Here is a 60948-nt window from a genome sequence, read left to right on the forward strand (position 1 = left end):
TGGTTATCATTTCTTTTTCTGATTACAGACATTCTCCTGTATGTGGTGGCATCTCATTTGGTTTTAATGCTCTGCAGTTTTAATTGGTGTTTCCTTGGTGACTAAGGAGGTTGAGCATTTTCTCGTATGTTTATTGGACACCAGGGCATACCCTCGTGAAGTGCCCACCCAGACCTTCAGCCACGGTTTTCCTGTTGGGCTCTCTGCCGTCTTCTTGTTGACTTCTAGGGCTCCTTTATGTCTTCTGGATAGGAGTCCTTTGTCAATTATGTGTGTTGCCAACATCTTCTCCCAGTGTGGCTTGCTTTTTCACTCTGTAATGGAATCTTTTGAACATACGTTCTTTATTTTAATATAGTCAGTTCACTTTATCCATTTTCTTCTTCCTCTCTTTTCCTCCTTGTCGTCTTCATCTTCCTTTTTTTTTTTTTTAATGGAGATATTGGGGATTGTACCCAGGACCTTGTGCATGCTAAGCATGCTTTCTACCACTTAGATTAAGTTATTACCTACATCCACCCCATCTTCTTCTTTTTTTCATCTCTTTAGGGAAGACAGAAGGCATCCCCACCATCTTGTAGAGGTCAGTTTGACCATGATGGCCAAGTTCAGTGGCAACTTCCTGTTCCAAGTTTATAACCTTCAATGTTGCTCCCTCACAGGCAAGCCTGGGTGAAAACTGAGTGATTGTGAGGCCAAGGCTACCACCAATATGGTACCAGTGAGTGTCCCATTGTCCACTGGCAGTGAGTTTGTCCCTTCATTCATGCTCAAACAGCTGAACAACCCCATCAGAGACCCTCCTTGGAGGGCTTGACTGAATCAGCCTGGGTCCAGTCCAAAAACCAGAAATCACTCTAGGTATTTGGCATACAGGGAAGTGAGACAGAGAACAGGTTACAAAGATGTGGACAGATGGAAGAGTGAAAGAAAGAAAGAGAGGGCCAGTAAACAGAAAGGAAGAGGGATGGGATCTGATGTAAGCAGCACTAATACCGCAGCCACAGCATTGTTTTTGGAACTGGACTTGACTCCTACAACTGACTCTCTCTAGTTCCTACGTACCTGAAAATTTACTGAAAACTCCTGTGAATTCTTCCCACATTATGAGCATTCTTAATACGTGAACAAACTTGCAGCAGACATGCAGACAACTTTCCCTCTGAAGTTTCCCCGTATGCCAATGGGCTGATCATCCCCCAGCTCTGGCATCCTCCAGGTGACAACAAGAAGCAAAAATCATGCCTCACGATGGGACAGCTGGCATACATCACCTTCAAAAAGAGTTAAAGGTGACTGTCTAATTACAAAGGAGTGGATTTATGGGTAGTAAAAGGAGCCAACTTTGTTCAGCCTGAGCGGTGATGCTGAGTGTAAGGTTTGCTAGCTGTGTGCTACCATTTCCCAGTTTCAGAGTCATGTGCCAGGCACTTAGGTGTCTCAGGGTGACTCTGTGAACTCTTCTGTTTTGTTTTGTTTTGTTTTGTTTTGGGGTGGGGTGGGGGCAGGTAATTAGAGTTATTTTTTTAATAGAGGTACTGGGGATTGAACCCAAGACCTCATGAAAGCTAGGCATGCGCTCTGCCACTGAGCTCTACCCACCCCACCCCCACTTTTGAACAGCTCTTGACAAAGTGAATAGATTCAATGTTATCTCCAGCTCAGTTCACGAGTGTATAAGAGGGTAAAAGAGTGAGAGGAATGCACAATATGTCTAAAAGACATGTGTTAGGAAGCCATTTTCTTAACATGATCTATGGTTTCAGATCACTAAATATTATAAGCAGTGCATATGAGCCCTAGAGCAGGGCTCTGGGTCCTCAGAGCACAAGCACTTATGCCTGCAGGTTACACTCATGTTGCCCCGTGAAATGAAGCTGTAAGGACTCAGTGTGTTAGAGACACTGTGATCTTGGGTCTGGAGCCAGAAATATGGCAAGCATACATGCTTGGAGAAATTCAAATTTTAAAACACATACTTGTCCTTGTTTGCTAAAAAAAAAATTAAGATTAAAATAATTTTAAAGAAGCACTAATACTATAATAGGGAAGAGCAAACCTGACTCCATCTTAGATCTGTTGCTTTGGCTCTAACCCTGTGCTCTCTTTCCTGGGCTGAGTCAGGCTGGTTCTGCACCTTTTGTAAAAGAATGTTGCCTAGAGCCTGAAATAGACAGGAAAGCCCAGTCTCAAGGCTCTGACCTTTAAGGGTGTAACACTCTTCCATTCACAGAGATAAAAAGTTGCAGAACAGAGAATAACATTTGTCTTGTTGGAGGTTCACAGGAACATTGTGACCTGACCCACATGGTCAGCTGCAAGGACAAAGGATTCCAGCACCAAGAAGTCTGCAATGACCAACCACACCTCCTCCCCTTCTGACTTGGGTAGGGTGGTTCTCCAAGATGTTATTCCCCCATCTTCTCAGTCTGTTGGCTCTCCAAATAAAGTTGTTATTCTTCACAACACCTCATCTCCCAATTTCTTGGCCTGTTGTGCAGTGAACAGAACGAGTTTGGACTCAGTAACAATACCTTTGGGCTACAGCCCAGAGCTTGCACCCTCTGCTGCCCTATTGGAGAAGCCAGGGCTGTGGAAGAAAATGATGCTGTTGGCCCTGGATCTGGGAAGGGGCACCTTCTCGCCCAGGGCTGCGATTGCTGATGAAGGACTGTGATTGCCTCTGCTAGGGGTGCTGGGGTCTGGAATCACCCAGTCACTGCTGCTACCACTGTCATCCTGTCTGAGCAGATGCTGCTTCCTCCCGCCCACCCTCTGAGCTCCTCCAGGCCTCCCAGCAGGACCTGACAAGATGCAGCAGGCATGGAGCCTGGGACACACTGTTCCCCTGGGACCCCAGAGCGGACCTCAGGGGGAAGGGGCCAGCACAGCTCACCTGGGTGGGGCACCATCCACATTCTTCCACCTGGAGCTGGGCTCTCCCCTCACGTGGGGTTCGCAGACCACTTTCTGTGTGAGGCTCTGCTGAGCCCATGACATGGCTCTGCCCTGGGGCTGCTGGTTTCTGCATATCTTCTTCACTCAGAGAGAGTTTCCTGAGGGCAGACACTGTGCCTGATTTGGGCCCACACCATAGCCCTGGTGTTTGTTGAATGAATAATTGAATCAGAAATGAAGGCACGAGAAGTCTGCCCTTGCAAAAATTGGGGAGTAGGTTGGGGGGCTTTTCTCTCTGGATATCTCTGTCCATGCTCCCAAGATCCTAGACTCGTGATCACCAGCAGGGCCCTCTCAGCCCCAGCATTCATGTCTGGACTCTGAGCCTGGTGTTTAGGATCGTGAGATTGGTACCATGTTGTCAAGGGCTTGCTCCCAAGCCTTGTGGCAGAGAACACAGCTGGCTATTTATAGCCAGGACTATTTATAGAGAGTTTATGGGAAAATAGTTATGGGTTTGAACAAATTTCGGAAATTTGGGTTTAAGCAGATTAAACATGTTTTTTTACTATCTGAGATAGTCAGTTTCTCAGATTTTTAATATGACAATATGATGCTCCAAGAAGGGCACACATTGAGCTGAATTCCCCAACCTATGTAATCAAAAAGGTCTTCTTTTCAGGAACACCTAGGCAGAATTTGGTAGTTGGTAAAATCTGACTTTAAATATATTTACTTTTTTTTTTATCTTTGAATACAGGGGCAACACGTGCACATAGTATGAAATTCAACAGACACAGACACAATAGTACTCAGCCATGAAAAAGAAGGAAATCTTGCCATTTTCAACAACATGCATGGAACTCAAGGGCATTATGCTAGTGAAATACATCAGACAGAGAGAGATAAATACTGTATGATCTCACTTATGTGTAGAATCTAAAAAAAAAAATCCCAAACAAACCAAATCCTCCCCTACTTACTCTCTCTGAGCCTGAGTTTCCCCATCTGTATCATGACCTGCCACTCAGGCTGGTGGAGTGAACTGAAGCATGTACATGCAGAGCTGGGCTCTGAGCCTCCACTAAGCAAGTCTGGAGGCTTCTATCTGCTGGGGAAGCCAAGATGTGTCATCCAACCAATGAAAATCAGGCTGCAGGAGGCGGCTCCTCTCTCGCTCACCTTCAGGGTCTGTGACCCACAGGAAGAGAGCTCTGTCTCCCTAGTTGCACTGCATTCTGGGGACGTGACCAAGATCTTGCACCTGGAGGAAGCATTCAGCTACTCCTGTGATTAAAACCATCACCCCTGTCCAGAGCACCCATCATTCACCATGGCCCCCAGTGCTTGGTAGGATATGTTATGTGGAAACATGGCCTGGCTCAAGCCCTGGTAGCTTGGGAACATCTCGGAAGTCACATCTCAGAGAGCACATGGAGACCTGCATCCCCCCTTGGGGAGATGCTCAGCTCAGGACCAGACGCTCCAGCCTAGAACGAACTCTCTGCAGCATTATGTGGAGTCTGAAAAACTTGCTAATAAAATACCAACTGGAATCAATTTTTAGCCTAGACTTTCCAGGCACCCAATTTTAGAAAGCCTTGTAGTTCTTTCTGGAAGAGAAGCAAGAAGGTCTTGCCAGGGACTGGTTGGTCCTCTTGCTTTGACAGCCCACTCTGGGTCAGGGAGGCTTGCTGCAAAGCAGATTTTGGAAACCAAGGTGGGGTTCATTGCTGCTGGAGACTAGAAGTATGTGCAAGAATCTTCCTGCAATGATGGGCAATTGTGCTCACAGCATCTTGGGAGAATCCTTATCAGAGAGGCTGGTCCCTCTTTGAACCTGCCAGACCCTGATTGTGCCCCCTCATGGGGAGGAGTTGTCTGCTGCATGAAGCTGGGTACTCCACACTCTGTGTGCCCCTTCCCAGATCAGGCTGCACCCCTCTTGTGAGGGAAAAGGACATGAAACAGCCTGAGAATTCCTGAAACTTAAGGTTGTCTGTTGCCCTGGGGTCCAACCTCCGCCCAAGGGAGCAGTGGGAGACAGGTCACTCCTCTCTCTCAGGATCCTGAGATGGGGCAGATGCAGATGGCCCCCCTGCCATCCAGCCCCAGGCTGCATGAGTGGCCTTGGTCCTGGGAAAGGGATGGATCTGAGGACTGGAGAATCCCACCTTCACCAGAAGGCAGGACAGTGAAGCTGGGATCTCAGAAGTACTGGGCATGCCAGTCATTACTGGAAAAGAAGGAAATGAAGGCCATTGGCTAATGCTGCCTTCTTGGCATCCTCTAAGCTCTGTCTCACTGGATGAATGTGCATGGAAGGAGCCCACTCTGATGTGTCAGACCCATGAGTCCCCGACCCCTGCTGGTTCAGGTTTGGCCAGAATCATGAGCAAAGACCACCAGCATCAAAATGAAGCCCATTGGGTCCAGCCTCCAGACCACAGAACCCCTACATGGGGCCGGAGAGGGTGGAGAAAGCTGGGCTTTGCTGGATTTCACAACCACGTGCTGGTGGGCTGGGGGTGCCGGCCACACACAAGACCTTCCAGCAAGGAGCAGTAGAACAAAGCTGGAAGATGGGTGCACCTTGGGACCAAGTCCTTGTGGGACCAATTTAGGGCCAGGAAACTGCAAACATATTGGGTTGCAGGGCCTGATGGTGCTGTTGGAGAACAAATCACAGCTGGGAGGGAGAGAAAGGAGAGCCTGCCTGCCTGCCAGACCCTGGGACAAGACCGAATACAAGGGCTTGACAGATGACTAGATAAAGAAGATGTAGTGTATATACACACAATGGAATACTACTCAGCCATAAAAAAGAATAAAATAATGCCATTTGCAGCAACATGGATGGACCTGGAGATAGTGATTCTAAGCAAAGTAACCAGAAAGAGAAAAAGAATATGATATCACTTATATGTGGAATCTAAAAGAAAAAGGACACAAATGAATTTATCTACAAAACAGAAAGACTCACAGACATAGAGAACAAACTTATGGTTACCAGGGGGTAAAGGGGGTGGGAAGGGATAAATCAGGAGTTCGAAAATTGCACCACTTGGGGAGTGATGGAAATGTTAACTATCTTGATTATGGTGGTGGTTTCATGGGTGTATACATCTATCAAACTTCATCAAATTATACATCTGAAATATGTGTAGTTTACTATACAGTAATCATACCACAATAAAGGTGTTTAAAAAAAAAGAATTCAGGGGCCCAGCTCAGAGCTGGCAATGCCAGTTCGAGGTGGGAAGAAAGAGGATGTGGGTGTTCCTTGGTTACTTAACATCAGACCCCTCACACGGGAGGACAGGGGCCACACCCAGCCCAGGACTCCCGCCCTAATCTCCTTTCATCCTGGCCGGTGGATCACGGGGCGGAGAGCTGTAATTGCTTTACTTTCTGAGGAGTTTGGCAGATCCCAACACGAATGGGGAAATTTAAGGGATCGCCCTTGACCTGCCAAGATTTGAGGGAGGTGGTTTAGACAGCTGTGGCCATTGTATCATTTATTTCTTGCCACATAATAAACCACCCCAAAACAGCGGCATAAAATAAAAAATGTGAGTTCTCTGGCTGCTGGGTCTGGGAGTGAACCAGGCTCAGCCAGGCAGTTCCCGGGCTTCTGCCAATGGTTGCCTGTGGGAACGCCGAATCTTCCAGTTTTTCTAGATGTTGTAGAAAACCAATTTTCTTAAATATGGAAACATCGCATTTTTAGCTAACTTAAAACCTACAGGGGTAACACAAGAGCAGCCCAGGGGCAGCCAGCCTATCCCTCTGCCTGGCCTCGTGAGGTCAGTTTGGAAGGGCTCAGGGCCAGTAAGGGATTCCAGAAGCTTCTCTATTCAGCACACTGTTTGGTGTTCAGGCCAGTCACAGATGAAGGGTGGAGTGATAAAGGAGTGAGGAGTGTGGAGAGGCACCTGGGCCGCAGCTCAGGGGTTCCCACAGGGCAGAGAATCTTCCTGAACTCTGCTATTTCTCCTCTGAAGACCACTTTTTGCCAACTTCCCCAGCAAAGCACACCTTCCTGAAAGACCATGAGCCCAGCCACACTGGAGGGTAAGTGGCTACTGAACCATAACAGAATTCTGCCTCCCTGGGACAGTTGTCCTTTACCAGAAGCGGAAGACTGTGGAGTCAGAGTCCAAAGCTTTCATGGTAACATCTCGAACTAACAGGTGGGAGTCAAAAAAGGTGTCAGATGATTGTCTTCACCAAGCCTATGAATTTGTGTGTCATCACCATCATCATCATCACTGTTGTCATCATCACCACAACCATCATCACCATCGTTACCCCCACCAGCACCATCATCACCATCATCACAATCACTATTGTCATGATCACCACAACCATCATTGCTTTCATCACCATCGTCATCACTACCATTATCACCACCATTATCGTCACTACAGTCATCACCATCATCACCATTAGCATCCCACCACCATCATCACCACCACCGTCAGTATCATGATAATCACTATTGTCATCATCACCACAAACATCATCACTATCATCACCATCAACATCACTACCATTATCACTACTGTCATCATCACTACAATCATCACCATCACCACCACCATCATCACCATTACCATCCCACCATCATCATCACCACCACCGTTTGTATTACAATCATAATCACTACCATCTCATCAGCAGCAGCAGCTTCATCCTCATCACATCATCGCTACCACCACCATCATCATCACTACCATCATTATCACTACCATCCCACCATCATCATCACCACTACCACCACCATCCCTACCATCATCACCATCATTATCAGCCCACAATAACAACATCCCATCTTAGCTTCAGGTAGAAGGACATTTCTTGCTTCTTCCATACCTATCATCCTCTCTGGCCCTGGACATTCATGTCCCACAGTGGCCTCTGTGGGGCCCACATCAGCCACATGCTAAAAGGCTCCAGAGAGAGACACCAGAGAGCAAGCCAAGCCTGTCCATGCTGGCCCCAAGTCACCGAGAATCTGCTGTGTGCCAGGTTGGGGCTGGGTTCTGCACCTTCCTCCTTTAGCCCCTGGCTGAGTCCCCAAAGCCAACCTTCCTTCCTCCCCTTGTTGGCCTCCATCTGGAGGACTTGGCCCTCTGTATCCACCTTTCTCTGCCTGCTCCACCTGCCTGTCAGCTACTGCATGAGTAGGTGCCCAAAACACTTCTGTTAAACAAGCAAATGTCCATCCATGGATGTAGCTCCCACAAAGCAGGCATCAGGTGGCCATTTGGCCACCAGTCTTCCTTCTGACAGCCCAGTGATGCACCATTCAGTTCCCTTAGTTATGGAATTGGGTTGAGGGGACACCTGACATGGGCAAGGCAAATTTCATGGAAGTGTCTTACCATGACGCTCTTCAGAGGAGGCTCTGTCTTGAGGTCGTGTCACATGACACAGACTGTCAAGTTCAACAGGACTCAGACAGGCCTAGTGTGCTCAAGGCAGAATGGGTTGTTTGGATTATTAAATGCAGTTGTAAGTTTGAAATATATATATATATATTTACTTATACTTTACAAAGCGCTAGGCAGAGCGAAAGTCATGTTTTCTTTCTCAGCAGGGTGGAGAGGGACCCTGAGGCTCTGGAGGGAGTCAGGATGTATGCTCTTGTCCTATTTTCTCAGTGACTCACCCAGTGAGACCCTGGAGCAGCCCTGAGCCTCTGCAGAACATTGATCTGTCAGTTGTGCAATGAGGAGATTGCACGGAAAGCATCCAGTGTTCCTCCAAGATCCAGGGCTGCACCACCATCCTGTTGACATTTCCCAGCAAAGCCTGTAAGGCTGTGGGTTGGTGGCATCTTGAAGACTCAGCAATGCAGACATTTCTGTACAGAATTGCCATGATGGCCACTCCCAAACTGAGCAGGCACCTGCAGGGGCCACCCTGGTACTCCCATAGGTGCCATGACAGTTTCAAGGCTGACCATAAAAGGTCAAAAAGTGGGTGATGACCCAATTCCTGGGAATCCCAGCCCCTTCCCCAAAGTAGTTGAAATAACCCTCCCACTTGTTAGAATATGAAGTTACCAAGCCCATAAAAACTAACAACCCCACACCTCGTGGCCACTCTCCCTTCTGAGTGAGATGGCCTGCACCCTGTCTATGGAGTGTGCATCTCTCTGAGTAAATCTACTTTTACTCAACTATGGCTCACTCTTGAATTCTTTCCTGCATGTAGCCAAGGAACCTCACTTGATGGGGCGTATCCCAAGGACTCGCCTGAGACCTGGGACATGGCCATCCTCTCATGCCCCATTTTTTCTGTATCAGTTTCACCTGGATGCCCTACATGGATGTATTCTTGGACCCCCTGCCACAGGAGCTCCCAGGGATGGTGTGTGTCCGTCCATATTCCAACCCAACAGCATGGCGTCCGGCAGGATCACCCTCAAGCTCAAAGACAGTGAGAAGTCCCCCACGCTGCCAACCACAGGGTGATTCTAGGGTGCTGAAAAGGGTTTGGTATCTTTCCCCATCCCTCTGCACCCACCGACTAGATTCCCACATCGTACTCCTCTGGAGGAAGTCTGGGTTGCTCTCATTGTGTAAAAAAACATCTCCCAAGGAAGGACCATATTCTAAAACAATGGGGTTGCCAACATGCATGTGCCCTGACGGCAGATCTGAGGGAAGAGTCCATCATCCCCGACCTGCATTCCCTCTCCCCTAACCACAGGTGAGGGGCATTTGTCTTTACATGGCCATCACCCAAATCTCCTCCTGCGTCGGCAGGGAATTTCCCCATGGTGGGAGTTGGGTGGGAGGTGACTTCTGAAGCCAAAGCAGCAAGACCATCCTTCCTTACCTGCCCATCCACCCAGCCGGGCTTGTGACCTGAGCTCTGGCACCGGGACGCCCCTGCATGGGGCTTGGGCTCACAGTGAGAGGTGATGTCGCACAGGGACGGCTAGAATCCAGACACGGGCAGGCAATGGGCTGCCCGAGCAGTTCAAGCACTAACAGCATCCTGTCTGGCCAGCTCCAGAGGTGCAGCCACACTCATGTGCCTGCTCCCATGCTCCCTTGGTTCCTGGGTGTTTTCCAAGCTTGGTTCTGCAGCCTTGCTTCCTGGGGTCCTTCTAGTAAAGGCCCTTTCTGCTGAGTCATCCCTTTGGTTCGTGTTGCCTGCCACCAGGCTCTGGTTATTGGTCTGGTGCCCAGGAGGTGGGGTAGGGCTAGTCCCGGAGAAGAGCCAGCATGATCTTAAAAGGCATTTGCCTCCTGTGAGGCCTGTGCAGTCTTCAAGCAATGGATGAGCGCTCCTTCTTCAACAAGTGGGAGTGAAACCCACGGGAGCCCAGGAGGGGTACAGGGTAATCTGGGACTCAAGGGTCTCAAGTCCCAATATCTCCATCCCAGGTGTCGATCCCCAGCCCTTCCCTATTTGGGCCCTGACTTTTGCTGGCCTGCTCAGGAAAGAGAAGAATTACATACCAAAGTCGCCACTGAAACTGCCTGATGCAGACCTAAGGGTTGGTCCAAGGTGGGCAGAAGAGTAAGCAGGATAAGACAGATTCGTTGATATGAGGGCATTCGGCCATTACACAGAACCCAACATCTTGATTTATATGCATGACTGGGACATTGTGCTGTACACCAGAACTTGACACATTATAAATGATTATACTTCAATTAAAAAAAGAAAAAAAAAAAAGAAAAAGAACTCAACATTCTGGAATGTGTCCTAGGATGATTCCTTCTGGGATGGCTCTTGGAAGCTTGAAAAAAGCAGCAAATGGCCTAGTTTTTAAAGAAATCGGCAGTGGAAAAGCAATGCCAGAACTTGCAGGGCAGACGGTGGAGGAAAGATCAAAGGCTCAGAGAGGTAGCCTGCAAGGCTCAGAGACATAGAAAACAAATTCATGGTCACCAAAGGGGATAGGGGAGGGATAAATAAGGAGCTTGGGATTAGGAGATACAAACTACTGTATATAAAGCAGATAAACAACAAAGACCTACTGCATAGCAGGGAGCTATATTCAGTATCTTATAATAATCTGTGATGAAAAAGAATCTGAAAAGAACTTATAAATATATATACATATATATACACATACACAAACATATATAACTAAATCATTTTGCTGTACACCTGAAATTAACACGTCAAATCAACTATACTTCAATAAAAAACAAAAACAAAAACAAAAGAATTGGTCTACTCTAAGAGATTGGAAAACCCAGCATCTGACTATGCTCCTTGGAAGGGCTGGAGGACACTTACCAAGATGATAAGGAATTCACTGGTGAGGGGAGTCCTGGCATCGTTAAGAAGCTCAGTGGTGGCGTCCTCAGCAGGGCAGCCAGGCCTGGTGGTAGGAGATGTTATCACAGAATAGGGCTCCCAAGAGCAGTGGGGGTGAAGTTTTGCCCCCAAGGCTGTGTTGATTCTCCTGCTCTTTGTTCGAATACAATCTGCAGGACCGGGATCTGATTGTATGAACCTTCTGCAGAACAGCCAGCTGGTCTACTATCTTATGATGTCATGTCAACCAGACCCTAGGGGCAGGAAGGGACAGTACCCTTGATGCCATGGCAGGACACATGTTCTCTGGAGGATGGGAGACCAGCCCTACAAAGACTTTGAGGCCTGGCCCACTTGCGGTGTTTTTAGGGACCCAGTAGTCTAGGGCATGATGGGTCACTCCTCCAAATAAAGGGAGAGTTATTGTACCTTAAACTTCCTGCCTCTAAGGAAAAAGCACAATGCTTAGTAGGCCTTCTGGGGCCTTCACACTTCGGAACTGCTCTGACCCATTTATCAGCTAGTGCAGAAAGTTTCTGGTTTGGAGGAGTTTTAAGTGGCTCCCCAATATGGAGGGGCTGTACAGGAGCCAGACAGGGCAGCTTTGATCCTTGGGCTAGACGCACCACAAGCAGTGGTCCAGGTCCTATGTCATCTGCCTTTGCGCACTGACCCCTGTCCCTCACCTCCCACCATGATCTCATGGGGGTTTCCATGAGGAGTCAACTAAGGACAAAAAAGCCCAAGCTTGGTTCATGAACAGATCTGCTCCGTATGTCAAGGGGGACAAGGATGGACAGCATCTGCTCACAGCTCCGAGCCGGGGTGTGAGAATCCTCGTCAGGGACAGAGCATCACGCAGTGCACCTGGCCATCCACTTTGCGCATCCAGAAAAGCGCCCCAAGGTGAGGAGATACACGGATTCGTGCGCTGCAGGGACTTGCTTAGCTGGTCAGTCAGGAGCCTGGAAGGAGTGAACTGGAAGTTCAGGGATGAGGAGACCTGGGGAAGAGGCATGTGACTGGACTGGCCAGGAGTGAGCAGAGTACGAGGGTCTTTGTATTCGCCCCAGTGAGGCATGAACAACCGAGTGGACAGGATGACTTGGCCAGCAGATGTCAGACCTCCTCAGCCCGCACTGCCTGGGTGCCTGAGCAACAGAGGATGGAGATCGGAAGGATGAGCCATTTGGGGGATCGTGCACTGCTGACCCTCAACTTTTTTTATTATTACTTGACTCTCTGCCACTAATAATGCTTCCACCAAAATATTCTCATATGATATTAATATAAGGACACCCCTCTCTTTGTAGCTACAGATATATGTATCTTTTTCAACCTTTCATTCTCTGCTGTTCCGTAATCTTATGTTTTAGAAGTCTCTCATTAAAAAGCAAATAGCTGTACTTTTAAAAACTAGACTGAGAATCTTTGCCTTTTAGCTAGAATATTTAAAATGTCTGTACATATATAGATTAAAAAGCATTTAAAACATATATTTTGATATATGTTTAATTAATATATATATAATTGATATATAAAATGTTGATATATTTGGGTGTGAATTTAGCATAAAAAATGGTTTCTTTTCCTCCCCTTTTTTAAGAATACTTTTTTTTTCATTCATACCCTTGCTCTAATCTTTTAGTGAATACCCTAGAAATTATGCCATGAATTCCTTTTTAAAAACTGAGATATAATTGAAGTATAACATATTAGTTTCAGGGTTGGAACATAATGATTCAATCTACGTGTATATTATCAGATAATCACCACGGTAAGTCTAGTGAACATCCATCATCATCCATAGTTACCAGTTTTTTTCTTGTGATGAGAACTTTTAAGATCTTAGTCTTAGCGATTTTCAAACAGACCACACAGCATTATTAGCTATAGTCACCATGACATCCCCAGGACATCACCCTTCACCTGTGAATTCTTTTTTTTTTTTTTAATGGAGGGACTGGGGATTGAACCCAGGACCTCGTGCATGCTAAGCACATGCTCTACCACTGAGCTACACCCTCCCCCCTCTCCCACCCATGAATTCTTAATCTATAAAAATCTGAATGCAATACCTTTACCTCTCACCCAGAAAGAACAAGGACCTTGGACATTTGAACTCCACGTAACTCCTCTTGACTTGGGTGTTATCCTGCCTAGAACTTTAATTCTGTTCTGATTTTCTCAACCCCACCAGACATTATTCATGCTGATTTGTACAATCCACGGTTGCATTTATTTGTACTTTTGTTGCTCGTCATTCCTTCTCCCACCTGGAGCCTTCAACTGTGATCACTTTCCAACTCCCTTCAATAAGAGCCATCTGGTCATAAAGTCCCTTGGTCCATATTTCACTGTCACTCTCAAAAGGCCTTTCCCCTGAGTAGAAAATATTAGTTTAGGCAGTTGTCCTGTGAAATTCTTCTTCCAAAATAAATTTTCCATAGTAGTCCACCAAGTGAGGAAGAGAGAGAGAGCTCTCCTGATTGAAGCAGGGATGGAAGATCCAGAACCCTCATTACTCAACCTGCTCCCCAACTCAGTCAGCCTAGAGCACCCCCTGGAAATGCTAGAGAACCCCAAGATACAGTTTGCAAATGATACTTAAAAACTTACAAATCAACATAAAGTCACCGTTGCCTAGACCCTAAGGAAGTCCAGTGGGCAGCACTGGTGATGTCCATCCTGCCCTGTTCAGGGAAAAGCCTCCCTGAGTCTGAGGCAGGGGCTCTTCTGGCCTGAAGAGGCCATTGGTACTATGGGGCATAAATGAATTCTTACACCCATGGCAACCACAGAGGACCATGGACAGCTGTGCAGGTCGTACACTATTCAAAGTTTCCTGGCCCAGGAGGCAAGTTGGATCTGAAGTCCGTCCGGTGCACGTTCTACTCTTCTGACTGGTCCCTGGGTTAGATCAGGTCCACCTTTTTTCTAATTCACATGCAGGTTCTACAGTACAGGCCAAGTGTGGGGCGATGACTAGGATGAAGTGCCACAATCAAGCCACCTGCCTTTCTGAGCTCAGTCTCCATGCTCACTGGGCTTCTTGGTGACCCTGTAGACTTACTGTAATTGTGAATCCAGGAAGGGGTGCCCTGGGGGACATGACCTAGAAGGGAACCTCTCCTTGGACAAGTGAATTGGTGTCTGACTTACAGCCCTTATGCGCATGTGGGGTCCACCTCCCTGGACCCAGCAGGATTCCAGGAACTGCGAATTGGCCTTAAGCCCTGAAACCCTTGGAAGGCCCTTGGGAGAGGCACTTAGCTCCCACCCACCCTGGTGTCTATGGGGCCTTCCACTGCTGGCTGGGATCCAGTCTTAACTTTCCATCCCCCCTCCCCCTATATTCCACTGCTCCAGTGACAAAAGCCTGGAACAACAATGACACCCAGCCAACCCAAGAACAGGGCTGTGAGCAGCGTCTAACGCCCTCCTCAGTTCCCGGGGGCCCGTGGGGAGCGGGCAGGCTGCAGTGATGGGAAAACACACATTGTCTGGGGGCGTTGCGGATACAGTACAGATTATTTTTAGCAAATTGTTCCGACTGAGTGAAAAACCTGAAAGATAGTGTTGATAATCATCCTTCTTTTAGCGCCGCAGATGGCGCTGCTATAATTAGACGCTTGTTTCTGGGTGATTCTGCTGTTCCGATGAGAAGACACCTTGCTGGTTGCAGAAACACATCACTGAAGGTTTATTGTTCAGTTTGGGTCTCGATCTTTTCCTCTTTACCCTTCAGGATTAACCACATTTGTGATAAAAAGTAAATTATTCACATGCCTCTCGAGCTAATATTAGCCTGAATGTAAATAAGAGGTTTGGGCTCACTTTTGTCCTCCAATCCCGGTGACAACCAGGAATTATCCCCTGCTGCCTGCCCTCCTCCTCAGAGGTTCTTCCTGGGCCCCCAGCCAAGCCAGACTCTGGTATCTCATTCCATCCTGCACTTCCTTTCATATCCATGTTTGTCATTTGCAACTGTGAATTTATCTGTGACACACTCAGACTCATGTCTGTTCTGTTTGCTGGACCATAAACTCCGCAGCCCCCAGATTCCTTACCTTCAGAAACTTGTGCAGTGATGCATGTTTGTTCTTTTAAGCTGTTCAGGTGGGTGGACATTTGTTACGCAGCAATGAGTAACTAGCTCATATCCCAACTGCATCTCGATCTCCTGGCTCTCTGAGTCAGAGAGGAGCTCCGTTCCCTCACAGCTTCCAGCAGTGTGCCCTCTGTTCTTCTCCCCACTTCTCTGTCCTCACCAGCCCCCCCATCCCCCTCCAGCCCTCTGGCCCTGGCTCAGGAAGAGACACCAACAGGGGCCAGCATAGACCATGATAGAGGGGAGGGCAAAGCCCCATTGACCAGGGTGCCAGGTAACCTGGAGAACCAGGGAATCTCATAGTCCATCAGGGACTGGGCTGAGAAGGAGACTTGACCTTGCTCCCCTCCCCCATGCTAGCTCAGCCTCATTTTCTAACTCTTCTCGATTCCTGAGCTCTTCTTCCATGCACCCTTCCGATCCCACCACAGGGGAGCCATGCTGCCACCTTCTCCAGTCTGCCTGAGGACCATCATTCTCTGAGTCCAGTCGTGAGCTCTTCCCTCCGTCCCAGTGCCACTGACTGGTAGTGTTTGGGAGGCTGTATCTTATCAACAAATCCAGTGGTTTTATCCTTGGACAAGACTTCCCGCAAAGAGAAGGGCTCCCACCCATTGCTCAGGCCCAGGACTTCTGCCCCCAGGGCCCCTACCAGACACAGATCACTTCCATTTGATAAATGCCTATCCCCCAGAGTCTCCTGCACCCTCCTGCTGCTGACCACCCCGACTCCGGTCCCTGCGTCTTGCTCTGTAACACACCAGCTGAGACAGTGGACAAGCATGGGCACTTCCTTCTCCTTTTCTGATTAAGTTTTAATTTTTGCAAAAGTGATCCCCATGTGTAGGGTGCAATTCAAATATTTGAGGCTCATGGTGAAATGAGGCCATCCTCTGCCTCTCCCTCTCTTTTTTCCAAATGACTTTTTTTTTTTAATTTTGGAGGGAGGTGATTAGATTGATTGATTGATTGGTTGGTTGATTGATTGATTTTTTAGTGGAGGCACTGGGGATTGAACCCAGGACCTTCTGCATGCTAAGCACACACTCTGCCACTGAACTATACCCTCCCTCCCTTCCCCCCTTACCCACCACTTGTCTCTCTTATTCCGTTGTCCCACTCTGTAGGGGTTACATAGTTCATTTTTTATATTTTCTTCTGAAAAAATAAGGATATGTGCTTCTTAAATTTTTATTATCTTTTGATATTAGTTTTGACTTTATATTATAATTGTGGAGGATTTGACACTTGTAGTCCACTGTGCTCCCACCTTCCTCCCTCATCCATCATCCTAATGTATCTTTACATCACAACTTTGGGTTCAATTAATAGTCAGTGTTTATCATCAGAAACTGACACAACATTGTAAACTGACTATGCTTCCATAAAAAAGAATGCAAATGTAAAAAATATAGCATTTACATTACCAGGAATATTGAAGAACCGAACAGAATATATCCTTTCTCATAATCCACCCTTCTATGTAATAGGGAAAAACAAATCTGACTCCATATTGGATCTACTTCTTTAACTTTGTATTCTTTTGCTTTTGCTACAAGCTAATCACTAAAGGGATGTTGCCTATAAGCTTAAAATATACATAATGGCCCATCTCTGGGAACCCTGCCTCCCAGGTAATGAGTGTTAAGATAAAATACCTTTGTTTAGCTCACAGGGAACATCCTGACCAGACCCACCTGTGAATGGCTGCAGGAAGGAAGAAATAAACACAGCCCCTCTGAGGCTGATCGGAATGGGAAAGGTTTGACTTTACCCTGTCGCTCTCTGTAGAAACAGTTTTGTTATGTTTTTTTTAATGACTGGCTGATAATTTCATACTAGAGAACATGCCCTAATTGAGTTAATATTATCATGGTTAGTATTTCAGTTGTTCCCACCCTTTTACAATCACAGGCGATGCTTCCATGAGCCTTGTGATAAAGGCCCTTGCACATGTGTGCAAGAACACTTCCAGGACAAAGTCTGACAGTGGGATCCCTAGATTGGAGGACACGTGTGTGTAGTTCTGATTCACGTGCCCTAACTGTCCCTCAAGGACAGTGGTTATCAAAGGTTGGGGCTTGGCCCATCTTGGTTTTTTCTCACTGATTTATAGCAGCCAGTGCCTGCAACATCAGATGAACAGATGATTATCCATAGGCTACTGTCTTCATATTATAGACACAAACACACCTTATTCTTTTAATGACTGTACGACAATTCCATTTTAGGGATATACCTTAATTTTATTCTCAGCTTATCGTTTGCCTTTTTCATTTATGAGGGAGGGGTAATTAGGTTTGTTTGTTTGTTTTAATGGGGGTACTGGGGATTGAACCCAGGACCTCATGCATGCTGAGCATGCACTCTACCACTGAGCTATTACCTCCCCCACCCACCCCCATCCCCTACCCCCGCTTTTTTACTTGAATCAGATGTTTTCTTCCAGGCGGAAATATTTGGCTCTTATCTGGTAGAATCAATCGATTATGTTATTCATGGCCTCCAGTTTTGTAATATCAAGCCTCCAATCCTGAGAGCCCCCTTTAAGGCATGGTGTCCAGTGCATCTCCAAGAAGCGATGTCCCACAGATGGGAAAGTTGCCACATAAAAAGGTGTCTGACAGCAGCTCTGCACACCACGGTCAGCCACGGAGCTCTGCAAGGAACTGCCCCTATACACGGCCCCAACCGCTGGCATCGCAAGCGGACAGTCTCAGACCAGGGGCCTAAGCCAGCTTCAAGCACTCCAGCAGCTGGAGTGGAAGGTGGGAGGCCAGACAGGTGGGTGTCTCATACTCTCCTGCAAGGCTGGACGTGCTGGAGGCCACTCCAGCTCCCTGTCCCCCAGCCTCCTGCTCACCCCCCATTTCTGCTCAGCTTTCTCCATCCGGCCCCACGGTATACCACAAACTAGTGAGCAGCTACTTTGTGCCAGGACCTGCACTGGGGGCTGGGATGATGGTGAGCAGACATCCTCTGCGATGTGGAGGTCGGTGGTCCACGGAGGGCAGGCTCCCGGCTTAGTCCAGAGAAGGAACGCTTGCACTGAGCACTGACCCCAGTGGGAGCTGCCCAGACCCCACGGACAGGGAGACTGAGCCGCACATGCAAGGAGCTGGAGGCAGGAGGGAGCAGGTGAGGCGGGAACAAAGGGCCAGAGCCAGGGCTACTGCCCACCCGGGAGGCACTGCTGAGATCCTACGCCCAGGACAGCCCCAACCATGCATAACCCAGCGGGGAGAAGCACCCGGCCCTGCGCACACCCGGCGAGGCCAGCAGGGGGCGCCCCGCACACCGAGGGGCAGTGCTGGCTCAGGCCTAGAGTCACAGGACCTCCAGGGATGGCCAGGCTCTGGCAGCTGGCGGGCTGAGGCTCCTGTTTTGACTTAACTCAGATACTCAGTTTTCTCATCTATAGAATGGGGGTCATGTCAGGGCACCCCCTGGCATTGGTGAGGAGTGACCCACCGCGAATCCTCGGGTCAGTGAGCCCTACTCAGTGAGTGTAGATGGAGGGCGGTGAGCCGAGTCCAACCATTAGCCAAGCCATGCATCGCAAGCACACACACTCATCCGGAATCGTATTTTCTAGGCATCTTACTAATTTCATCCTCACTGCAGTGCTTTGCAGACTTGTTCGTCTCCATCACAGATTTCAGCATGCCCTGCACCTCTGGGATTTCCCTGGACCACAGGGTCCCCATGCGCCCCTATCCTGGGGGATGCTCTAGGATTTGGGGTCAAAGGTCGAATGCACCTATTAGCCCCCTGAAAAGTGTGTCCCTCACCCCTCTCCCAGAGGTGGTGACAGGCATATACATCAGGTCCTGGACAAATGCTGCTCCCTTGGGATAGTCATAGCTTTCCCTGCGGGAGCGCCCACCTGCATAGTCCTCCTACAGAGGGACCACCCTGTGCACTGGGAGGCGGGCTGGTGCTTACCCTCAGGTGTCCACCACTCCCTCTGCGGCCCCAGCAAAGGGTTTGCATTTAGAAGGTCAGGAAGTGGTCCTTCTTACAGGGCGGCCTTAAATTATTTCAGCTGCACCGAGGTATTTCAAAGTCAGGCCAAATAAACATGTGCATCTAAAAAAGGCAAAACAGGGCCATTTGAAATAGAGAAGAAAGCCTTTCCCATATCCTGAGGGTGTGGCCAGACTCCCCCCCCCAACCCCCCCCCCCCAGGGTTTGCTTTGGTTTTGTGTGTTTGCCAAGACACAGAGCTGCTCTTGCTTCGGGATGAAAGCATTTTCTTTTCAATAAAACGTGAGGCAACCTAAGTTTCCTTCCCTGATTTGCTCTGGGGCCACCCCGGCCCCCTGCAGCTGTCGGGGCCACATCTTTAAAGGGTTTGCTTTTCTTGAGAAGGCAACCATGACCTACGCGATGTTATCAACCAATCAGGCTCAGGGCAGAGAGGAAGGGCGATGTTCCCCAGGCTCCCCCACACAGCATCCCCCACCCATGGTCAGATACCAGACACGCCCCTCTACTTCCCCAGATGCTTTCTTGCTCGCCCCCTCTTCACATCGGCCCAGTGCCCAGGAGATACAACCCCTTTTCCTGAAGAGTCTGGATTGAAACCAGTGTGGGAATCACCTTCTTTTCTTTTCTTCTTGCAATTATGCCTCCAGGCTTAAATCCATCATCTAAATGAAGCCCAAAGGGAGGGGACCATCTGCTACAATTTTCTGTGTGTTGTCCCCGCATTTCCACTCATCCTCAGCTCCTGGATCACGACAGGGACAGCCCATACCTGGCCCCACCTGAACCACATACAGATGCTCTGACACAAGTGGGTCTTCGTGTCTAAGCAGTCCGCCCTGGGACCCTCACTGCAACCCCATCTCAGTGGAGCATTGACACAAACAGAGGCCCCTCTCTTCCTGCTCCTCCATAAGCTCCTGCTCATTCATTCATTCATTCAACAACGTTGACACTGGGCTCAAGATGGCTCATTCAACACATCCTCGGAGCCTCTGAAATAGCAGAATATGTATAACAACAAATACTTAGGAGCCCTGCAAAACTAGAAAAAGTGCCACCAGCAGACCGGAACATGGGGGATTTCCAGAAGAGAGAGAAAGAGCAGATGAGGTCAGATTAGTGGTGAAACCCAATATCACAGAGGAGCCCAAGAGGCGGGACCCCCCCGCCCCTGTCCAGAGGGGAGGCACATTGGCTGTGGGGGAAGGTGCAGGCCATCGGACATGGATGCAGAGAGTGGCTTGAAGGGCCATCCAAGCAGTTGAGCCAGTGCCCCATTTGCTCCCAGGGGACAGCCAGAGTGCTGCTTTAAAACTAGACAGAGAGCTGCAAGGTTCATCCCCAGGAGAGAAGCAGACACCCCATCCCGCAACTGCATCCAAAATGAAAGGCCAGGTGTCCCCAGATCAGAGCTCCAAGAAGGCACTCTCCCTTTGTTCCTCCCTGCCTGTCTCCACGTGCCCGGGCGCAGGGGTGCAGCATGGCTGTGACTGGAGTGGACAGTCCCTGACAGAAGGGAGGTTTACTTGTGCCACAGAGCAAGAGTGATCAGTCAAGACTACAGACAGTTCCCAAGCAGGCTTGGCTCAGGACACCCTGAACATGTTCAGATTGCTCCAGGGCCCCAGAGAACTTTTATTTCTATGGAGAAAACCTATCATAACAGAAGTTAAAACTCAGGAGCATTTTAAATATTTACTCATTTCTTTAAAAATGATCACAGAGCCATCACACATTGACACAAATAACAGAACATTTATGAAAATAGCTATCTTCTAAAAACAGTTTATTCAGTAAGAAGAGTGACATTGTTTTATATTTTTCCAAATCTTGACAACATCTGGCTTAATGGACAGCTGGATTGTCATATCTGCTTCTGATTTCAATCTGTCAGGATGTCACACATCACGTAGACTCTGGGAAACTCTGCTGAACACTCAGGAGAGAAAAATGTCTTTGTATTCCTATTAAATAACTTTGAGTTTGTGGCCTCCAGAAAAAGTCTCAGGAACCCCCCAGGGGTCCACGGACCTCACATCGAGAACCACTGTCCTGACACTCATTTACACATGGGACCAGACAACCAAGAATCCCCATTCATTTGAAGGAAATCAACAGTTTGCTAAAGAAGAACCAGACAGATCCTGAAGAAAACAGGATAACATAGGAATCAGAAGAGGACATTAAAGTAAGTATAATTAATATCCTTTAAGAGGTTCAACAGGATATTAGAACCAGTCAGATGGTGAGTAGACAAAAAGAAAACACAGAAAAATCAGTACTTTTCCTATATATCATGAAGAACTAGATACCATTTGGAGCTGGCAACAAAAATCACAGATAATCAAGGCATAAACTTAATCAAATTCTGGAAGATTTACCTAAAGATTTTTAATTGTATTAAAGAACATACATTGAAAGATGTATTACACTTCCTGCCAAGCCTCAGTGTTATAAAAATACTGGGCACATCCCAGGGACTCGTTCAAGACCTGGGACACGACCATGCTTTCGCGCCCAATTTCCCTGTATCACTGGGATTCTCTGCTCAGATGTCACCATGCCCACTTCCAGATCCACTTCCTGTGTGGGCTTCTTCCCCAGCCCTGGCAGGGGTGGGGAGAAGCAAGGGCATGTGTCCGGGGAAGGGGGACAGGAGGTCAAAGGTGGAGCTTGGACCCGCCAGCTGCATGTAAGACCTGCACTGTTTTAGAGGGTTTAGCTAACATCTAGCAAAACCTCGAATGCACAGTTCCCCTTCTAGGAATCTTCCATTAGTTGCAGAAAAGAGCCCGTTCTTAGTGGAAAAGCCATTCGTGGAACTACAAGCAGAGAAAAGTAGGAAAGTCTACTGGATAACTTGCAGGCTCTCGAGCCAGGCTCCAAACTGGACTTTATCATTAGGTTGCTGTGTGAGCCTGGGCAGGTGGCTTAACCTCTCTGTGCCTCAGAGAAGCTCCTCACATGAAAAATGGGAATAGTAGTAACAAAACTCAGCGTTTTGTGAGGCTCCAAAGAGTTAATAAATGCAAAATACTCAGCCCAGTGTTTGGCATTTGGTGAACACTCACTACCCACTGGGTCCTATAATGCCCTGACCTCATTCCTATACAGAGCACATTTATATGCATCCCTGCGTGTTGATACGTGCCCCAAACTGTACAAACTGGCCCGTTCACAGTGGTCGCCTGGAAGCGGGGGTGAGTATGGAGGAAGGGGGTCAGTGTCAGTGTGGATGTCCATCCTCTTACAATGGGTCTACTGATAAATTCTTCCCGCTTTCTCTAAAAGGTACTAACTCATGTAGGTAGGTACTTAATAGGTGCAGTACGTAGGCGGATGGACAAGAGCTGAGCAGGCAGAGCCCTGGGACACAAGGCCTTTCTCCCGTCCCACGGGCCATCCAAGAGTAGGGGAGGGGGTGGGTGCATGGAGGGGGGCGCCTCCCAGTGCCGGGCCGTGACGTCTAGCATCGCTAGTCTCCTTCCTTCCCTGCGCTTTGCTCCACCTCCTGGGGCCCAAGTCCCCCAAGTAGACACAGTCACTCGGTGAACAGTGATCTCATCTAAAAATACACAGCCTTCAGGAGGATCCAGGGTCCATTAACCTGGCTTAGTGCGAACAGCGGGCCAGGTGCTGTTTGAGGGAAGGGGGCTGGCAGACAGAACGCAGGGGATGGGGATCAGGCACCAGTCTGAACCCTGGACCCCTTAGGCGCTAGAAGGCAGGTGCACCCGTCACCCATTTCATTTCCTCCAGGGCTGGCCTGGGGCCCGGGAAAGATGCAGGGGTGTGGTCTCCGGAGTCCATCTTCCTCCCACTCACCCCTCCTCCCCCTCCCCCTTGCCTCTCTCCTCCTCCTGCCCTCCCCCTCCCTCCTCCAGCCTCCTTCTCCTCCTCTACCCCCTCCCCCTCCCGCCCTTTCCGATCCTCCTCCTCCTTCCCCCACGCCTCCTCCCCTTCTTCTCTCCCTTCCTCTTCCTTTCTTTCTCCTCCCCTTTCCTTCCCTCCAGGCCCCCTTGCTCTTTCTCCCCATCCTGCCCCTCCTCTTCCCTCTTCCCATCCCCGGCCCCTCCTCCTCCCCCTTACCCCTCCTCCTGCTTCTCCCTCCTCCTGCCTCTCCCGCCTCCCCTTCCTCCCCTACCCGCCTCCGGACCTCACCCCCTTTATCTTCATCTCTCCATCCCCTTTCTCTCTACCCCTCTTTTCCTCTCTCCTGTCTCCTTCTTCTCCCCCTTGCCCTCTCCCTCCCTCCGTCCGGGGTGGCAGAGGTGGGCGGAGCTGCCCGGGGCGCCGGCACCTGCTCGGCGGCCGCGTGTGTTCTCTGCCTAGGGCTCCGCGGGCGGGAGGGAAAGTGGGTCAAGCGTGGGGCTCAAAAAGGAGCCCGGAGACACGAGGCCCCTGCCAGGCGCGGGACCGGGAGGCGGCCTCCGCGTAGGACGCCGAGGATGCGGGACAGCTGCGCCCCTTCCCCCCCCCACCCCCGCCCACAGCCAGCCGGCGGGGCCCGAGACCTGCCCGCAGCGGAGCCGGACTCCCGGGGCGCGACCGCCTTTCTCCGTGTGGGACCATCCTGATGGGTCCACGGCGCCCTGCACGCCCGCACTTCTTCAGATCCCACCCAGTCTGAGGTCTTCCCCTCCGGGATGTGGTCCCTGCCACCCCTCCCTGCCCTCTAGTGTCAGCCGCGGGCCTCCGCAGCCTGGAGTCCCAGCCATTGAGCTCGCCTCTGCGAGCACTTCTTCGACATCCCCAGATCTGCACAGTTGTGGGGGGCCCTGGGTCTACTCCAGGGAAGCCTCCGAGGGTCTGATGCCTGAACGGCTTGCTTGCCTGTTTACTACTGTGCCCTGCTCCTGCCAGTGGCCCTGCCGAGAGCTGCCCAAACATTGTCCCCCACCCCAGCAGTCCTGGCAGGGCTGCCCCTGTGGGCTGTGCCCCAGGGCCAGCTGAAGGTACTGTCCTGGGGCAAGGACTGGTCACTGGGACCATGGAGGTGACAGAGCCTTCCAGGCATCAGTCCCTGGGTGTCCCTCTGAGCAGTCTCCCACTCAGCAGACCTGCCCTGTCAGGGGCCCCTCGCTTCATCCTTGTACATCTGGCAAACTTCCCCATTGGTCAGGGCCTTGAGGCTCTACCATCTCCCAACACACTGAGCTCTCCAGCTTTGGAGCACCTCCTGGAAAGCCTGGTCCTGGAAAAGCCCTACCCCATGGTCACCTGACCCACATTTCACCTTAGCCCAGAGACTTTCCAAAGCCTCTCATGAGAATACTTCTCCCTCCCCGGCACCCCTGACACGGTCTGCATCCTTCAGTGACCCTGGCAAGAGCTGGCCGGTCCGCTGCCTTTGGGAGGCTGGCCTCTATGAAGGCTGGGCCTGAGCTGAGCTTCTCACCTGGGAAGCAGGAGGCCTGGAGGGTCTCAGGGACTGCCACGGTCATCCCGAAGGCTCCAGGCTTGAGAGGACTTTGCTGTGGGAACCCTGCAGTGACCACATCACCGTTCATGCATGTCCAGCGTGTAGTCAGCAGCAGTGCCCCACCACGGTCAAGTCTGGGGGACTTCTCATTAATCTGAACCCAGGCCCATGGAGCTCACCTAACTGGCCAGCATTTGGGACCCACCACCACCACCTCTGGGCTCTCAGAAGGGCTGACATTGGCTCACAAGCCCTCCTCTAGTCCACTTAAGAGGACAGTTGAAAGGGGGGAGGGTAGAACTCAGTGGAAGAGCGGACACTTAGCATGCATGAGGTCCTGGGTTCCATCTGCAGTACCAACGTTAGAAACAAACAAACAAAAAAACACCAAAAAACAAAAAACAACTAATTGCCTCCCCGCAAAAAAAAATTTTAAACTTTTAAAAAAAGGATAGTTGGACATGAAAGACTCCCACGATGAGAGGGAGAGGGGGCATGGGAAGAAAGGAAAGTTGAGACAGGCAATTGGTAAAAGGTGACATTTTCAGCACCTGGAGAGGACACCCGGGAGAGCGGTCAGGGGCTGCTCTCCTGGGCATCCAGGCGCCAAGTCGGCCAGAGCTGCAGACCCCAGGCCTACCCTTTCTCCTCATAGTTCTCCCTGTGGGGAAGTGGGGATGGAGGGGTCCCCCAGACCACTCCAGGCAGGCCCTCAGCCAGTCAGCACCAAAGTCAACCAGGCATGGGTGTTTTGGAGTGAAAAAAACAGCAAATGAATTGCAGCCAGGGCTCCCAAACACACCACCATCCCACCCACTGACCCTTTGTTTCGAAAACTTTATGTGTTCAATAAATGGCACTTACATAGGAAAAAATCTGTGCAACTTCTGAATGTGTCCCTTAGGGAGTTGGACAGGGATCCGAGAGGACCCGCAGGGGAGGAAGAACCAGCCCCCGCCCCAACCCCCTACGACACTTCCCCTGGTTACACCCGGCAGGGCTGGATTTGAACACCTTTTTTGCCACTAGAGCAAGGGCTGCCAGTCCCTGCCACTTCCTCTCCTTGGTGACAACGTGGCCTCCCAGAGCTCGAGCCCTGCCAGCTGGCTCCTATCCTCTAGGACCTCAGACAAATCATCGAACACAAACGCAGAGGCCTGCGGATCTCTCAGTAAACACCGCTCAGGAAAAGCAAGGCGGAGTTACGAGAAAGATTTCAATTGAGTCGACCTTTGTTTTTATTTGACTTTTTGGTCACAGGCCCAGTTATCACCTTTTAGAATCTTCCTTCCTCCCCGTAAACTCCAGCGGAGTTCTGAGGTTCAGAAGTTCTCAGGGAGACCGACACTGGTTAACAGGACTTGGAAGGGTCTTTTTCTTGAAGTAACCCTCCTTTAATGTCTGTTTACGGCCAGGAGCAGTCTGTGGTTTCATGTAGTAACATCTGATAAAAAGATGCCCAATGTATCCCGGGGCAAGAGACATCTAATTGCAGTGCTTAATTTTCCCATGTGATGATTAATGAAAGCTTTGCTCATTTTGTGTGTGTGGGAAGGAGGCGACGTTAATATGTGGACTTGAAAACTCCTTGGTGTCGCCATCTGGACACAGTGTGAGGCCATGTTGGTTATCCCTGCAAGGGTTATTACGCATCTTTGAAAACAGACCAAGCTTTTGGGGCCAAACAGCCTGGTGGGGCGTGGAGGGAGATATTCCCAGCCTGACTGTTACGTAACATCACACACATACATGACCAAACGTGTATTTCTTCCCCAAACACTAGATAAACAATACACTCCAAAAATCAAGATCATTTGTCGTTAAAGGTCTCAGCATTACTCATGTCTTAGACCTGCCACAAGGCTTTTCTCAAGAAAGAGAAGAAACCATTCCTACCTGTACCACTTTTCCTACAGAACTTTCCTGCCTCCGAACACGTCGAGGGGATGGAAAGGCCCTGACCCAACAGTTGGAAGTCTGCTCAGAAATGAATCTGGCTATAACTTGGCTGTGTTACGTCACAGAAATCGATGTCCTTCTCTGGGTCTTAATGGTCTTATCTATTAATGGACAGAAGGGTCATTTCCTTCCTCCTTTCTTTCCTTCCTCCCCGCTTTTCTCCTTCCCTCCATCCCTTCCCTTTCTTCTTTTCTGTGAATTTTTTATTGTGGAAACTTTCCATCTCAAACATAACCAAATGTAGAAAGAATACCCCACTCCCAGCTTATTTTGAAGCAAATCCCTAAGCTTCCATCGTTCATCTGTAAATATTTCAAAATTCTACTCCTTATCTATTCTTGTCTCATTGCTTGAAACAGCAATAATCTATTAGATCAAGATCCTAAGGGTTGACAGATTGGGCTGAGACCAGCTGATGGTTCTTCGGTTGGTCCTGTCTGGCACTCTTCGTGTGACTTGATTGTGGTTGGACAGTCTTTGACGGCCTCACGGGTCTGGCAGTGGGCCAGGGTGCCCCAGTTGGCTACGTGGATCCTCCAGTAGGCTAGCTCAGGCTTGCTGTCATGGTCAGTGGCAGCATTCCATGAGTTTCCAGTGGCAAGAGAGGGCAAGCCCCAATATGCAACCACTCCCCAAGCCTCTGCTTGTATTGAGTTTGCTAACGTCCCATTTGCCAAAACGAGTCAAGTGCCGAGCCCAGAATCAATGTGGGACGGGGAGAGAAATGTACAAGGACATAGAAATGGGGGCAGGAATCCATTGGGAGCTATTACTGCAGAAATCTACCAGAGGAATATATTCCTAAAACACAAGGCTCCCCCCTAGTTTTAACATAACAACAATTCCATTACCAAAGCCTACCAAATTGACTACAAATCTTTAATATGGACAGTGTCCACTCAGTATCTAGATTTCCCCAATTGTCACGGAAAGCTGGAGAGATGGGAACGTTTGGGCAGTGTTGATGGGAATATGGAAAAGCCACTGTGGAAAAAAGAACCAAAGGGTCAGTATGGTTTGTGTGTAACCATTGTTACCTTTTTTGATGTTTTGTTTTTTTTAATTTTGTTGGTTACTTTTTTACATTCTTTTTTTTTTTTTTGAAGTCTTTTAAAAATTTAATTAATTTGTTTATTTGGGAGGGGTTAATTAGGTTTATTAATTTACAATGAAGGTACTGGGGATTGAACCCAGGACCTCCTGCATGCTCGACATGCACTCTACCACTGACCTATACTCTCCCCACCCCCACTGTTAAGTTTTATATGAGTGTATGCACTCTTCTACAGCATAAAATATATTTCTTTATCATCAAAAAAAAGTTTTGCAAACCCTGAACTGGTTAATCCCAAAGGTTTCTTTGGGCACTAAGATTCTGTGTGTCATTCTGTGTGCTGTTTACAGAAACATGCCCTTGGCTTTGGAAACAAGCCCACCTCTCCCACTGGTTCTCAGGCAGCTCCCCATCCCTGGTGTTCACCGTCTCTAAGGCAGGGGACAGTGGAAGTGACAAGATCTGAAGCGTGCTGCTTTCTGCTACAGTGACCTTTTCTGGCCAGTGGTTTTATCTTAGCACCTGGGTCCATCTGCTTCCAGGATCTCCCTCACCTTCTGCTGACCCATCAATGCTGCTGAAGCCACCATCAGAGCATCCCCAGAGAACCCTGAGGGGCCAGCAGTGCCCACCCTCACTCTTCCCGGAGCTCTGTACTATCCTACTGACTCATCGGAGGTCTTTCCAAGATTCTGCAGGGTTACGCCAGTAGGGCCAAATCGTTTATGGAGGCTGAGTCACTTCTGTGGGAATATTTGCACGTGAGGCCTGCAAAACTCTTAAAGCATGAAGGCCTCCTGACCTCACACCATTGCTTCTTGTACCAGATGTATTGGGAGACCAGGATCCCGGGAGAGGAATTGGAAGGGGGGGGGTGCTCAGCTTTCATGCTTTCCTGTGATTGGTTCAGAGTGGGCACGTGACCCCGAGACCCGGAAGAGGAGGGTTTCCGGGAAAAGTTTCCCTTTACAGTGAGAAAAGCACACCACTTCCTTCCTGCTGGGGCCCCGCGGAGTGTGATGTGCTGTGGGTGCAGCCCCCTGGGGCCCACGGAGGAGAATTTGGAACGTACTAGGTGGGCCAGGCAAACGCACTGGCAGGGCTGGGCCTCAGGAATCACCTGCAGCCACTCTCTCGAGCTTCTAGGGAAGGGGCGCCCCCTCACTGACACCACCATCCTGGTAGCCAGTGGCGTCTGGCTGAGTGGGTCCTGCTCTCTGTCAAGGGACATAGGCAGGAGGTCCTCTGATAGGTCCCATGCTGTTCGCAGTCGGGAGCTCCAAGGCTTTGTGGGCTTTGGTGCCTGCCTGGCATAGGTGGGGAGGAAGGATGCCCCTTCCACTGAAGTTCCCATCACAGTGGGGGTGAACGAGGGCAGTGCCGGCTGCTCATTTTGTAATTAGCAAAGGAGAAGGGGCTCTCTAGAAACGAGGGCAGTTGTAACAGTTCCAAGGACCTCTGACTTTGGTCTGAGCAGCTGCACCCTGTTGTGGTTTTATTGTCATCCATTGCCACACGATCAGCGCCTTTAAGGTTTCACAGGTGCTGTCATTTGTGCAGTAATAAGACTTTAAAGTCCTTGCAAGCAAGTTCAGCTGGAATACACAATTTTCCCGTATGCAATATAGGAATTATTTTCTAAAGTATAACTGCACTGCCTTAGGTCTTTTAGCCAGGTGGATCCTGGTTCTGTGTGGTTTGAAGATTATATGGTTATGAGACTCCTCAAAGACTTAAATGTTGCAAATACAAAATTAGGTATAAAAGTGAATCTTTAGAGTGAGAAAATAAATCATAACCAATGAGAAACTTTAAAGAGCTGAAGGGGGTTGGATATAGCTCAGTGGTAGAGCATGTGCTTAGCGTGTGTGAAGTCCTGGGTTCAATCCCCAGTACCTCCATTACAAAAAAAGAGCTGAAAATGCCACAAACATTGTAAATCCAGAAATAGAATATTTTTAAAAAAGAACTGCCTGACATGATTATATGATACTTGTTTCTCTACATTTTTGGCTAGACTCTGATTACCTTCTTATACAGCTGTTTTTTGGTCATATTTTTTACAAAGTGTATGAGTGACAATCTTTTACATGCCTCAGGAGTGAGCCAGCATTTCCTGTAAAGGACCTAGCAGTAAATGTATCAGGCTTCAGGGCCATGGGATCTGTGTCACAACTGCTCAAGTCTGTCACCGCCTTGTGAAATCAGCCCTTGATCATATGCGAACAAATGAGCATGGCTACGTTCCAATAAAACTTTATTTACAAAACAGGTGCCGAGCTGGGAAATGACATTCGCAAGGTTTGGACACACACAGATTAGGAAGCTGCAAACACAATGAATTAACAACACTCTATAGTCCAAAAAGTCTTTATGAGAACTCCAGGAACCAGTTAGGAAGCCACAACACCCCAGGAAGCTGAAAGCTAAGAAGCACTGCACTGAAACAGGTAAGAAAAGTCATTTCACTTAAACTCCACCAACCCTTCCCCCAACTGGGCACAGCTTACCACAGGAGAACTTGCCCAACTCCCAACTTCTCCTTTGGGAGGGCAAGAGTAGGACATACATCCAACATCCCAGCTTTTCAGGGGGCTGCCCAAGAGGCTGGTTTCTGTCTCCCCTGTCCCAGAGGCTAACAGAGAATCAGTACATCTTGGGTGCCTGGGGGACACTGAGGACAACAGAGAGCTTATTGGCTTCTGGTGACACCAGAGTGCCTCCCCTACCACACACAGACAGGGACACAGCTTGTTATGATCAGGAGACAGTGCCTCACTCATGGTGTCTCCCTTGGGAGGGAAAGAAAAGAGTGAAATAAGTTGTCCCACATTCCAGCTTTTGGGGGATTGCCCAGGGAACTGGTTTCTGTCTTGCCTGACTCAGAGCCCTGATGGAACTAGTACAGCATAGATGTCTGGGGCCACAGAGAACAAAAGAAAGGTCAGGGGGACCAGTCACCGAGCCACCACTGAGGACTCGGCAGCTGCCCCTCGAGCCCCCTGCCTGCCTTCTCCTGCCACCACCTTCTGCTGGCCCTTCCCACAGAACAAAAGGAATCACATTGTAGTTCCACTATCCAGAACCTCCAGTCTCTCCACCCGTTTACTGATGCAAGTAAGAGTGATGCTCTGCTTCCTACTGGCACTGAGGATTATAACTATATAAGAATTCGACAGAGTAACAGCAGGAAGACCCTTACTACTGTCCAAGGGTTCGCTGATGATTACAATAAAAAGAAACTAGTGAAGATGTTCAAGGAGAAATTTGCCTGCAATGGTACTGTAATGGAGCATTCAGAATGTGGAGAGTTAATTCAGCCACGGGGCGACCAGCAAAAAAACATGTCCCAATTCCTCACAGAGACTGGACTGACTGAGGATGACCAGTGGAAGGCTCATGGGTTTTAAGTGCTTCTGGCTCATTGAAGCTTAAGTGAGGATTTCCTTGCAGTGAGTAGAATTTCCATTCTGTCCCCTGTCATAAGTTTAAAAACTTCACAGCTTGTATAATGGAACCATTAGGGGGTCAGTTTTGAACTTGGGCTAGTGTATCTTCTTCATGCAATAAACTGAAAATCCGAGCTCTGCAGGAAAAAAAAAAAAAGTGACGGGTTTGATGCTGCTCCAGAGAACTTGCAATACTACAACCAGACACCAGAGGGAGCAAAACACTACATGCTCCTGAGAAAGAGATCAGGAAACCCATTAGGGAATTGCACAAACCCAGAGAGTTCACATCCCCACAAAACGTTTGAGAGGCCCTCAGAAGCTTTAGCCAGGCTGGCTGGTGAAGGTCTTCCCTGTACAAAGCCAGTCCACAAAGACCACAAGAGGTGATTGTTCTTTCAACTACACAAATCATAACAACAAAAACAAAAACAAAAATAGCAAGGTATGTGAAGAAATCAGAAAACATGACCTAACCAAAGGAACAAAATTAATCTCCAAAAACTGACCCTAAAGAAACAGAGATCTATGAATTACCTCAAAAAATTCAAAATAATGATCTTAAAGAAGCTCAGTGCAATACAAGAGAACACAAGTAGACAGCTAAACAAAACCAGAAAAACAACATGCAAACAAAATGAGAATATCAACAAAGGAAAACCAAACAGGAGTTCTGGAACTGAAGAGTGCAATAACTGAACTGAAAACTTCACTGGAGTGGATCAACAGCAGACTTGATCAAGCCGAAGAAAGAATCAGCATACTCTAAGACAGGTCATTTGGAATTATTGAGTCAGGGGAACAAAAAGAAAAAAAAAGAATGAAGAAAAGTGAACAAGCCTAAAGGACATGTGGGACACCATCAAGTGGACCAATATTCACATTATGGAAGTCCCAGAAGGAAAAGGGAAAGGGGCAAAAAAAAAGCTTATTTAAAGAAACAATGGCTGAAAACTTCCCACATCTGAGGAAGTAAATTGAATTTGAACATCCAAATTCAAGCATCTCTCAAGACTCCAGCTAAGATAAAATCCAGAGATGTACACATGAAGACACATTATAATCAAACTGTTAAAAGTCAAAGACAAAGAGAGAATCTTGAAAGCAGCAAGAGAAAAAGGACTCATCACACACAAGGGACCTCCTAAAAATGTATCAACAGATTTTCTCAGCAGAAATATTACAGCCAGCCAGATGGCAGTGGGATGACGTATTCAAAGTGCTGAAAGAAAACACTGCCAACCAAGAATACTGCATCAGGAAAAACCGCCCTTCACAAATGGGGAAATAAAGACTTTCCTGAGTAAACAAAAGTAGAGGGAGTTCATCGTCACTAGACCTGCCTTATAAGAATTGTTAAAGGGAGTCCTTCAAAATGAAACAAAAGAATAACTACAGAGCAACACAAAAGCATACAAAATTATAAAGCCCTCTGGTAAAGGAAAATATATAGATGCATGCAGAATCGTGTCATACTATAATGGTGGTGTGTAAATCACTTTTAATTCAGATGTAGATTTTAAAAGATAAAGGCATAAAAAACTGTAACTATAAAACTTGTTAATTGATTCAAAATATAAAGAGATGTGATCTGTGACATCAACATAAAGGGAGAGGGAGAAATGTAAAGAAGAGTTTTTGTGTGTGATTGAAGTTAAGCTGTTATCAGTTTGAAACAGCTTGTTGTAACCATAAGATGTTTTATATAATCCCCACCATAAACACAAGGAAAACACCTATAGAAGATGCACAAAAGAAGATGAGAAAGGAATCAAAGCCTGCCACTGTAGAAAATCAACAAAACACAAAGATGTATCAAGAGAGGGACAAAATAGTTAAAAGACATACAGAAAACCATTAACTAAATGGCATTAGTAAATCCTTCCATATCACTGATTAATTTAAATGTAAATGGATTAAGCTCTCCTTTCAAAAGACAAGGAGTGGCTGAAGGGATTAAAAAACAAGAGCCAATTATATTATCTACAAGAGACTCACTTTAGATATGAGGACATATAGAGGCTAAAAGTGAAAGGATGGAGAAAGATAGTCCATGCAAATAGTAACCAAAAGAGAGCAGGAGTGGCCATACTTATATCAGACTAAATAGAATTTAAGTCAAAACTGTCATCAGAGACCAAAAAGGAACATTATATAATGGTAAAAGAGTCAACTTGTCAAGAAGATGTAATTATAAATATATATGTACCTAACAGCAGAGCACTCAAATACAGAAACATTGACAGAATTAAAGACAGAAATAGACAATAACACCATATTAGTAGGAGATTTCAATACCCCACTTTCAATAATGAATAGATCAACCAAACAGAAGTTCAATAAGAAAAATCATCTATTAAAAGTACTTCAGATCATTTAGACCTAGCAGACATACACAGAACACTTCCACCCAACAACAGCAGAATATACATTCCTCTCAAGTGCAAATGGAACATTCTCCAAGAAAGATCCCAAGTTAGGCCACAAAACAAGACTTAACATGTTTAGGAAGATTGAAATCATGCCAAGTATCTTTTCCATCCACAACAGAATGAAACTAGAATTCCATAGCAGAAAGATAACTGGAAAATTCAGACATGTGGAAATTTAAAAGCACACTTTTGAACAGTTAGTGTGTCATAGAATAATTCACAGGAGGATCTAGAAAATTAGAAATGCCTTGTGACAAACGAAAATGAAAACACAACATACCAAAACTTTTGTGATGCAGCAAAAGCAGTACTAAGAGGGAAGTTTATCGTGGTGAATGTCTAAATTAAAGCAGAAGAGAAATTTTACATCAACAACCTAACAGTAAGCCACAAGGAACTAAAAAAAGAAGAAGAACAAACTAGATCCAAGTTAGCAGAAGAAAAGAAATTAATAAATATTAGGGCAGAAATAAATAAAATAAAGAATTAAAAAAATAGAAAAATAAAACTAAGAGTTGATTTTTGAAAAGATCAAGAAAATTGATAAACCCTTAGCTAGAAAAAAGAAAAAAAAAATAGAGAAGACTCAACTAACAAATTTCAGGAATGAAAGAGGAGATACTACAACTGAAGCCACAGAAATAAACAGGATCATAAGAAACTACTATGAACAATTATACACCAAATAGTTGGATAACCCAGAGGAAATGGATCAATTTGCAGACACATATAATCTGCTAATACAGAAACAGGAAGAAATAAAATCTGAATAGACCTATAACTAGTAAAGAGATTTAATGAGTAACAAAAAGGCTCCCAACAAAGAAATGTCCTGGATCAGATGGCTTCACTGGTAAAACAGTAAAGAAGAATTTGCACCAATCTCTCTCAAACTCTACCAAAACCTGATGAGAACAAAACACTTTCAAAATCATCTTATGAAGACAGTCTTATTCTGATACCAAAGCCAAAGACACTATAAGAGAACAACAAATCAATATTCCTGACTCAAAAATCTCAACAATATACTAGCAAAATGAATTCAATAGCATATTAAAAGGAATATACACCATGAGCAAGTGGGATTTGTCCCTGGGATGCAATATGGTCCAGCATATGAAAATCAATCAAAGGAGTTCTGTTAATCACATTAGCAGAACAAAGGATGGGAATCACCTGATCATCTTGATTGATGCAGAAAAGGCATTTGACAAAATTCAGCAGCCTTTCATGATATAAATATTGAACAAAACCAGGAATAAAAGAAAATTACTTTAACCTACTAAAGGCCATATATGGAAAGCCAACAACTAACATATTCAATGGTGAAACACTGAAAGTTTTCCTCTAAGATTGCTACTGAGTCCAAACTTGTACTATTTGCTGCACAAGATAACAATACATTGAGAGACAAGTTGTTGGGGCAAGTAATAGTGATTTTATTCAGAAAGCCAGCAGACTGAGAAGATGGTGGACTCATGTCCCAAAGAACCATCTTCTCCAAGTTTGAATTGAAGGCTTCTTTTATAATAAAAGTGGCAGGAGTAAAGTCCTTGTTCTGGGCAGAGTATGGAGGGGATGTGTTAATTTCTTCCTTCTTGCAGCCATTCACAGGTGGGCCTGGTCAGGATGTTTCCTGTGAGCTAAACAAAGATACTTTAGCTTAACACTCATTACTTTGGGAGCCAGGGTTCCCAGAGATGGGCCATTATGTATAATTTAAGCTTATAGGCAACATCCCTTTAGTGATTAACAAGAAATAACATACAAAGTTTAATCTCATAAATAAAAGAAACTGATCTAATATAGAGTCAGATTTGTTCTTCCCTATTACAAGATCAGGATCAAGACAAGGATACTCAATCTCACCACCCTAGTCAATGTAATACTAGAAGTTCTGGCCAGACCAGTTTCACAAGAAAAAGAAATAAGTATCTAAACTGAAAGGGAAGATATAAAATTATCTTTGTTTGCAGATGACTTGATCTTATATATAGAAAATACTAAAGACTCCACCAAAAAAAACAAAAAACCCCAAACCAAAAACTATTGGGACTAATAAATGAAATCAGCAAAGTTGCAGGGCACAGTATCAGTGCACAAAAATCAGCTGCATTTCTATATACTAACAGTGACCAATCTGAAAAGGAAATTGAAAAGAATCATATTTATGATAGCATGTAAAATAAGAAAATACTTAGGAATAAACTTAGCCAAGGAGGCAAAGAACTTGGATACTGAAAACTACAAAACATTTCTGTAAGAAATTAAAGAAGACAAAATAAATGGAAAGATATCCTGTGTTCCATGGATTGGAAGACTTAATATTGTTAACATGTCCATATTTCCCAAAGTGATTTATAGTCAGTGCAATCCCTATCAGAAGCCCAATGATACTTTGGCAGAAATAGAAAAAAACACCCTAAAATTCATATGGAATCTCAAAGGACCCTGGATAGCTGAAACAATCCTGAGAAAAAAGAGTAATGCTAGAGGCCTCACACTTTCTGTTTTCACAACATATTACAAAGCTACACTAAATTGTGCTCTACACTATAATTTGACACAACATTATAAAATGACTATTACACAATAAAAAATGTAAAAAAAAACTACAGTATTCAAAACAATATGGTACCGGCATAAAAACAGACACATTGATCAATGGAACAGAATAGAGAATCCTCACATATATGGTAGAAAAGTCTTTGACAATGGCATCAAGGCTACACATTGGATATCCACTTTCCCAGGTTTCCTTGCTGGATATCCAATGCTGAAGCATGAAGTTGGGTCCCTACCTTACATTGTATACAAAAATCAAATCAAAATGAACTAGGGACCTATATGTAAGACCTGAAACTATAAAACTACTAGAATAAAACATAGGGGAGAATCTTCATCATGTTGGATTTGGCAGTGATTTCTTGGGTATGACCCAAAGCACAGACAGCAAAATAGACAAATGAGACTACATCAAACTTAAGAACTTCTGCATAGCTAAGGAAACAGTCAACAAAGCAGAAAGGCAACCTTTGTAACGGGAGAAAATATTTGCAAACCATTATCTGATAAAGGTTAATATCCATAATATATAAGGAACTCCTACAACTCAACAACAACAAAACCCAATAACCAAATTTAAAAATGGGTAAAATACTTGAGTAGGTATTTCCTTAAATAAGATATACAAATGACCAAGAGGGATACGAAAAGATACCCAACATCAGTAATCATGCAAAGAAATGCAAATCAAAACCACAGTGAGATACCACCTCACACCCATTAGGATGACCACAGGAAAAAAACAAACAAACAGAAAATAAAAGTGTTGATGAGATGAAGGGAAATGAGAACTTCTGTGTTGGTATATAAAATATAATAAAATAGAAAATAGTGCAGCTGCTACAGAAAACGGTGTGGAGTTTCCTGAAAACATTAAAAATAAACTATCGTGGTTCTGTAATCCAAATAGCTGGAAGTATTGAAAACAGGTTCTTGAAGAGATATTTGCACACTCATGTTTACTGCAGCATTATTCACAATAGCCAAGAGGTAGAAGCAACCTAGATATTCATGGATGGATAAATGGATAAAGAAATTGTGGTATATCCATACAGTGGAATACTATTCAGCCTTTAAAAAGGAGGGATCCTGTTATATGCTCCAACAAGCGGGAACTTTGAGGATTTTCTGCTAAGTGAAATAAGCCAGTACTGCATGAGTTCACTCATATGAGGGATCTAAAGTAGTCAAATTTATAGAAACAGAAAGTGGAATGTGGTTTCTCAGGGCTGGGGGAGGAGGAAATGAGGAGTTGTTCGGTGGGTATAGAGTTTCAGTTTTGCAAGATGTAAAAGTTCTAGAAATCAGTTGCACAAGAATATGACACAGTAATCACAACCGTACTGTATACTTAGAAATGGTCGAGATGGTAAATTTTGTCATATATTTTTAACACAATAAGGAAAAAAAAAAGTGGATAACCTGCAGGCCATCGTTTGCTAGATAGCCTAGTATCAAAAAAATACATATATATATATATATGTATATATTTTTTTAATGCAAAACAGGTTTATTTGCATGCCAACAGTGAGGATTAGGATTCTAGATGAAAAGGAAAGCAGTCTTCTGTTAAATGGAGAAGATCAAGATTCTGGGCTTGGGACCTGCTAGGTGGGAAGACGTGCTGTGTTGCCTTCAGGTGTCTCTTTACCTGATGCTTCAGATGCCACAGCAGCCTTTTCAACCTGTCCTTTATTCTTTGCCATCTTCTCTAATTCCTCCTGATAGCCAAGCTGGTATTCCAGATAGCTTATGTTCCTGATCTGTTCATCCAGGAACTTTTTCATGAAGCGTGTGAGATTGGCTTGTTTCTTCTGAGAAGCCAAGGCCTTCAGGTCTTGCAGGAGGCTGCTTAATGTGTTCTCCAACTGCAGGGCAGACTCGATAGCTTTTTTGCCAGTTCCCCAGTTTTCTATATCCAGCCTCTTAATCACCGGAAGGCAGACTTTACACTTACATTTTTTTAGATATCTTATGAACTGCTTCGCATGTTCCCTCTTCACCTCAGCTTGGTCTTCAAAGAATGTGAGAAAAGCAGGTGTTTCTTTGTCTTCAGTGTAATAATATATATATATGTATATATATGTTTTTTTTTTAGGGGATAGGGATAGCTCTGTGGTAGAGCACATGCTTAGCATGCATCAGGTCCTGGGTTCAATCCCCAGTACCTCCATTAAAATAACTAAATAAATAAAAACCCAATTACTTCCCCCCCCCCCCAATTTTTTCTTTCTTAAAGACTTAAAGACTACCAAAAATTTTTTCTTAAAGACTACCAAAAATCTTAATTGCAAGTTTAGCAAATTTTCAGTTTCACCATCCATTATTCGGAGTATCATTTTTACACTCATGTTTGGAACTCCTACAACAGGTTTCTCCTCTCTATGAACTGTAAGGTTTCTGGGAGTTTCACGTTTTCTTGTGCAGAGATTCATCTTCGACACTCTTTTAAGTGTGAACTCCTACTAATCTCTCTGTCACTGTTATCGGCCTTTCACTATTTTGGTGGCGACTTTGCCTACTGTTTTCAACTGGAGTCATCAGACCTTGTCAGGAGGGGAGTCATCTGAGACATTTAAACCTAATCTGATACTATGTGATGTATAAAGAATGTAACTTCACATAGATGTCCCTGCACTTTGTAACAGCGCTACAAGCATGCCTGATGTATGCAGAAATTCCCATGTATCCAACTTCTTGCAGCTCCCAGCAATGGTCCTGGCTTGCAGAGAGGGATGGCTGAGGTGGGGGGCAGTCTCCATGGATACCACCCAGTGTGACTGCCTGCTCTGTCTGGCTTGGGGGCTCAGGCAGGAAGGCTCCAAAGCCTCAATCTGCTGCACCCAGTGCTCCAGCCACAAGCTTCCTGCTTGCCTGAGCTGGCCTTTCCCAGAAGCCAAGCCAGGCAGCCCTTCCCTTCTGCTTACCTGGAAGGAGCCAGCTCCTTGTCCCCCTTCTTGTCCACTCAGAGGTGGGGAGGGAGATGCCTAAGCCAGGGAACGGCCTCCTGGGGTTTCAGTTCCTCTCTTGTGTATTTCAGGAGGCAGAGAGTCCCAGGGAACCTCTGCGTGGCGTCTAAAGGTTGGAGGAGCCCAGGCGGCAGCAGTGGCAGGGACGCAGGCAGCCCAGCACCCCAGCGCAGAGAGCTCAGCTTCCATGGCCACCCCGGCTTCAAGCAAAATCCCTCAGTGAGCTCAGCAGCCCTTTCAACAAGTCTGGTTCTCCCAGGAAACCTTTCCTTATTGTGGAATGATTTATCCTCCTTGGTGGCCTCACAGAGAGGAGACAGAATCGATTATGAGCAAACAGCCAGGGCACTGAGCACAGATGGGCCACAGAAGCTCACAGAGGCGTGGCTTTCTAGAGACAGTGTTGGCCCTTCTGTGGTGTTAGGGTGAAGTCAAGGCAAGAGAGGGACGGGGAGGCCCCTGCCCCTCCTGGGTCTCTGGCTTGGGTTTGTGTAGTATTTTTGGGGTGGGCTTCATGCCCCCTGCTCCCTGGACCCAAGCCTCCTGCATCTGGCTTCCTGTGGAAACTCACCAAGGCAGAGAAACTAAACTCATCGCCCTTGGCCTGCAGGGCTCCATCCCTTTGGTGGGCTGGAGAGCTGGAGGTGGCAGGGGGAGCCCTCTTCCTCCCACCCACGCTCACTTTTGGGGGTCCAGAGCAGCAGGAAGGTGGGCCATGTCTTCCTAAGCCCTGAGATGGTCTGTGCAACTGGGGCCCCACAGAGCTGGGCAGGAGAAGGGCCAGGCAGGCTGCTTTCTCACCCTCCCTGCTGTTGGCCCCGCTCCCCCTGGGGGTGAGGGGGTGGTGCCCTAAGCAATGGGAGCAGGGGTTTCCATCCCCCAGACTGCTGTTATTGAAAAGGAGGCTTGACAGCAGTTAACACTTTCAATTAATCATCAGCAAAGCCATTGATGGGTAATGGGCCCTCACACGGCTCCCTGGGCAGACTCCAAGTGCCCAAGGGCAGGGTTTTATGTTTTGTTTTGTTTTGAAATTTCTGGGTTTTTTTAATTCTTTTTTTTTATTTTTGGTGGTTTGGGGAGGGGAGCGAAGGGAGGTAATTAGGTTTGTTTGTTCGTTTGTTTGTTTTAATGGAGGGACTGGGGATTGAACCCAGGACCTCATGCATGCTAAGCACACACTCTACTACTGAGCTCTACCTTCCCCCAGGATTTTATATTCTCATTTGATAAAAAACAATGGACAATATATTAACAATCAGATTTTTTTAAGTGTTCATTCAAATTAGGCTGCCTTTAAAATGAGCTTTTCTGCTCTCTTCTTAATGGCGAAAACACGATGATTAGGATCTAGCAAAGTTAGGCAAACGTGATAACCACCACACTATGGAAACCTCGCCATAGCAAAGTTAAAAAGGGGTGTTTTCATGGATTTTTGCATACAGAAAATGCGTCTGTGTGTTTTTTAACTATGCCAACCTCAGGGGGGAGCCGGTGCAGGAGAGATCACTAAATCACTCAATCACTGCTGGTGTCACCAGGCAGGGTGGTGACCCTGTGCTTCCTGACTTGGTGGGACCCTCAGCTCCTTCCTGTCAGCCAAGAGACACCCCCTTCCCCTGGAGAAAGGGACCAGCTTTCAGACCCTCTGTCCACTTCCCAGCACCCACTGTGGTGGCAAGACAGCAGGGACTCGATGGCTGAGATGAACAGAGAGGCTGGTTTCTATTCGTCAAGAACAAATTCAGGGGCAGGGCAAGTACTGCGTCAGCTTCACCCTGCCCCCGGGGGCCGTGCACGCAGAGGTGGGTTTTCCCTGGCGCAAATGAAGCTCAAACTTGGGCTCCCCACTGGTACAGCCCCTGCCAACGTCCTGCACCTAATGATGCACATGTAAGTTTGTAATAGTTTTCTTCAAGAGGTTGCTCCAAATTGTTCGTGCTTTGGGCCTTGCTAAACTCAGACGTGCACCTCGAAACACAGGGAACTCTAATCCTACCAGGATCTAATCAGCTGCAGACCCCGATTCCATTGAGAGTGGCCCCCAGGACCCCATCCACCCTGGCTCTCTGTCTCAGGGTGGGCGGGGAGGAGGGAGTGGGCTGACTGATGGACCACCATGACAGCTGCACCTTGCAGGACTCCCAGCTGTGGGTGAGATATTGAGAAAAGAGGGTGAGAGGGGCTGGCCTGGAACAACTCGCAACAGTGAACAGGACCTCAAAGCCCCAGCCCAGAGCCTTTCTGCAGCACCACGTTCCCGCCAGGACCACATGGTCCTGGCAGAGGTCCTGGGAGGGAGACCTGGGATGGCAGCTGGCCTTATTTTCTTGTTATATGAAAGAGGAGGGTTTTATCCACAATCCTTTCTATGCTTTGTGGCAATAGATGATAAAGTAAAACATCAGCCTTGTGGGCTAGTATGGGCAGGAAAATATGGTATGGTGTGGCATGGCTTGGCATAAGTGATATGATATGATAAGGCATGATATGGTTATGGTATGGTATATGGTATGATATATAATATGATATGATGTGATGCGATATGATGGGATGGGATGTGATATGATGTGATGGGATGTGATATATGATGTTATATATGATGGGATGTGATGATGTGATATGATATGATGTGATGTGATGTGATGTGACATAAGGTATGACATGATGTGACATTCTTGAACTCAGAGTTTTTAGGGTGATGACAATACCACTTTCCTTCCTTTGGGATTCACCTCTGGTGCCAATCACCCTGGGACTAGAGTGACAAGAAGGGCTTGCTTACACTCCCCACCATGGACCTGGGTCTTCTAACAGATGGTGTTGTGAGTTGAATGGTGTCCCCTCCAAAATTCCTACATGGAAGTTCTAACATGACCCTAGTACCTCAGGATGTGATTTCATTTAGTAATAGGGTCTTTGCGAGGCAGTCAAGTTAAAGTGAAGGCGTTATTTTAGAGTGGGCCTTAATTCAACATGACTGGTGTCCTTATAAAAAGGGGAAATTTGGACACACGCACACAGAGAGAATGCTGGGTGAAGATGAAGACAGAAACAGGGTGCTGCAGCTATAAGCCAGAAACAGCAGAGATGGTGAGCAAACTCCCTGGAGCCTGGGGAGAGCCTGGAACAGCTTCTCCCTCACAACTCAGAAGGAATACTGACACCTTAGTCTCTGATGTCCAGCTTCCAGATCTGTGAGATGATACATTTCTGTTGTTTAAGCCTCCCAGGCAGTGGGACTTTGTTATGGCCGCCCCAGGAAATGAACACAGAGGGGAGCAAAGTGCACCACGGTGTCAGGGCCCTTTCTCTGGGGTGAGGGGCGCACAGCCTCCCACCCTGCTGCATCCACAGGCAGCAGCGAGTCATTTAAATATCTTCCATCCCGCTCCCACCCACGTGGTCCCAGGGGCAGCCTCTAGTGAGCTGGGAAGCCCCATAAAAAAAGACCCACAGGACCCCCAGGCAGGGCCACTACTCTCCTGCCAGCACCATTTGGTTCCCTGGCCCAGAGGCTCTATCTCACTTTTTGCCTCTGGAAAGGCTTTCTTCTAGGAAAGTGGAACTTACCCCTAAAATTCTATTGGTTCCCTGAGCTCGCTCCTGATTGGTTCTTTCTTTCACTCCTGATCAGTTCATTTCCCTAACTTCTGATTGGTCCATTTGTAGTATTTTATTTGCATGGAGCTCACTCCTGATTGGTTATTTCCCTCACTCCTGATTGTTATTTCTCTCCCTCCTGATTGGTCCATTTCTACAAAGCTTGTTCCTAATTAGTCAACTTTTGTTATACCTTATTTGCATATGATGTTGCAAAGTGTAAACTGCAGCCTATAAAAGCCTGAGTAAACCTACAGACGGGGTCCAGAGCTTAGTTAACTCCTCTGGGCCTGCTGGCTTAATAAACCTGAGTTCTCCAACCCTCCGAGTGCTGCTTGGTCTCTTGCCCAGATCCAGGTTGCTGTCACAACTGAGCTGTAATACTGAACTGTAACATTTTTCTGCAACATTTTGATGCTCTGAAGCATTGGTCCTCACATTGGTCCAAGGCTTCCCCTGTCTAAGTCCCTGTGTTGGAAGCTACCAGTGCAAGATCTGTTCCCTCTTGGGGGTCAGGGACAGAGGGCAACATCCAGCTCTGTGGATGCCAAGGATGACCTGGGGGAGCACATGTTACATGGAGGACCCAGGATGGGAACCCAGCTGGCCTCCACTTGGTGGCTGAGCCCAGCAGCCATGGCCTCCAACTGAACCTTGGCCTCCCCTCTACCGTGGGTGACCAGGATCACTCAGGCAGGCCTAGATTTTGTGCCCAGAACCTGCAGGTTGGGTGGAATAATAAAAAAAAAGCCCTGATTACACTTCGTCTGCTGGAAACAGACTGGGTCAATGCCTGCCTAGCCTTTGAGCCCAGTCTTGGGTTTTTCTGGTTTTTTTTTTGTTGTTTTTTGGGGGTTTTTTTGGCTCTCCTTTGTGGGAGAAAAAGTTGATGTCAACACTAGGCTAAACATTCTCTGCCCTCAGAGCAGAAGGCGGTGGCTTTCCCCCATGCACGTTCCATGTATGAAACCTAAGCTTCTCATCCTAGGTGCCAGCCTTTCCGTGCTCCCCCTCACATTTTAAAAGCTCAGTCACAACATCGATTTGCACATGTACTGTTTTGGGCGCAAAGGAGGTGGTCCTGCCCAAGCTGACCACTGGAGGGCCAGCCTCTTTTTCCTGTGAATTGCTTATTCAGCGCTTCAGTAAATCCTTGACCCACCCACTCACTTGCCTGCTCACTCTTGGGCCAGCACCCTGGACTGGGCCATCGACACCCCATGCTGACACCACATGGGAAGACTGCATGTCCCTCCAGGAACGTGGGAGCAGAGGGGCAAAGAGGCAATTTGACTGGCCAGGGGTGAAAGGGCTTGCAGGACACTGTGGAGCCAGGGGGACACACATAGAGGAGCTAAGGGGTGGAAAGGAGCCACCTCCAGGAATGCTGTGGGAATGAATTGTGTCCTTCCCCCCCAAGTAATCTGTTGAGGGCTTAAACTGCAGCATTTCAGAATGTGACTGTATGTGGAGATACAGTCCTTAAAGAGGTGATTAATTTAAAGGAAGGTCTCTGGAGTGGGACAGTCCTGCACACCTTCGGGAATGACTCCTGGCAGCTACACGGGGCCCATCTGCACACCAGGAGCTTGGACCCTTCAGGCAGAACCACCGCCCCCCAACAAATACCCCGTTGGGGCTGGAGTGGCGTGGCTGCATCAGGGGCGGATGAAATAATAGGCAGATGGCATGCTGTCTGCCAAGGCCAGCAAGAGTGGTTCCAGGCCCTGGGCTGTCCCTGGGGCTGCTGGGGTCCAGGACAGAGCAACCAGAGCTTGGAGGAAGCGAGAGGGCAGAAGAACCTTCTGGAAGCTTTACTAATACCACAGAGTACTTACCTCCCTAGAAAAGAAGACGTTGGGCCCTGTGAACTGGGGATCCCTTTTGAAGGGCAAGGTGGAAATATCCACCCAAACGGGAGAGCCTAGACATTGCCCTGCCGCGTGTTTATCCTGCACGAATATCATTGCGTGTGTAATGGAAGAGAATCGGACAATTATGTTGATGAACGGGAGAAAGATGTCAGAGATCTACGGCTAAGTGAAAAGAGCTGGCTTCATCTAGGAGCTTGTAATCCTGTTCGGGCAGATCGACACACGAAAAGCTTGCATAAGCCCATACCATTTCTCGACGGATTCACGAGAAAACTAGGGCACCGGGGGTACTTCTGGGAGAGGTCCTTTCCAGATGAAATCCTTCCTTGCTGTTTGTTTACCGTGTTTACAAGTCATTTTCACTTAAAAAAAAAATCCACATGGAATGTAAACACTTAGAAATATATCAAGATAAAAGAAAAAAGGAAGAGCCCGACCAGCAACCCCATCCCCCAGAGATAACAGTACAGTATCGTTTTGGAACGTACGGCACAGAGGGTACAGCTCAAGTGGCAGAGCGCGTGCTTGGCATGCACGAGGCTCCTGGGTTCAATGCCCAGTGCCTCCATTAAAAATAAACGTAATTACCCTTTCCCCAAAAAACCCCACAATAAATCACCTCCCATTTAGGAATTTACCAATTAAGTAATTAATATAGACCTTGAACCTTGACCATCTCTCCAGGCTGCTAGGTCTTTGCCCACAGCCTTAAGCTCACAGAAGTCTGTTCTAGCTCCTGGATGATCACGACCCAGTGGCCTCCCCACCTACAAATGAAGCTGTCCAGGGGCCAGGTCCACTGGCTCCCAGCACCCACCCCATGGGCAGCATCCCTCCCCAATAGAAGGGTCTCCCACAGCCACCCCGAGGGTCCAGGAGAGGGGCCACAACGCAGAGACCTGTTTACCGCTTCAGCCCTGCTGCTCCCATCGGGTCTCCCCAGCCCCTTGGCTTCCTTCCCTGTCTTACTCACAAAAGTCAGCCCTGCCCACAAGATACTGTCAATTTCACCTTGCTCCCCCTCGCTCCTTTTTCACCCATACCCAACAATGCACTCTGTTTTTGCAAATATCAGACTCTCAAATGGATGCTGGAAACAGTAGAATGAAGAAGGCTGCATCTATTGGGGACCGTGGCCCCATCTGTTGGTGGTAAAAGCTTGGACTGCAGCAGCAAGACCTTAGACCTTATGTTAGGGAGCATCCTGCAGTTTACAGGGGACTTCCTCTTGCCCAGACGGGGTGCCACGGGGGCTTGTCCAGCTATGGAAAATTAACGTGCCCAGAGTCTCACAGGTCTCCTGGCGCGGAGCAGGCCGGCTCTGGGAGAGAGCAGGGCCACCTGTCTCTTGTCCTGAAACACAGGGGCAGGTGGGTGGCCAGATGGGCCAGAGGGATGACAAAGCACCCCCCATCGGCGGGTGGTGGGGGTGCTGCTCTCCTGATACAGGTGATGATCTCCAGCTTCCGTTTAGGGGCTCAGGTCCAGCCTGGCCACACACACACACTTGCCTTTAATCCTGATTTAGGATGCTTCCAATTGCAGGATGCTTAAGCCTGGGGAATGGGGTAGGAGTAATAACATTTGGGCTTAGGGTGAAGTTAATTCTTTCCACTCTTTGGGGTCTGCAGATCTCGGCGATTTCAGATGGCACATGTAACCGCATGAGCTCCCCCGGTCTCTGTTTTTGCAGTGGGTTCCCAGCCTGCTCCAATCCTCTCACCAAACTCTTGCAGCCTTAACTTTCCTTCCGGTGCTGCTATGAAGAGACTTTTCTTCATTGGCTCCAAACCAATGAAGCCTTTCTGAGTCCTGACAAATCAAGGTGCACTCTTTTAAGAAAGAGGGGGAAGGAAGGAGAGAGATGGAGAAGCAAAAAAAAAAAAAGCAGAGAGAGAGAGAAAGAGAGAGGAAGAGATTTATTTAAACAAAAAATTTAATTGAAATATATTTGATTTACAATGTTGTGTTAGTTTCAGGTGTACAGCATAGTGATTCAGTTAAACACACATATATTCTTTTTCAGATTCTTTTTCATTATAGGTTATTAGAAGCTATTGAATATAGTTCCCTGTGCTATATAGTAGGTCCTTGTTGTTTATCTGTTTTATATATAGTAGTTTGTATCTGCTAATCCCAAACTCCTACCCTTTCCCCTTTGGTAACCATAAGTTTGTTTTCTATTTCTACTTTGTAAATAAGTTGATTTGTATCATTTTTTTTAGATTCCACATATAAATGACATTTTATGATATTTGTTTTTCTCTGTCTGACTTACTTCACTTAGTATGATCATATCTAGGTCCATCCATGTTGCTGCAAATGGAATTACTTCATTCTTTTTTATGGCTGAGTAGTATTTCATTGTGTATGTATACCACAACTCCTTTATTCAGTAATCTGTCAGGAGAAGAAGAGATTTAGGCAACAGTCAGTGCAAAAATGATGTCCTTAGTGAAAACCAGGGCTGCTACTGACCCAACACCCAGACATGATGAACATATAGCTGATTGCCATGCCCACTGCAGACAGATATTACTGATCCATTGCAGAGTTCTTTATCTGCCATCCCTGGCTTGTTTCAGGTGTCTTCCAACCCAGAGACCGAGCAACCAGGACCATATATATTTGGCAGGAATCTCTATCAGAGCAGTCATTTCATTCTGCCTGGGTGATATTTACATTTACTGCCTGGCTGGTAGAAGGTAATCTCCTTGCAGGTGGTTGGGGGATCTTGTCTTTAGGAATGAAACAGAGCTATAGTTTCTGAAAAATGGATGGCATCACTCATTAGGGCTCACTCCCTGTACATCAACCCATCCTGCCCCCACCCCAAGTTCAGGGGCTCAACCCACAGATTCTGGGAGCTGAGAGATGGACAGCACCCTCTGCCCCAGAATATCCCAATTTCCTCTGTCAGTGACTCTGGGAAAAGGAGGCCAGGGAGAAATCTTCCCTGTGAGATGGGGTGAGAGCTCCCCAGTGTCACCAGGGAGATGGGTTTGGAAGGAGGGAGGGAAACTAATGTGTCCACAGATGTGGCTATTGGATTGGTGCCTTCTGTACCAGGTGCAGGTTTGAGTCTCTCTAGACCAGAGTTAGAGGGACAGAACTTTACTGTGGATTGCTAAGAGTGTAAAGGCTGTAGGGTGGTATCTGGTGTTTGTATTAAATCTTTAATAATCAGAATTTTCGATTGACCAGAACACATGATTGGGATGGAAAGCGAGGGTTATTTCTGCAATTATGCCTCTAATTGCACCTGAAGACTTGAAAATCATCCATTCCTTTAACCACCAGACAAGGCCCCTGACATCGGGTGGCTTCCACTCAAATTCTTTTTCCTTCAAACCTGTTTTTTTTCTCCACACAATCTCATCTTGGGGTCAGGAGAAACAAAGCCACGTGACTGACAGATTCTGATGGACAGCCCCCGCACCGTGCAGACCCGTGGGCCCGTCAGTCAGTGCTCCCCTGGGCAGCTGCCCCTTCGTCCACATGGGAGTGCCAGGTTCAGAGGTCATGGTCTGGCCAATGAGCCCAGGAGGAGGCAAAGAGGAGGGTGGGGAGAGAAGAGGCAGCCGGGCAAGTGTCGAGGCTCCCCCATCACTCTTCTCGCCTGGTTCCTTCAACCAGAAGAAACGTGATGTATGCAGTAAGCACCCCTGCCTTTTCTTTTACAGCAAGAGAAGCGACCATTTGAGCAAAAGAGGCCAGCTCCTTCTCTGCTGAGTGGAAGCAACCAGGCATCTTGGAGGAGATTTGTTTGTTCTTTCAGACACACTGCTCAGTAGCAGCCCTGGAAGGAAGTTGAACTGGAAGGCTGTCCTGCCAGAGTGGCTTCCATCACAGAGCTCAGAGGCATCAGGAAAGTCGTGTGGACAATTGGGTGGAAGTCAAGAAGGACACTGGAAAAAATTAACTTGAAATCCTGACCCCTTCAGTCAAAAAAGAAAAACAAAGACATAAAAAAGAAAAAAGTAACATATAATTCTCTATGTATGCAATTATTTTTCGTGACATAAATAATACCCTAATATGCTCTATGTGTATAAAATCAAGCAACACAAAAAAAGCAAAAATTCACCTTAACAGAAAGAGACTCATGGACATAGAAAATGAACTTACGGTTACCAGTGGAGAGAGGAGGGAGGAGGGATAAATTAGGACTTTGGGGTACATATATATATAGTAGATAACCAACAAGGACCTACTGTATAGCTATATTCAATATCTTGTAATAACCTATAATAAAAAAGAGCCTGAAAAAGAAAAAAATATATATGTATGTATAACTGAATCACTATGCTGTACACCGGAAACAACACAACATTGTAAATCAACTAGACTTCAATTAAAAAAAATCCACCTTAACACCACCCCCCCACCCCCACCCCACCGCAACCCTCTGCCCCCACCCTGGGCCCTCTTCACTAACCCGCTCCTCTAGTCGCTTTAGGAGGGCCGCCAGACAGTGTGTAAACCCACGGGAGGATGTGGTTTGTCTGTGAGGGTTTGTGAGCTTCTTATATAGATATTATCATAACACTTTTTCTCTATGCAACTTGCATATTCACTTAAAAGTGTATCTGGGAAGTCTTTCTCTGCCTGGACGTAGGCGCACCTCACTGTGCAGTAGCTGCCTAGTATTTCAGAACATAGATGCACCAACATCTACTTATCAACCCTCTAATGATAGATACCTAATTAGTCTACAGGGTTTTTGCTCTATAAGCAATGCTTCAATGAGAATCTTATTCACAGTTTTGTGTCTGCATGTGCAAATGTCTCTCGGAGGTAGATGGCCAAGAAGTGGATGTTGAATATTCACAGAGGCATTGCTATACCTATGGCAAATTTCTTTCCCTATTTAGGTTTTTTTCCTCCAGCAATTTTTGAAAAAGAAAATAAAAACACCTGAAATCTCAACACTCTGAGATAATAAACTTTGCCATTTTTCACACATACTCAAGTGCACACACACACATTTACATTAATGGGGCCTCATCAGCCTGCATTATAAAAAACTTAAGTACTCTTTTAAAAAAAAATAGAGGTGCTGATGACCTCGTGCATGCTAAGCATGAGCTCTACCACTGAGCTATACCCACCCCCTCTTTTAATGAAGCCCTTCTCCTTTTGAATTGCTCTCTCAACTCCCCACCTCCCTCAGGCACTAATCTTTTTAATCTAATATGAACTCCTGGTTAAACATAGTGGATTGAGAATATGCATTAACCTCTGCTCCTCCCCGAAAACCCTGCTAAAATGACAGTAAATGGATGACAAAGGCATTATCCCTAAAAGGCAAAAAGATCAGCAGAATACTAGACAGCACTCAAGAAATGCCCAGAACAATTGGGAAGCTGGGGAGCATCTGGATTGACCACTGTCCTTGATCTAGGAGAGTAGGGAGAGCTGACCCATAGCTGCCTTCAGCGGGAAGCTAACAGCACCCAGCTGATTTGCACCTGATGACCCCAGATATTTCAATAGGTGGGGGGCATCTGAAATCCCTTGGGAAAATATGAAATCAGAAGTAGCTGCAAGTCAGTCTAACAAGCAACTTAATCTCCAGTTTGTCTCTTTCACCTCTCAAGTGACCTTCCTCCCCTCTCCTGGTAGAAGATGAAGTGTGTTGTCTGGGGAGGTGGAATCATAAGGTCTACGGATGTAGGAATACCAGGCACAGCCCAGGGAATGAGTTCCCTTCTGAACACCGGGCAAACAAAGGTGAATGCTTGGACCCACTCCTCCCACAGCTCAGGGAACCTTAGTAGACAAGCTTATCCTCCCAGATAAGAGGCTGGAGGGTTTCTGTCTGCAAGAATTGCTTTATAGAAAAGATACACAGATGCTGGTGTTACCAAGACTGTTGCCCCAGAATCATACCTCTGCCCCTCCCTCAAATGGAAACCAATTACTCTTATCTAAGTTTCAGAAGGAAGCTGCAAAGAGGAAAAAAAAAACCAAGAAGTGGTTAGAACCAACTAGGCCCAAGATGGTGGAAGATTTGACTTCCAGTGGACCTTGAGCCTCATTATACACTCATTGTAATGCATTAGCTTCTAAATGAAACACCCATCAAAGCCGTGACAGTTGAAAGTTGTCATGACAAGAACCTTGAGAGTATTATAATTGATTTGGCTTAGAGTTTAGAGATAAGTTAATAAAAACAGAAAGCTAATCAAATGAAGAAAAGTTCAGGAAGAATCAACTTCAGGAAAAACAAAACACTGAAAGGAAATTACAGTAATACTATATGAATTAGAAATGAATGATTACATAGTCAAAGTAATGAAAACACTAAATATTGATTTACTTCTGAATTATATCACCCTATGAGGAAGACAGCTGGAGGGGGGAAGTTGGGGGTTGTGGTGAAGGTTGATGTACAATATCTATATCTCTTTCTTATTTAAAAAGTTAGTAAATAATGTCTAAAATTTAATATGCTAATATCTCTGTATCTATCTACCTACATTTTATTTTATTAAAAATTGCAGGACATTATATAAACTTTCTACATCTTTCCACAACTTGTTTTCTGTAACAACATATTATGGGAATTCTTCCAGGTCAACTGGTATTGAACCAACTTTTTATTTTAGTGGTTGTATATCTTAACATGATTTATTTAACTGTTTCTCCTTTGAATGACACTGATTTTGCTTCCAGGTTTTCTTTTTTCTGCTACTACAAACAGTGTTGCAGTTAATGTTTTTGAATATATATATTATATATGTATTTATTGTTTTTGAATATTAGATAGAGCTTTATTTTCTGGGGGACAGATCCAGGAGAGGCATTGCTAGTCTAAAAGTATGTGTACTTTATTTTAATAATATAGCTAGATTGACTTCCAAGAAGAATTGCAACAATGAATGAGAATACATATATCAAGGTCTCCTTTCAAGACTTTCAGTAAAATTCTGTCATTTTCCTCACAGAAAATGTGCTTAGGCTTATTACTAGTTATTTTATTATTTTTTTTAGCAATTAGATGGGAATTATTTTCTAAATGAATATGCTTGAGAATAGGAAACCTATCATTTTTTCTATGCTGAATTAGTATCTTGCAATCTTACTGAACCCTCATTAATTCTAATAGCTTATTTGCTGGTTTTCCTGGCTTTTTCTGGGCAGACAGATTTTCCTATTCTTTTCCAATATTTATATAATTCCTCTGTTTTTCACATCTTACTATCTTTCTTCATTGGTTACCACCTCCAGAAAAATGTTGAATAATGGGGATATCAGGCATCTTGGCCCTATCTTTGACATTGATGAGAATATTTCTAACATTGTACCAATTAGCATGACAACTCCATATGCTTCCAGTAGAGGTCTGTCATCAAGTTATGGAAGTTTCCTCTTGTTCTTAGTTTGCTAAGAGTTTTGGGGTTTTTTCTTTTTGTTTTAATAAGGAATGATTACTAACTGATGTCAAATATGTTTTTGGCCGTATTAAGATGGGTCATATTGTTTTGGCAACTATGGAGATGATCAGATGGCATTTCGTTGTTAATCTGTTGATATGCTTAAGTACACAAAAAGATTCTCTATTGTTGAGCCATCCTTGCCTTCCTGAGAATAAGGGGTACCCATGCTGGTCAGGTGGTGCTGTTCTTTTGGAATGAACTCCACTAGATTTAATTTGTTACCATGTTCTTTATGAGTTTTCCATCTATTTCACCAGTGAACTGGCCTAAGGTGCTCTCTCTTGGTCTGGCTTTGGTGTTAAGTTTCTGCTCGCTCCATAAAACAAGTTGGGAAAGTTTCCATACTTTTTCTAGTTTCTGAAACTTGAAGAAATGATAAAACTAGAACATGATGAGCCAGACAGATCTGGGGCAGGCTCCAAGGAGTCCCATGAGGGAGGCACACATCAACCAAGGACATCACGTACTCGTGCAGTGGCCGACGTGTGAGAGCCACCAAGGACAAGAGGATGCTTGCTCTGATACCCAGGGGGCATGGTGGGCGGAGAGCAGACCAAAGCCAGTGAGACTGGACACCATCTCAGCAGAGGCAGCTCCTTCGAGGCAGGCAAGGATTTGGGTCAGTCCTAAGCCCTGAGGGATTTTAAGCAGAAGCATTACATGACCAGATCTGCATTTTTAAAAGATTGCCTTTTTTAGCTTAGATGTAGATAGAAGTAGGGGACAGAAGTGATCTGAGAAACCCAGTAGGGGCTATTAGCACAGTGGTTCTCGTGAGTCTTCGTGGCAGTCTGCACCACGTGCCGAGGTGGAGAGGAATGGACAGACGGACACACCATCTATCCAGGAAACACAATAGGGGGCCCAGGGCACAAAGCATCCCAGGCCTCTGGCTTTGTATTGGGCTGATGTGGTGTGATCCTTGAGACAGGAAACCTGGAGGAGATCCAGGTATGAGAAATAGACCCAAGAGCCACGGGGGACATGCTGAGCTGGGGTGCACATTTGGGAGCCGTGCAGATCGTGAGTCAGCCAGGAGCTGGGTACAAGGTGTAGGGCCCGGAAGGGTGGTCGGAACTCCAGGGTGCATTTGGAAAGTATCAGATGGCAATGGAGCTGAGGGCCTGGATGAGCTCATCTCGGGTAGGGGTGAGGTGAGAGGAGGGCTCAGCACAGAGCGGGGAGGAATGTAACAATTTGGGTGCAAGAGGCCGGACCATCCCAGGGCTTGAAGACTTGCCAAGGGATGAGGCAGAACTCTCAGCCAGTGTGGTGATTAAGCATCGAATGCTTCTGCAAGGCCATGGAAAACGAGGACTGGAAATACTATCAGGTTTAGCAGCATGGAGCTCCTGCATTGTCTCCTCAAATCCACTTCCCCACAGCCTTTCTGCCTCACTTGAGGCAACTCCACTCTTCCAGCAGCTGTGGCTCGAAGGCCGTGTCCCCTGACTTTTCTCCCCTGTCACCCCTACGTCCAGTCCATCACACATTCTCTCAGCTCTACCTTCACTGTCTCTCCAGGGTCAGGCCACCATCCATCGCTCTGCTGCCACCACCCTGCTCTCGGTGGCCCCCATCTTGATGGCTGGGCTCCCAGCTTCTGCCCTGGTCCCTCCAGCTAATTGACCCGGGACCACAGCGGTTTGTTTAAGCTGCAAATCAGATTACGTGGCTGAACAAAACCTAGACCCTTAGAATGGCTTCCAGGGCCTGCACCGTCCCCACCGCATGTCTGACTCCCCTTCCAGGCACCTGTGCCCTCTGGCTCTTTCTCGAAGGTGCCAGGCACACCCCCACATCAAGGCTTGCACCCCAACTGCTGCCTTTACTTGGAGCCTCCTCCCAAATTCCTGCAGCTTAGTCAGTCACCTCCCCTGGGCCTTTGCGTCCTCTCAGAAACCTCTCCTATTCAGAGTTGCCGCCCCCACCCCAGCCGTTCTCCCTGCCTTATTAGCCTCCCTGGCACTTAAGGTGACTGTTCCCACAATAAGACCACCTCCAGGGGAGCGGGGATTCTCCCCTGCCCGCTCGCTACTGTGTCCCTGGCATCGGGTGTGCCCCGTACTGAGCTCACAGCAGAGGCTCAGAAACACTGGCTGAATGACTCAAGGGCGGTACGAGGCGTGAAGTGGGAGCAGAGGGCTGGCCCTGCCTGGCAGGTCTAACTTCCGGGCGAGGGGTAGAAGCTGTGTTGGGGAGAAGCCAGAGGTGGGACTCCCCAAGCTCCTAAGCCAGGCTCCAAGAGGAAGAGGTAGTGTCTCCAAGGTCAAGCGAGTCTCCAAGGTCAAGCAGCCTCCTGGGAACCAGAAGCCAGAAGTCAAATCAGAGTCCCACCCAGACGGCTGCAGGCTCCAATGGCTTCTCTTTTATTGCATTGATTCAGAGCCCACCTGTCCTTAAAACGCTGCCCTATGACCTTGGGGATACATCACCACTGTCCACTCTGAGACTCAGTCTTTGGTTGTGAGAGGCCAGACCACCCATGCCTGTAGGTGTGGTGACACCCATTCCCACGGAGAGGGGAGGAGGGGGGTGAGGATGATGATACGCTTCGGGCCAGCTCAGCATAGACCCGTGAGCACAGCCGTGCTGAGCAGCCCTCAGGGAGCACCTGCCATGTGCCCACCCAGAGCCCCGCGCCTAGACCTACGACCCTGCCTCCCTTAAGAAATTGAACCCTTTTGTAGGGGGCAAGGCAGGCACCCCTGAAACAGGAATGAGAGGGCTGCATTCACCAGGCACACAGAGTGCCAGCCCAGGACAGACAGGGATAGACAATCAACACAGGGTGTACATAGAAGACCTCGCTGTTTCATCGCCAGGTTAACAGGGGAGAAAGCGCACACCCATGGTTCTGGGAGACAAGAGCCATGACCCAGAGGGGCCTGGGTGCTGATCTTTCTTCCAGACTCCGGAATCCAGGCGCTGCCCCGCCAGGGCTCAGCCTGCAGCCGTGGGCTGTGTGCCCTGATTTGCGCTTTTCTGCTCCGCACACCCAAATCCCTCCCGTGTCACCACCCTTTGCAGCCACCACTTTCTCAAAGTGGATTTACTTTCAATCGCCATTTGCTAAATCTGCCCCCTCTAAACCTTTGGGGCAGGGAGGGATTAAGCCTGATTACAGATGTTATAGAAGGGACCGGGGTGGGAGTCCGGCAGGAGGGTGACTGGAACCAGCACCCGCTCCTCCTCGGCGACCCGCCGCCCCGCCTGGCCCCAGGCTCCGTATTCCCTCGCCGGCCCTGCGGGACCACGGTGGGGGCCGTGCCTCTGCCCACCCGGGGACACAGAAGCAGCCTCATGGGCTCCTTGAGGAAGATGAGCTCCTTCAAGAGGGGCTCACTCAAGAGCTCCACGTCGGGGTCACAGAAGGTGAGTGAGCGAGGTTGGGCGGCCTGTGGGCAGGTGGACCCAAGGACAGGGGATGCGGGTCTCCAGCTGCGCCCGTAGCGGATGGGGATGGGTGTCTACGTTCAGAGCTTCCGCATCAGGACCCCTTATCGGGAGGTGGCCTCCCACTTCCTGCGCACCTCCCGGCCGCCCTCACCTTCGTGTCCGTGCTGCATGGCACATGCAGGCGGCACCTGGAGGTGTGAGCCACGCTGACTGCCTTGTGCACCGCCCAGATGCCCCGGGAGTGTGGAGTTTCACACTCGCTTCCCCAACCAGGATGCTGCTCCCTTAGCTCTCAGCGTCTTGCCACTAAGTTCACCTTTGTTCCTCATCACATGTTTGTGGGAGAACCGTGTGGACTCTGGAGAACCTCACTGAGGATAAGGGACAGCTCAGAGCACCTGGAGAGGGCCAGGTGGCTCCCAGGACTCCGAGCAGACTGAGGCAAAGGGGCTGTGATGCCTCCGCCCCAGGCCCTAGGCTGGGCCTTGCAAAAAAGTACGCTAATTTGAACCCTACATGTGCTTTCTCCGGGTGACAGGACCAAAGGTTGCCTTAAATGACCCTCTGAGCGCCGGGGGCCTGGACAGGCCACCACCTCACCCTTCTGCCCTGACTACCACTCAGAGGGTTGGTGAGATCCAGCCCGGGTCACACCAGAGGCCTCTGGACACCTCCTAGCCCCCTAGGCTTGGTGGGGATCTCTGCTTCTCCCAGGTGCTGCCCACAGAGGGCACAGGCAGGAGCCCACCCCTTGAGGGCCAGAGAGGATACACTTTTCCCATGAGCATGCACTGAGCATCCCCGAGCAAACGGCGCTCTGGGAACTGAGAACCAGAGCCAGAAGCCGCGTGAGGCAGGTGAACGCCCTGGGGAAATGTCACTCACCTGGCATAGGAGCAGAGGGTCACTGCAGCTCACCCGGCTTCAGGTTCCGTCTGTAAATTGGGTGGGGCAGGTGTGCGCTATGTGGGCTGCATGTCTCCAACCTACTAAGGGCCTCAAAAGGCAAAAAGAAAAAGTTAAAGTCTTTCTTTTTTAATAAAGAGTGAAAATGCACCTCTTTCAGAAGTAGGGAAGACTCGTCCTTCGGAGGCTCCGTTGGGCATCTATCTGCCTTTGTGCGTGTGTGAATCAGCCTTTTTTTCAGAGGCAGCACACACCCGTGTCTTGTATAAATTGCAAAACAACCAGCGCATTTGGCAAGAACAAGAGACTCACACGCAGCCCGGGGCCACATTGCTCCACATGACCCGCCCCCTCGCCGAACAAAGCCATCCACTCGGTTCTTGCTGAGGACCCCTGAAAAGGAACAGGCTTGATTGTTCTTGAATTGATGCCTCCCGCTGACCTGTCCCTGGCATCCTGCCTGTTGTTGGTGATGGGATGGGAGTCGGGGAGGTCCCAAATTGTCATAGGTGGGGTCTGGGAGCAGGGAGTGCGACAGGGCGGGAGGAGGGGAGAAGCACTGAAATTTTGCTCCAGGTTGAAAAACAGCTCCTCTTTTATACACACACACTCACGACCTTTGCGGTAGGACTATGAGCTGTCAATCACAAGTCTAAGAGAGAAGATGCTTCCCCTCCCCTGACTTCCAAGGCGACGGAGCCAAGACCCTATAAAAGCTGCACACAGTTAAAAGTCTTAATGGCATAGTTTGCCCTTCAGCCTATTTATAACAGCCCTCAAGCTAAGAAGTAAATTTGCTGGTGGAAGAATGAATGACAATACTTATGGCTTTTAACAAAGCCCTTCTTTAAGAATGTGCTAGGAAACACTCACGAAAATTGCACAGGCAGACAGGACTGTTTTCATTTTGTTTTCTTGCATACTTGGCCCTCTTCTGACATCACTAGCTTGGTGCCAGTTCCCTATTTCCTAACACACAGCCACATCCCTCTGTCCGGTGTTCACTGAAACATAACAGCTGCCCCTGTGAGAAAAAAAACCTACACCAGGTACATCATGTACAAGCCACCTGAGGGTCATCTCATCTGGATCTCTTGTTGTAAAAGGCAGACTTGGCTCTGGTTCTTGGCTGATAAGCTTGTCCTACCTCTGCGTCCCTTCCTTTGGTCTTGGACAAACAGGGACGGACAGCATGGAGTCCTAGGGCAACAAACAAAACCCAGGGGACTTTAGGGCATCCCTCTTCCAGAAAAAGCCTCAAGTATTCATGTGGGAGGTGGAAAATGTACCTGTGATTCCTTATCTGTGCTCTCACCCCGTCTACATTTTATTTAGCGACAAGATGCAGGTAAAGTTGAGAGTCCATGACCAAGGTCCTAAACACAAGTATATAATAGTACAGCCCAGCAATTACACCCTAGAGTCTGCCTTGCCATGTGCTCAAGGAGACGCTCACACAGCACTGCACGTTGCAGAAAACCAGAAAGCACCAAGCAGTCCATCTATGAGGGTAAGGATAAGTTTCTGTTTATTCAAACAATGGAATATGGGTGACACTTAAGACGAATACCCCGGCCACATATATCAACATGGATACGTTGATGAAAAAAAGCAAACCCTGAATGTGCACTATTTAGAGAAATTCTAAAACACGGGAAAATCCACAAAAATACTTCTATTTCTTTAGGACGGAGGTGGTTAGCTGTATCTGTAATGCTCTCTTTCCCTCTCTCTCTCCTTCCTTCCCTCCCTGCTTTGAGTGTGTGTGTGTGTGTGTGTGTGTTGTTAATGAAGGTACTGGGGATTGAACCCAGGACCTCGTGCATGCTAAGCATGCGCTCTACCACTGAGCTACACCCTCCACCTTCCTCCCTGCTTTTAAAGAGAGGAAAAAACATGACCCACATATGGAAAGTCCTAACATCTGCCGCAGCAGGACTAGGGGTCTTCACTTATCTGTTGTGTTAATCTTGTCTCTGATTTTGAAATCAAAGGAATGTTTTCATGATTTTTTAAAAATGTTTCAATACTTTTAAAGCAGGCCATGGGGAGAGCGAGGGTTAACCCAGGTGTCCTGACCTGAGCCCGCCCCAGCCACCCTGGGGAGGAGGAATTCTGAGTAAGGACGGAGCATATGATAAAGTCAGGCTGAGAAGGAACCCCCCACCTCCCACCTATAACGTCGCCCCTGATTGTCCGAGCTTCCTTCTCCCGGTCAATGTGCTCTCTTTGTCCCTGAGCTGAAGGTGGCAGACACGTCCATCAGATTCACTTTCTGCAGCCCCGCTGCCCCTCCCCTCAGAGCAGTTGCAGCGTCAGGCGTGCACCCATCTCAGGGACCAGGATCTCCTCCCAATAACCTTTGGCACTATGACCCGACCCAGCGCTCCACGAGGTCTGAACACCCCTACTACTCAGAGGGCGTGGCTGAAACGTAGGGTATCCATGTGCACCCACACAGCCTGCATTTGGAATCCACCTGAGTGCAGAATATTCCACATGTAATTCCAAAACAGTCCCCATCCTGAAGCAGGAGGTGCCCCAGGCTGCCTCCTGGGCTCCCTGCTCTTTGGTAAAGATCTTGAAGGTGACAGACCCCATCCTACCCTCCCCTGTCTTTCCATGGCTTCTTCACCATCACATGTGGAATAAAATCTGAAACCCACGGTGGTGAATGACCGGTTACTATCTTGGTAAATTTTCAATCCCTTGTCGATCAGTAGGTTCATAGACTGCAATAAAAATGAATTACTAAAAAACAATGAAAATTTAAAAAGACATCCAAAATTCAAGCCTTAAGGTTTTTGTTTAATTATTAAATTTAACTGATATCCACTGATTCCTTCAAACTGTTGTCTTCGCTTTCTGCACTAACGATCTGCTGCCCCGTGCTCACAGCACCTCTGAGTACTGGGGTCCAGAAGACAGCACATCCCTGCCCCAACTCCGGGGAGCAGGGACTGCAGTCCCCTCCTGGGCTGAGGAAGATTCTCAGAGTGGGAGCTTAGCCAGGGAGCCTCAGTCTGGGGCCCGTCTTTCCCAAGGTGCTGCCATGGGCTCTTCCAAAAGAGCACCTTCCAGGGCGGTTGCAGCACCCTCCTGCCTGTGTCCCTGGAGTGCACCTGCAGCTGGCGGTGCCTGAGCCAGGAGCCTCTGAGCAGGGCAGGTAGCCTCCCAACTGTGGGAACACAGGGCTCCAGGGGCACCTGGATGCAGGAACGGGCCCCAGACCCCGTGCCCACACCTGAGCAGGGTCCCCTAGGCAGCCACCCACGGGAGAAGGGGCCCGGGGCCCAAGGGAAGTGGTCAAGAGCCCTTGAGCTGAAATGTGGGTGCACCGCAGGGGGCCTCGGCCTGCCGGCCTTTACCCACGTGACGACAGGTATTTCAGGGGACAAGTGTCAGCCCTTCTCTGGGGCTTGTGGGGTCAGCCTCCCTGCCGGCAGGTCCCAGCTTCTTGTGCTCTCAGATTCCTTGCTGTTCTGTATCCTCTACTTTTAGCCCCATGGCAGAAAGGTCAGAGAGGCCAGGGGCTGGGAGGGAGGGCAGAGAATGGGCTTGGGGCCACTTGTGCAAATGACACTGCCCCCTGCAGTACCAAAGAAGAGGGCATGAGGTCAGAGGTGGTGGGCTGGGCGTCTTGTGTGAGGAAGTTGGAGCTGGGAGCAGGGCGGGAAGGGCGATGAGCAAGTTTGAAGGTGCCCAATAGGACTCAGAGCTGCATGGCTGACGCTTCGTCCAGACTGGGCTGAGAGGCACCACTGGGCTGGCCAGAGCCCCCTGTGACTACTGAATGGTCCATCTAGCCCGCAGATCACCCTTAAGGCAAATGCTCAGAGGAGAACTGCGAGACACCCCCTCCCCCAGGATTAGGGGGATGTCAGAGGGAGAGACCCTTGGAAGACGGCCCTGTGAATTCCAGGGAGGACTCTGGCCAGGAGGGTTGGGAGGCATTTGTTTGATTTGTTCAGCAGGCCTGAGACTGAGGGAGAGGGATCACGGGCTTGAGTAAAATTCTGTGATGTGTTGGGAGTGGCTGTAAGCAATTGAGATCGCTCTTGCTTTAAGACCCCCAAGGGGACCCTCTAAAGCCTAACACTCAAGTACACCCTGGAAACACCAGCCCCAGGACATGCTGAGCCCCAGACTAGAGGGACCACAGAGTCCTCTGTTAGAGACCCACAGTGGACATCAGCACGTTAAAGGTTCTGATAAGTCCTGCAAGAAAGAAATTTCCTTTGAACTCAGAATGTCCTATAGGACCTCTTCTCGTGTAAAATGGGTCACTATTTCTGAAGCCCAGGCCTGAAACACCACGCTAGGCTACCAGAAAGGCAGGAGTGAGCTCCTGAGAATAGAACAGAGAATACCCCTCACTTCTGACTTCCTGCATGAACTTCATCCACACCAGCCCTGAGGATGTGGCATCATGGAATGCTAAAATGCTTGGAAAAGAAAGAACAAAAAGAAAAAGATTTGATTGAAAGTCGTGATCAAATTGTTGAAGTTCACCAATAGAGTATTTTCACGTTTTAGTTGACAAACTTGGTGTCAGAAGGGAGGAAGGATTCTAAAGTTGCATTCCA

General features: G+C 47.5%; 1 protein-coding gene and 1 long non-coding RNA gene across 2 annotated transcripts; one reads left to right on the forward strand and one right to left on the reverse strand.

Annotated features, from left to right (window-relative positions):
- Window positions 1–7386: 7386 nt before the first annotated feature.
- Window positions 7387–31133, forward strand: LOC135319550 (eukaryotic translation initiation factor 1-like). Its single transcript, XM_064480480.1, has 3 exons — window positions 7387–7541; window positions 15481–15572; window positions 30772–31133. Exons 1-3 carry the CDS (start codon window positions 7387–7389, stop codon window positions 31131–31133), a joined length of 609 nt encoding a protein of 202 aa, XP_064336550.1.
- Window positions 31134–45051: 13918 nt separating this feature from the next.
- LOC135319587 (uncharacterized) lies at window positions 45052–56517 on the reverse strand. The gene is made up of 3 exons (XR_010378380.1): window positions 56342–56517; window positions 46894–47015; window positions 45052–46447 (listed from the first exon to the last, which is right to left on the reverse strand). It is a non-coding gene; the product is annotated as an uncharacterized LOC135319587 (long non-coding RNA).
- Window positions 56518–60948: the final 4431 nt, after the last annotated feature.

This window comes from Camelus dromedarius, chromosome 29, assembly GCF_036321535.1.
Source record: "Camelus dromedarius isolate mCamDro1 chromosome 29, mCamDro1.pat, whole genome shotgun sequence".
NCBI classification, from domain to species: Eukaryota; Metazoa; Chordata; class Mammalia; order Artiodactyla; family Camelidae; genus Camelus; species Camelus dromedarius.

Coding starts and splice junctions, on each gene's coding strand:
- LOC135319550 (XM_064480480.1), top strand. CDS start 7,387: ATGATAATCACTATTGTCATCATCACCACAAACATCATCACTATCATC. Junction 7,542..15,480: donor CCATCATCATCACCACCACC/GTTTGTATTACA, acceptor ATCCCCCTCCAG/CCCTCTGGCCCTGGCTCAGG. Junction 15,573..30,771: donor CCCATTGACCAGGGTGCCAG/GTAACCTGGAGA, acceptor CCCTTCCCACAG/AACAAAAGGAATCACATTGT.